The sequence below is a fragment of the Lissotriton helveticus genome, chromosome 7 (assembly GCF_964261635.1).
Source record: "Lissotriton helveticus chromosome 7, aLisHel1.1, whole genome shotgun sequence".
Classification (NCBI taxonomy): domain Eukaryota; kingdom Metazoa; phylum Chordata; class Amphibia; order Caudata; family Salamandridae; genus Lissotriton; species Lissotriton helveticus.
The window spans coordinates 1,828,896,195-1,828,968,283 of NC_136068.1; the positions used below are offsets into that span (position 1 = coordinate 1,828,896,195).

Here is a 72,089-nt window from a genome sequence, read left to right on the forward strand (position 1 = left end):
TAGACATGTTATGCATTATCTGGATGACTTTCTGTTTTTGGGGGCAGCCGGGGATACGAACTGCGCACAGGCACTGTATGATTTCTGCATCCTCATGAATGAATTTGGTGTCCCATTGGCACCAGGTAAGACGGTTGGACCATCTACTTCACTGGAGTTTCTGGGAATTGAGCTCGATTCTGTGGAGGGGTGTTTCTGATTACCAGTTAAAAAAGTGATCAAGTTCCGGGCTTCCTTGATGCAATGCCTGGGTGGGGAGAAAGTGACCCTGCACCAGTTACAACAAACAGTGGGTCAGCTTAATTTTGCCTTGAGGGTGATTCCTATGGCCCGCCCGTTTTCGCGCTCTATCGCGCAAGCTATGGGAGGTCTCAAAGAGGGTCACCACCGTACGAGACTGTCTGGAGAGGTTCGCCAGGATATGCGTATTTGGTTGGCATTTCTGGCGGACTTCAACGGTCGAGTCGTCTGGAACTCCCCGCCAGAGTCTTCGGAGGAATTAGGTCTATGGACCGACTCGGCAGGGAGCGTGGGTTTTGGCGCCATCTTAGGTGATCGATGGTCGGCACAACCATGGCCAACATGGTGGCACTCCAATGGTCTCACAGGTAACATTGGGTTCTTGGAGTTATTCCCCATCTGGGTTGCTCTGATAACATGGGCTGACGACTTTAGGGACCGCTCAGTGGTTTTTTGGTCTGACAATATGACTGTGGTCGAGTGCATTAACCAACAGGCAGCACGCTGCAAAATGATCTTGAGATTGTTGAAAGAGTTTGTGCTACATTGCATGAGACTGAATGTACTGTTCAGGGCGAAACATGTGCCAGGTGTACTGAATCATGCGGCTGACGCACTCTCTCGTTCACAAATACAGGCATTCAGGGGTTATCTGCCCACAGCAGACCCAGAGGCAGCACCATTCCCAGAAGCAATGTGGCTAATCGGTGCCTCGGATTACAAGACCTCGTGGCAGCGAGTCTAGCCCCCAGGACAAGGAAAGCATACGAAGGAGCGTTTCGTTCCTATTGCACATATTTAGGTCCCACAGGGAGTCAGAATTGGGGTCAGGAGGAATCCTTCCTGGGGTACCTGGTAGCACTACACAGGGAGGGCCGATCAGTGGCAACGGCCGGTAGGCATAGGGCGGCCCTTTCCTTCATGGCCCAGGTACACGGCATAAAAGACCCTAAAGCTTCTTTTTTGGTGAAGAAAGCCCTCCGCGGCTGGCAGCGCCTTGAGGGTTGCAAGAAAGATACGAGGCACCCGATTGGCTTAGACAGACTGTCTCTGCTTTTAGCAAAGCTGGATGAGACGTGTTCCTCCCATTACGAAGCAGTTCTGTTCCGGGCAGCGTTCACATTGGCATTCCATGGGGCCATGAGGGTGAGCGAACTTGTCGCAAAGAACAAGAGAGATATGGAGGGAGGTTTGTGCAGGGATCACATCCAGATAAGGGGTGATTCGATGGTAATCATGATAGCCAGGTCCAAGACTGACCAGGGGGCTATGGGAGATAGTGTTGTCGTGCAGCGCAGCCGTGGGTCCCCCGTCTGCCCATTGAAGTGTGTGGAAGACTATTTGGCGCTAAGAGCGGCCGCTTGGGGGGGGAGCTTGCTCCGACACAAGGATGGCACCCCACTGACGAGATTTCAGTTTCAGAGGGTGCTAGCACTGGTAATCGCTGACGCGGGCATGGACCCGTGCGATTTTGGGACCCACTCCTTTAGGATAGGGGCTGCTACTGAGGCTACAGCCAGGGGTCAGAGTGCTGAGGAAGTGAAACAATTGGGCCGTTGGTCCTCGAATTGCTTCAAGAGGTATGTGCGCTTGCACATGTTGTAAGTGATCAATTGACATGCACTCACGTTTTCTGTCTTTTGTTTACTTTGCAGTTTCGCGAGCCTGCCACGCAGGGCGGAATTGGAGGTCGACCCAGCATCAAGAGACCAGCGGTCAGAGGTCACCGTCTGGAGAGAGGATGGTATGGGTCGTGGGCCACTCATACGTGAGGCTCGCCGGTGACGTATTCAAGGAAGGTGACGCGATTCACGCACCTGGGGAATACGGGTTCAGAGTGGCCTTCCATGGGAAGGGTGGGCTCGTTTTTGACAACTTCGAGTCATTTTTCGAAGGACTTCTAGGGCGGCATAGGTCACCGCCATCTGTAGTCATAGTACACCTGGGAGGCAACGACTTGGTGGCACTGGGTAGACGAGTGTTACTTGAACGTATCTTGTCTGCTGTTAGCTGGTTGGCTAAAAGAGTCCCGGGGTGCACGATTGCCTCGTCCCACATGATTCCTAGAAGGAGGTGGCTGGGGGGCCTTTCGGTGTCAGCTCTGAACCATTCAGTTAAACGGGTCAATAATAAGATTGGTAGATTGTTCCGTTCTGCACAGTTGCATGTCATTCCTCATGGGTGCATCCGGGGTGACCATATGTATCTGAACGATGGGGTTCACCTGTCCAGGGAGGGGAATGATTTACTTATAGGAGATTTTGTTGCATGGCTAAGAGGTTTGAGGAAGCATGACCTATAGGAGGAGTAGGGGGGGACCGGATCGTCGGTCAACTATCCGGTCTGTGGCAGTAAGGTCATGATCGGTGAGCAGTAATTTCAAGGTCCCTAGAGTGGGGCGCCACCCACAATGGATGGGAGCGCCCGGGGGAAGACGGCCATTGGCCCCTTCCACGGGGAGGCGGCACCCACTAAGGATGGGGCGCCTATGGGGAGATGGCCATGGGCCCCTCCCAGGGGGGGAGGCGGTTAGATGCCCCTCCTTACTAATTTCCCGGGGGCCGGATATCCGCGACGGCGGATAGAGAGTGTGGGGTTGGGGGGAGAGTCCACGCTGTCCTTCCTACAGAGACCTCATACGGGAACTCGGACGACCCTTAAGATGGCGTCGAGTAGAAAGGGGGCCCCCACCACGACAAGGGAAGTTACAGTTGGCAATGAGGGTAGAGCCCTCTGCGCATGCGCCGCTCACACAGTGAGGGCGGGAGTTTGGTAGTAGGGATCTGACACCGGTTAAGACCTTGCCGTTGGCCCTTAATGCTAGGATGTACAATTTGAGTTAGAGTGTATGCATTTTCAGGATGTTAGCCAAAAGTACATGACTGCATCTAAATGTAATAAATGACAAATTGTACATAATGCATAATGATGAAACTTTTATTTAATGTTTTAAATTTTGTTTCATATTTTAATAAATACGGCCGGGAGCAATGATGTACTGTCATCTTCTCCCATTGCTGTTCCATCCTTGATCCGCCGCCCAGTTAGGGCTTGTAGAAGACTGATTAATAAGCGTGGGGGGCAACGTAAAACCAAGAAAATTGTAACCTCTCAGCCTGTTCGGGCGGAGTTAACGAATGATAATAGTATTGAGGGGGGTAACGAAGCTGTTAATAGTGACCATCTTCAGCTATTTGCAGATATGTTGACCACTAAATTGGAGTTAATGGTTAAACCCCTAATGGTAAAAGTAGATATGGTGACAAAAGAGGTAGCCAGATTAAGCACACTCTTATCCCCTCCAGCTCAAGCAGTCACTAAAAATAGCATAAATGTAAATCAGAGTGATACCTCTGAGGGCGCTGTAGCAAATGGGAAGGGGGTTGATTACAAATTAGATCAAGTCTCAAAGGAGGTTTCTAGACTTGGGTGCCTCTTGTCCACACATTTGTCACGGACTAAACCGCCCCAGATTATTGGACCAAGTTTAGCTGCTACGGCAGCGGCCTCTGGTTCAAATAGCAGCAAGAGGGTCAAAGGTACATCCACGGGGCCACCTGTTATCCCTGTAAGTTCTGCCCAACCTCTGTCAAAGCCTGATACCATAGCTCCTCCCCTACAGAAGAAAATAGTTGCCAATAAGACAGGCGATAATAAACTGAGGGGGTTAATGGGGAGGAAAAAACCCGCAGTCAATTTACCCCCTGATTGTGCACCATACACAGTGGTCTTAACAAATGTCCCGACAGTAGACCCAAACTCTTTTGAAGCACGGGAAGAGTTGACCAGTTCTCTAGGCAATAAAGTCATTGCTTGGCTAAATAAATACTGTGGGTTTCCCACCGCTTTCTGTAATGACATAGTGTCAGTGCGCAGGTTGGATTGGCACCTCAAGAAAATCATGCAGAGGCGACTGTGTCATTGTGAATTTAAGACACCCACAGCACGTCGCAACTGTATTGTTAAGGGGGGCATCCTTACCGGTCACCGAGGATAATATAAGTGTGCGCCCGTTGGGGTATTTTTATAACCATCTGAGCATGACTCCTACTCCTAATTCTTATGTTGGTCATCAGACTCCTACCTACCCCTCAAACAGGCAGGCCTTTTTTCCTGGGATGCCCCAAGAACACCAACCGCTTGTGAATATAGACTCATATTGCTATAATTTGTGTAGGCCTTACCCACAATCACTTCCAATTTTGCCCTTGTCTAACCGGTTCGCCCCTCTATCATCTTTAACTGAAAATGATTGACTGTCCACCAACGAGGGTTCCTCAAATGAACATTGTCGAATAATGACTTGGAACATTGCCGGTATTAGGGCCAAGGTAGGGATTGATGAATGGATTAAACTACTGAAGACCTTCGACATTCTTGCATTCCAGGAAACCTGGGACCTAATGAACAGTTTCTCTTTGGATGGTTACACACACTTTTCCGTACCTGCTACTAGAGGTGGGGCAGGCAGACCAAGGGGGGCTTGTTAATTTTGTTTAAATCGTATTTAAAAGGGGTGTTAACACAACACAATTCCGGTTCCCAAAACTGTTTGATTGTTGAACTTAACCCTCCCTCTTTTTCAAAAATTTTGTTTATTAATTTCTATAATTCTAGTCCTAATGATGACACTAGGCAGCATTTGGATATCATTGAATCTTTCTTGTCAGTCTATAGAACCAAGGTAAAAGAGTTTGAAGTTATTCTCTTAGGTGATTTTAATATTCATCCCTGCAATCAGTCATGCATAGGTCCCTCAGAAGAGGGGCCTCCGCAATCATCATTAATACACTTTGAGCATTCTACTAGGGGGGAGACCCTTGAATCTTATTTGAATGCTTGTAATCTGTATGAATCTAGTTGTAGGGATTTTGATAGTAGAACTCCTACCTTTAAAGGTAATGGCAACGGTACTGTAATTGGCTATATATTTATGTCTTGTCAGATTTTAGAGAGGGTGGTTCACTATGGTACTATGGTCTCAGTATTTAGCGACCATAACTCTGTAGTAGCGGAGGTGTTGTCAACTGTCTTTTTGAAGCAGTGCGGGTTAGGTGGGAATAGAAGTCAAGATGTGGTGTTAAAGGACCAGGGTCGCAGATTGAAGTGGTCTTCCGTTGTCCCCGAGGACGTTCTTCACGCCGTCCTTGATAGCACTGAAAATGATGTGTTAACATGTTTAGATACAAGGGCATCAAATCCCCAAGTAATGTCTGCCTTTGGTAATATCTGTAAAACCATTGACATCAGCCTGACAAATAAGAAAAAAAAGTCTAAGCTTAGGGAGAAAAAATGGTTTGATCATGCATGTTCAAGAGCTCACACTGTTCTGCTTAAGGCCCTTAAAGCTGTCCCTAAAGACCGCCCACTAATAACCACATTAAGATCTTTATATAAAAAAGCCTTAGGAAATAGGAAGAAGGAGATCAGGGAATCTGCCTGGTCACAACTGTCTGACCCTGAGATTGTTAAAAATAGTGCTGACTTTTGGAGGGTAGTCAATCAGCCCTTCTTTTCAGATAAGGATCAAGCTTCCCTTGAATTAAATATCCCGGATGGTGATTGGATCGATCATTTTGAGGCAATATATTCGAGTAATTTAGTTGATGATCTGTCAGACGGTCTCTCTTTTTCTCAGGAGGTGCAGGGTGTTGTTTTTGAGGCCTCTGAAGTGGAAAAGGCCATCGATCAGACCTTAAAAAATAAGGCCCCCGGGCCGGATGGAGTCCCTGCTGACTTCTTTAAAACGGACACAAAGCTTTGGTCGAGGGTGTTGTGCGGTGTTTTTAATGCCATAACTACATACAGTATTCCAGCATCCTGGAAGGAGTCTGTAATTATTCCCGTCTTTAAGAAGGGAAGTAGGGTAGACCCAGCATGTTATCGCCCGATATCTCTTATCGATTCATCAGTAAAAATTATGGGCAGGGTCATCCTACCTAGACTCCAGGCATGGCTTGATGATAGAGGGGTCTTATCTAGGGGAGTTGGGGCCCCCAAATAGGAAACAGAAATAGTGCCCTAGTAAGAACATCTTCTGCCATTTTGAGTTTCAGCAGAAGGCTGGGGGCTAGGCCAGTCCCAGCCCTTATGACTATCTACAACGCTAAGTGCGTGTCTGTTGCAACCTATGGCTGTTCATTATGGGGATATGGATCGATAGACTGTCTTTAGGCTTCTGAAATTTTTTTTTTAGATCAGTCTTGTCTGTACCTCAGTCTACACCATCCTATTCGCTTCATTCTGAACTGGGGGCCGATTTTATAGCAGACAAAATTCGAGTGGCCCCTTTAATTATGTGGATTAAAATTTGGCTTAATAATGAACTATCTTTAAACCAGGCCATTTTGAAAGACTGTCTTTTACTTGACAACGCCCACAAAATCAAGTGGTTAACCTATGTTAAAAATGGTTTTAGCGCTCTGGGACGACCTAACCTCTTTTCCTCACCGGAGTCTATATCCCGGACTGATATTGTTAGAATCAAAAGTGACATGCTCATGAGGCTGTCCCTATTAAGAGAGGAAAAGGAGCTGATAAAACCTTTGGTTAGAGCACACCTTTTGGTTGCAACCCCTCTAGGCCCTGAATTCTATCTCACTCTGGTTAACCGCCCCTTTCATAGGTTTTTATTAACTCGTTTCCGCCTAAATATGATTCACCTGATATTAGGTCAGTACACAACTTGGTTTAAACCTGATGAATTTCCACCTTGTTCTTGTGATAGTTTTTCTATCCAAGATACTATACATTTCACCATGTTCTGTAGGCACTTTACAGTGGAAAGGAGGAAGTATCTTGTGCCAATCTTAAAAAAAGCGGGGTTTCTGCAAGTCAGACCAGCACTTCTCTATTTGCAGCTGTTAAATCATCCCAGCACTGTCTTTCACGTAGCCAATTATTTGGTGTGTGCGGTGCGCACCAAGAAAAGACTCATGGAGAATGAGAGATTGGCCACATTGTTGTGAAGCTTTGCACCTTGCACTTTAGTAGTTAAATATTACCATATATCAGGAATTAGGTTGAAGGCGGTATGATGATTTTTAAATATTTTATGACATAGTTTTTTATGAATTTAGTGATGATTTTAAAAATCCTTTGCTTTTTTGTTTTGTCTTTTATTAAACTATGATATGTGGTTTTTAATTCTAAAGATGTATATTTTTAACATTGTGTAACGTGTGTTTTTCTTTATGTACCATGCCTTTTTTTTATATTGATTTATCGAAATAAATATTTTTGACTGACTGACTGACTGAACCTACTATACAAACTTTGGCGAGGGGGGGCGAGATCAGATCAAGGAAGGGTTCAAATAAAAAGCATGATTTTACATTTAAAAAGTTAGATGTTAATTAAACACTTGTTTGATTATTGGTGTAATGCTCCCCCACTGCCTTCCAGTACATAGCTTTGAGGGTCAAAATATCACGTCTTGTGGCCCTATCTGGATTCTCCCACATGTCCTTCAGATTCAGTAGTTTGCACCACTTAGCAATGTGTTTGAACCATGGTAGATGTTTAGCGCCATTATTCGCCAGGACCTCCTGTAGGGAATTACGAGTGGTCCATAGGCACAGCCAAAAATTTCGCGGTCTCAGGGCAGCCAAGTTGTCTATTCTCTTTAACCCAAGCTCACAGAAAAGTGGTGTGAGTGGTGTTATGATAGGTAGCGAAATGAGAACCCTAGAAAAAGTGTTCTCACAGATCATTAATTTGCTTACAGAAGTGTACCTCTAAATCTCTGCTCCATACAGGGCTCCACTTTGGGCTTTTGCACTATAGATTTCTAGAGCTGGGGAGAGGGGTTGGGTATAAGATTGTTTAAAAAATCTTAATATTGATTTAGATCTTTGGCATAGTGTTAGGAAACTCTTCCTCAATTGATATTCCCAACGAAGGGACACGTTAGGATGGTGTGCGGACATTGTCCGCCTGCCATCCCATAGTACAGAGGGACTGCCCGCCATAAGGGCGGGGGTCCCGGGCCTGCCATTAGGATGCGCCCGCCACAGTGGTGGGCGCATCCTGCATTCCTAACATTGTGGCGGGCTGTTAGGGAGGCATGTTGTACACCTCAATGCACAACATGGCAGGCACTGCGCGGTGCCTGCCATGTTGTGCATGAAAGTGCAGGGGGATACCATAGGTACCCCCCACCCCCACCCAGAGTCCTTGGGGGCCTGCAACGGACCCCGCTAGCAGACTCCGCATGCCTTTCCATTGCCGCCATGGAAAGGCATTCCTAAATGCACATTGTAATATGGCTGGCGGTGTCTGAAAGACACCGCCACCATATTGCAGCCTTTTCCGCCCAAGTCGCAACTCAACCGGGGCGGAAATGTGGTGGACGGTCTTTCCGTCCGCCGCAGACCCCCCAGCCATAATAATATGGCAGCTGGTCTTTTCTACACGGATGGCGGGAGGATTGCCCCGCCGGGCTGGCGGTGACCACCGCCGGCCCAATGGGTGCAATCCGCCCATCATCCTAATTGGGCCCTAAGTGTCTCACTCAGACCTATGCCTAGATAATCAAAACATGTTACCCGTTCGAGGGGTTCTTGTAAAATCTTAATCTCCCGAAGACCACCCCGTACTTTACCGAGCACCATACATTTTGTCTTTCAGGATTTCTTTTACCTGATTCACTTTCAGGTCAGCTTAAGATGGTCCAAAACATCACTCTCAGATGGATCAAAGGCCCCTGAAAAAAGCAACTACATTTCTGAAGCAAGAAAGTCACTTCATTAGCTCCCTGTCAAACCAGGATCATCTTACAGTAGTCTATCTCCAATGTTGATGCCTTAATTGGGTAGCACTTGAGAACTTGGCAATTAAGGTCCACCTTAAACCCCCTTTTGGACACAGTACAATTCCACACGCTACTGCATCTGTTCACAAAAGATGAGTGGGACTGCTAGGGGAAAATACTGTTAGGCTCATTTGCAAGCTCTGTGCCGTGCCAGGACATCATTTTTAATGAAATTCCAGCGGCACACACGGCGTAGCCATCCTGCATGCTTTTCAGGGCTTTGTAGGTATGTTGCCTCACACCGTGATGGGGAGGCACGCCATGGGTTTTATGGTGGGTGATAACACCCATGGCATTTGTCACATTTCCAGATTTACAACAAGTTGTAAATGCACCAAAAGCCCACGCCTCCCCAAGAGAGCCATAGGGGAGGTGCAATAAAGAGAAATAACATTGTTTATCATTCTTTTTCCTCTTTCTTTTAATTAGCAGCACACATATAAAGAGGACATCGCCTCCATTCATTCTTTTTGTACAGGAAGGTGCCCCTTCAAACAGAAAAAAAAATCATCCCTACAACGCAGACACCTTGGCACCATGGTGCAAGGGTGTGTGCATTGGTGCATGGCAGCCAATTGAGAACCAGTGCAGGGAAGGAGGACAGGAGTGTGCCATATCTAATAGATATGCTGCATTCCTGCCCTTTTGTTTTGCCATAGGACAACACTGCAGGAAGGATTGTGGCGCTGCCCTATGGCAAAATATTGTAAATGAGGCCCCTTATCTCCTTTCAAGTGGCTGCCATCTGGACCAATTGTCTTGCTCATATAAGTGTCTGTCCTGCCCTATGTAACTTTTAATGCCTGCTGAAGGCTCACCGTTTTTGATGCAGCTTCGTTCATCAGGCATACACTTGTTCTTAATCAGTCGGTTAAGCTATATGTTAGATTGAATTCTTGAATGCCCATTTAAGTACACCTTTGCTAATTTCATCCAGTTTGCCCATGACACCTCTTTTTACATTTTATCTCATGTGGCCTGTTTTATGCATTCCTATTGAGGATGAGTACAATGTATCTTTGTTTTCCCAGTTGTTTTGTGGACTTGAAGGGAACATAGTTAATGTAGACCCTTCACTGATGCTATATGATGAAGATATTGGTACACATGAAGTTTGATAAAGGAATGTTGGATACATTATTGCACTCTAAAATGTAAGTTGTGCCCTTGAACAAGCTCATCTGCGAATCACATACATACATACATATATGCATACATACACAACAATGACGTCTCAACCATCACTTTTTATTACTATTTGCTTCAGAAAATAGCAAACATGACTTTGGTATTAAATATTTATAAAGCAGACTATGTACAAAGAAACAGTATATGTTTTCAATTTCATGGGAGTGCATGTAAACTGAAGTTCTTTTATTACATTCAAAACTGGTCTTTGGATAATTGGTTAGAGCCAAAACACTTCTTGTCGAACTGGATCGCCTTTTTCTCACAGATCCACTTGAGGGTGTTAGTACACTTTAATGGGTAGATCTCTTTTTTACTGTACGAACCACAGATAGCTCCAGGCTCTCCGGATTTCATAGGAATGCTGTTAGAGAAAAAACAGATAGATGAACTAGAGATCATAGTTTACCTATTGCAAAACAAACTGTACCATTGCTGTAGTTGCAATTCTTTAATTCCTGTACACATGATATAGATAAATCTTCAAACACATTGGGTTTACAGTCAAAAGACTAATGTTACCTAATTTTAGAAATGTATCGAAAGTGTGAACTGAAGGTAATATGACTGAGTTATAGAAATTAGACTAATTTTGAGAAAGTTCTGAAAGGAATATTAGAACATTGGAATGTTGGGAGCTCCATTGCAGACAATGGAGTGCTCCCTGCTTCTACGGGCCGGTAAAGGCCCGCAGAGCAACATTCCAATGTTCTACAAAGGCTTCTCGAAGTTCGAGGGGATTTATATCCCCTTGAGCTTCGAGAACCCTTTGTTTAATTTGTTAGAACATTCTGCCCGCTAGTGGCAGAATGTTCTAATAGTCTTATAGCCCTTCGTAGCAGGGCTACACCGGCTATTAAAGTCCCGCTGTTTCGTTAAAGTCCTTTGCCTTCGGCTCGGGCCTTTAACGATTCAGCGGGCCTTTAATAGCCGGTATAGCCCGCTCCGGCGGGCTATAAGGCTATAATGCACCTATGCTTCGTGACACCAAGCAGAGCCAAATAGATAATCCAGGTGAAAAGAATGGTAATTGGGTTTATTTGAAACACTGTCAAGCAATCAGTCGCATTCACTCAATGCCCCCTCTGACACAAGGAGTTTCCACTTGTTCGCAAAACACCACTGTGTGATTCCTAAGGGTTTACTTACTTCCGTAGGTTTTCACTTTTAAGAAAGTTTACTACTTTTGACTATTCACAAATTGCACTTTTGTGGTAACTTACACTTTTGTAGAAACGTACCCTTTTTAAGTACTTAAACGTGGCCAACCTCTGGAACTACCACACCCTCCTTGGAAAATAATGGAAAAAGGGACTTCAAATGAAAAGTCATAGGAAATAGTGTTACATTAAATTATTTACAAAAACTACAAATATAAATAAATATAAACTGATTTAAAAAAAATGAAACATACTGCATTTTTATTATCTAATTACAAGTGCATGTAATTGATAACCTATTTTACATTTAAGACATGTAACAAGAAATGTGTTTTTTTAATTAATGTAACAATAAATGATATTAAACATTATTAACAGGTATTGTTACTTTATTATTATTGCTATTTTTACCTTGAGAACCTATTTTAAATGTGCCATAATATTTCACTTTTTGGGAAAACTAATGGATTATTAGTGAGTGCAGCCAATCTAACAATATAATTCAAGTAATGGTTACGACATTCAAGATATCCATTTTATTTTTGGGTCTTATTGCATAGATGCAATGCTGTTAAGGAGCTATGTTTTGAGGAAAGGTATCAAAGTTATTATATTCTCTAAACAATTGTAGTGTGTTGTTAGTCATCACATTATCAAGGAATCCTTCCTTAATGACTATATCTAACAAAAAAGGTGGTCCAAAAATCCTACTGAATCATTACTTACTGAAAACAGCTTATAAGAAACGTATAACTTATTCCCAGATGTGAAATTTGTGGATTTCTCCAGGAATTTGACATCTGGCAACTTGGAGTGATAATACATTAGAACTAAAGCAACCGTCTTATTAGAGGGCAATGTCTAAAAGTCCCCATAATGTCTAGATCCACTTCTTGTCATCCATTCTTGGGCTTTTGAACAGTGTACCACATTAAAGAGTTTGAGGCTACACTTTTATCACTGATGGCACATACTTCACGTTGCGTGGCTCATTTGTCAGTCGCCATGTCCATTGTAGGCCACCCAAAATGTGTTATTAGTAAAACGTTTAACAATGACATTGCCATGTGACCATGCTGCCTGATTTTCATACTAGGGGGCTTATTTATGAGCCCTTGTGTCACTTTTGCACCACCGGTGCTTCACTTTTTGTGACGCACCAGCGGTGTAAAAAATGCCCCAAGTTGCATCATATTTACAAAGTGACACATCTAGGTAGATGCATCACTTTGTAAACCCCTGCGACACATTATACCTGCGCCAGGTATATTGTTTGCAGGATGGGCATTCTGACGCAAGTAAGTCTCGTAGAAGTGATGCAGTGAAATCTATGAGATTTCACTGCCCCAGTTCTAGGACACGAATGCATCAATATCTTATGTCTGCCTCACAGCAGCCCTAAGACTGATGCAGGCACATTTGAAATGGGACTTGCCAATGTCAAATGACCCATTGCTGAAGTTGCGTCACTTTTGAGACACTCCAGCAATGTGTCCTTTTTGCGCCTAAAGATACGTCAGAGAAACTTACGTATCTGTAACTCCTTGCGACATGAGGCCTCATACTATAAATATGATGCATTTAGTATGTCGCAAGGAGGGCGCAATGATAAGTGACGCTTCGCTGTTTTGATGCAGCGATGCATCACTTTTCCCTAAATGAGGCCCTCGGTCTCATACCTTCTGGGGAGACACAAGTCATCTCTGATCACAAGACAAACTAAATGTGTTTGCTACAGTTAGATGATAACTTTCACTTAATGGTTTAATGGATGGCTGATAAATAACACTTGACCATATTCAGTGTCTATACATTTTTGGCACCAAGTATGCAATCAATTTCTAAAATTCCCCACAATATTTGATCTGCCATTCATAAATAGCAAACACTGCATCTACCTCACTTTTCTGTTCATGGTCTGATGAAGGACTGAACACAGCCAATTGGAATAACCTGTCAGCAGGAAAAGTGTTTCTTCAAAGAACAAATATGGCTACAAAATATTTTTCTTGGAACTTAGAACATAAGCCAGCAATGCAAGCTAGATCTGTCAGTCCACCAACAGATGAGATGCTCGTTAATTCTGATCAGTTGTTAAAGTAAACGTACTTCGCCATGTGTATTTCTTACTTTGATCTATTGCGAAATCACATGCCAACAACTTCTTTTCTACTCACTCCACACAAGCACCTTACCTTTATTTTGTGTGCAAAGTCCTCTAAAAATGTGTTATATTACTCACACTGCCCAGCAAATGAAAGCTAGTTTTCCTTTGAATTTGGTGTGGGATACACTTTGGAGAGCACCCCCAAGGATCCATCGAGAATAACACCCTTAGAGGAAATGCTATGTCCACAGTAACCACATTTAGGTTGGAATAGGAAACAATTGTCAGCACACAGTACAAGATCTTAAATAATCACAAACATACCTCTCGCAGTACAATCATATGATAATCATGATCTTTAGTGTATACAAGTATGTACTCTTGGAAAAATTTGACACAAGAGTCCATGTCTTTAAATAAATAGTCCTTTGAACGTCTGATGATGCCAAACCAAAAAGCAGTGATAAAAAAAGTAAAGGACTTGAAATCCTTTGTCAATTTTGTTTGGTGGTAGGCATTCAATCACGTTATCAATGGGTCCCATCCGCGCCGTCAAGAACTCCTGACATTGTTTCAAGTCACATTTAACTGAGTTCGAAAAAGGCGAGAGGGCTACCTTGTCAAACCACTTCTGAGTCCTCACATGAGCCTTCAGATGTACTTTACAGCGCGATTTTCTCTCCGTCAACGTCAATACTGAACATGCCAACACAACAGGGACTTCCGATATATAGCCATTCGCTGATTTGCAGATCAGAGTCTCACTCTTCTCTCGCTGTATAGGGTTGATGGCATCGATTAAACCAGTTGCTATGGACGCCGCCACTCTCACAATGTCATGAAATTGAACACAAGCCGCTTTCATATGCCCCATCTTGAAAGTAAAGGCATCCAATTTGCGTTCCAGAGCTTGGGCTCTCCGGTTCAGGGAAAGGTGAAGACCACCGACAGCCGCCATTAGAGCTGCAAGCGTGGGTTCAACCCTGGCCATCGCTAATTGTTCCCCCTCGTTAGTGACATTCTGGTCTGGTGTCGGAAACCCCTTAATTAGAATATGTCGTCCCAAGATATCCGTGCGACTTTTCCTGGACCCCTTAGAGGGTTGGGTTCGAATCCTACGCAGGTCGATATTGGGTGTCATGTCATACATTTCTGCCATGGTCGGTCCCTCGGGCCCGTAGGGAAAGACTCACTAGAGTTAAAGATGATGACACCCGCTCCAACTGCGTGCAGGATAGTCCGGAGCCGTCGTCAGGATGTGACCGCATCCGCCGGGTCACCTTTCCGACGATTTCCAGGCCGTTCACGACACTAGCTCCGTCAATGAATACCCAACTTGCATCCGCAGTGTCTGTGGAATGTTCCTTCGCAGCGCTAATCTGTTCGGATATTCAATGCGAAGATCGGACAAAAACTTCAATTCCGTTCCTCCCAAACTCCTATGGCCGTCGTTATTCAACTAGGTGCCGGCTAGATTTCTACTCGAGGCCCCGGCTTCAGAGCTGATGTAGGCCGCAAACTTCAAGACGATGTTTCTCCGTTCTCGAAGCCGGTGGAACTTTCGGGGTCTCACGGTGCGGCATTATTTTGATTCGGCTACACGGGAGCGTTGCATAGGCACAGGATATCTAGCAGGATCTTGTAGCAGGATGAAGAGGTCTACGGAGCCGGAAGCCTAAGCGGCCATTTTGGTCGCCAGCTTGGCTCCTCCGGTGGTAGGCATTCTTAAGATATATTTTTTTTAATACAGTGGCACCATGCCCAACATTGAAATCATTTAATTGATATTTGGTAGGAGATTGCAATTGTTCAGAGGTCTTAGATCAATGTCTAGATGTAAAATGCCTATTGATTTATTTTGATAATATGGTGGATGATACCCACTCTGCTTCCTCACATTCTTCAATGATGCATTGGGATACAATGCCTTCCAACATGGCCTGAAACTTGCTCCTGACACTTATTAGCACCCTTCTCTGTCTTTGTCTCACATGTATTGAATTGAACTGGCACAGTTTCCCCTGAGAATCACTTCACAATCTTCTCAGTCTATTCATCTCCTCTCAGAACAGAACTTTATTCAGGATGGTGCAATATTAGAACAGTACCCACTCTATGCTGGTCATGCTATCCCAAACTGGATACACAATTGAATGCTATGTGTACTTTAATCTAGGCAGATCTACTTTAAACCTACTCTCCACAGGCCTGGAAAATATCCCATAACCGTGATGGTATTTCATTCAAAAGACACCCCTTTAAGGTCTGCTTTCTGCTGATCACCTACCACTTGACTTTGTTTTCATTTATACATGTCCTTGGTGACAATAGTGCATGGTGATTTAGAATCAGCCCTTATTTCCAATGTTTTCCTAAACTTTCAATATTAAATAAGAAGGTGACACATTTCCTTCTCCAGTTATGTGAGTCATGAGTCAAATCATCTTTATTCAGCTTCGATAATTCGTAGAAAACCATAAAAGTGAGATAAAACATATTCACAAAAGAAACATTGTTAATATTTCATGTTTCAATACATACATAGTGCCAGCAATTAATTAAGATTAACATTGGGACGGTGGTTAACACAAAATTTCAAAAATCGGGCTACAAATGTAGCATATAATGCATTATCCAAAAATCGAAGTGCTAGAAAAGCAGGACGACAGGCTCGGAGTCTCATAGTTCTTAGTATTGGGACGATCCAACGTCTGCGTGGGTTTTCGTAAAATCTACAAAACAGCAGTATGTGAATTGAGGATTGTGGAGAGGTTGAATCACACGGACAGAATGATAAGTTCCTTGACCAATCATTCTGCTGAGGAAAGGAGATTAACCGATGGAAACTATCTAGTCTGAATCGAGTTAATAAAAACTTTTCATACTGGTTTAGGTTATACATTAAATAAGGCTGCATAGAAAAGGTAGTTTGTACCGCTAGCAAGTGCTGTACTGAGGGTTTTCCTATTTCTTGAGTAAGTCGTAACTCACCTAAATGGGAGAGACACAATTGTTTTAGCTCCTTCCTTGGCATTTCAGAGATAGTGGATGGATGTATAAAATATCTTTGGAGGCCTAAGTCCTCAAAAAAGGACTTTACATATGCTAGCCATCTTATCGTATGCATATTATCAAGTGCCATGCATTCCTGAACGAGGCTACGTGTTAACTCGCACTGTTGTGTGGTCCCGATGCGGCTCCATAGCATGATTGGTTGAATCTTTAAAATGTGGTACTTTTGGGGACTGCAAGCAGGTAACGCAAAAAAGAGTTCTCTACTCTTTGTAGATCGTCCGTATTTTATGCGCCCACAGCCCTGATCCATACTGGTGACACTAATACACTTTGCCTGGTAGATCTTTAGCATTTCTTGCGGGAATCTCTTTCCTAGGTTCTGCGCAAATGCCACCAATGCAGTCGTGGCCCTCAGAAATAATAATTTCCTAGCATGGATGGCCACTGTCCATCTGAGCTTATAATCTATTAGAATCCCTAAATAGGGGTAAGTTGTCGTACACTCAAGGCTAGTATTATTAACAAAGATGTCTTTAATTTTTTTCGGTCTGGGGTAAGCATGGGCGTAAAATCCGTTACGCTCGCGGATTTTTCGTATTTTCGGAGAATCCGCAATCCGCGAACTCTCGCGGATGCGGCGAGAATACGCAAAATCCGCGCGAAGCGGATTTTTTGTTTGTGTTCGCACTGCTCGCGCTGCTCGCGGTCCGCGGCGCGGGCAGGAACAATCTCGCACTAGCGAAAGTACAAAAATTAGTAAAGGAAGTGGCCCAGTCTCCAACTTCCTGTTCCTGTCCAGCAAGCTCCTCCCATAGGGGTGGGGTGAAGGAAGTGCCCCAGTCTCCAACTTCCTGTTCCTGTCCAGTAAGCTCCTCCATTTCCTGGCCACTTTGATTTCGATCTTGACTGGGAAGGATTACTTTTTGTGGTTGCTGCTGGATATTTGGATTTGAGGCCTTTTGGATTACTTTTGGATTCGAAATTTGATTTCACAAAGAAGTAAGTTGATGTTGTTTGTTTGTGGTGATTTTTGTGTGTGTTGCTTTTTTTCGACTTTTTGGGGGGAAAATCTGTAAGTTCGCGAGCTGAGGGTGTTTTTGCTTGTGTTTGCACTGCTCGTGTCCCGCGCAGCAACAATCTCGCACTCGCGAAATTGTAAAAATTACAATTCTGCTGCACATGAATAGAAAACCACCAGGCTTATTTATGGGTGCATGCATGATACAACTGTTTTGTTGATTTTTTTTTAACATGATTCTGGCCAGGACATGGATGGCATTGGATTGTGCTGATTTTTGAGTGTTTTAGGACTTTTTGGGGTGGTGTTGGGGGCTTGCTATGTGGGTGGGGGCCATTTTATTGTCTGGTCCCGTGTGGGTGGGGGTCTAGGGGCCATTTGTAAGCCAGTTTGTGTGCTTTGTGCCATAGGCCTGCACCCACTGTGCTCTGATGTCATCCATTATGCCCAGGGGGGCCCAGAATCGGTCTGTTCGCGGTTTTTGCGGGTTTTTGCCACGTTCGCACCGTGAAGCAACAATCTCGCACTCGCGAAATTGTAAAAATTGCAATTTTGCACCGGAAAACCACCAGCAGGCAGCATAAGCCTTCTGAAAATGGATGGATGGCATTGGATTGTGGTGATTTGATTTGTGTTGTGTTTTTTGACTTTTTGGAGTAGGGGTTGGGTGCTGGCTATGTTGGTGGTGGCCATTTTGAGGCATGGTCCTGGCCATGTGGATGGGGGGGTCAAGCGGCCATTTTGAAGGCAGGCAGTGAGCTTTGAGACATAGGCCTGCACCCATTGTGCCTTGCTTTCACCCATTGTGCCCAGGCGGAGTCAGGGGTACATGAAAGTACAACCCTCTGTGTGTTTGCTCTCTTTGATCAATGTTAAATTCCTGTTTCCCAAAAATTTAGCAAATCCTAATTTTGAAATTTCCATATTGTGTGGTGGTGTGCAGTGTGCACGTGTGTATTCATAAATGCCTACTTGCAAACTGTTTATTCAAGCGCTACATATGAAACATTTATATTTACTGATGTTCCTCTGTCTTCGTTTGCGTTTAGGTGCACAAAACTCCGCATCATCGTTGAGCATCAGTGCCAGGAAGAAGTGCTGCTGCGGCCTGTTGTTCCGACATCTGAAGAAGATGGCTCCAAAAAGAGGTGCCCGTAGGTCCTCTTGCAATAAAGATCAAAGGCCCACCATGAGTGCTGCACAGGTAGCCTGTTTAGTTGTTGAATCACCAACGACCAGTGATGTTGGTTCCTCGCAAGAAAGTAGCAGCACACCATCAACACAGGTTGTAACTCATCTCACAAGTACTATTCAACAACCAAAGCCGCAACAACAACTGCATGGGCTACTAGTACAAGCAGAAGTACATGCGCAAGGAGCTGTCCAAGAAGGAGCTGTCCGAGAAGGAGCTGTCCGAGAAGGAGCTGTCCGAGAAGGAGCTGTCCGAGAAGGAGCTGTCCGAGAAGGAGAAGGCCGAGAAGGAGAAGGCCGAGAAGGAGAAGGCCGAGAAGGAGCTGGCCGAGAAGGAGAAGGCCGAGAAGGAGAAGGCCGAGAAGGAGAAGGCCGAGAAGGAGAAGGCCGAGAAGGAGAGGTCCATGGAGACTTGCAAGTAGAGGTCAGAGAAGATGCCCATGTAGCGGCGCATGGAGCGGTGCAAGTGCCCACAATGGTTGTTCTTCCAGAAGTAGGGGCACAGGAGGAAATTGACTTTGGAGCCGGGGTATCATGTCAGGAAGACGAAGCCACTCCTCCTGATGTTTCATTTTCTCCCAGCTCCCCAGCAAGGAAAAGATCAAGGAGGGTGTGTAGAAGTTCCTCTTCAAGCCCCGCTCCATCAGATGATGATCTGGATCTAGATTGGCAACCATCTCTGACGTCTGAGAGGGAGGCACACCATGAGCTGCGAAAGGTATCACATGTTAAAAGGAAGGGCCCCGGAAAGCTCATACTTATGGATCCGAACTTCCGACTTGATGAAGTGGTGCATTCTGATGTTGTTGAAGAGGATGACAGCAATGATCTATTCATCACACATGTCAGTCCAGCCACACCGGCCATGCAGCAGACAGACATTTACACCCTATCCCGACGTCATGCTGAGCGTGACCCTGGCGACATGCCACTGGTAGCACCACCAACGCAGTCAAGTAGTACCACAAGTTCAACAAAACCTACAGCTCCCATATTTTCTCCCCAGAGGGGGACTCCATCCAGCTCGACTCCCTCAAGTAAGGTTGCTGCAATAATTGCACAACCCAGTAGATGTCTGCAAGGCTCATCCACCACTGCTTCATCTGGCATTGGCAGCAGTATCACCTCGTGCGGCAAAACCAGAAGTTTCCAGTCCCCAGTTTGGAACTTTTTTAGTGTCCATGAAAAATATGATAACATAGCTGTTTGTTGCATTTGTAAGACTAGCATTAGCCGTGGTAAGACTGGTACCAACTATGGAACCGGAGGCCAGATAGGTCATCTTGAAAGAAAGCACGCTGTCGAATGGTTTCCGCACCTAGCAAACGTCAAGGGAAAGCGATCCCAAAGGGCAAGTGGCCAAAATATACCCATAGTAGGTGTTTCATCTGAAGATGATGGGGAGGTAGAAGAAGCGTCAGACATGTGTCCGGTTGCACCCAGTACCCCTGGCAGCACCACACCCTCCGTAACACATAGCAGGCACACTGAGAGTCTGGGAGACACACCAATGCGGAAAATGTCAACACTGATCAGAAGTGGGTCGAAGAAGGCATCAGCATCATCCCGTAAATTTGTCCAGCGCACCATTTCAGCCATGTTCTCCTCAGATGCGCAATTTCAACGCAACCACCCAACTGTACGCCTCTATAACACTAAGCTGGCAAAAATGCTAGCGGTGGACCTTCTCCCTTTTTCGTTTGTCGAAGGTGTGGGTTTCCTTGAACTCGTGGCAACATTGGCCCCTAAATGGAAGGTTCCTAGCCGGTACTATTTTGCCAGGGTTGCTGTTCCAGCACTACACAAAGAGGTGCTTGAGTTGGTGGGGGCAGCTTTGCAGAAGAGTGCTGTTCACACTATACACCTGACAACAGACATGTGGACCAGTTGCCAAGCCCTTGATTACATGTGCATCACTGCACACTGGGTCTCTTTTTCAGGGGTTACAAAACAGATAAATGCAGGTGGTGACTTGATCGAGATTTTTAAGGGTGCTCGTAAACATGCAACATTAGCCATGTTTGGCATGGAGAAAAGTCATACTGCAGTCAACATTTTGGCTGACTTTAACAAAAAGGTCTTGCAATGGCTGCGCCCAAGACATTGCAAGGTTGGTTATGTTTCTACAGATAATGGCAGTAATGTAGTTAGGGCCATGGCGGACGGTTTCTATTTCAGAGTGCCGTGTTTGGCGCACTGTATCAACCTTGTTGTGCAAAATTTTTTGAAAAAAGAACTTGCAGTCGACAAAACACTGACAATCTGCAGAAGAATATGCACACATTTCAACCATTCTTTTAAGGCCCGGAAGGAGCTGAGGCGCAAGCAAAATGAACGTAGAATGCCAGTGAAAGCACTTATCCAGGAGGTGGCAACACGTTGGAACTCAACCTTCTACATGCTTGAGCGTCTGCATGAGCTGTTTCCAGTAGTCAATGAGTATTTCTACAACCTGGGTGGTGATACGACAGAAATGATGCTAGCGGTGGAGCAATGGCAGCTAGTTAAAAGCCTGACAGACATGCTTCGTCCTTTTGAGGTCTTCACGCGTGACGTCAGCAGGGAGGACTGTTCTTTGAGCAAAGCTATCCCACTGTTGCTGAAGCTCGAGCACCAAGTCAAGGTGGTGTCTTCACAATTAAAAGATGCTGGAAAGAACGAAGCACATGAGTTGGCGCAGAGATTATTACAACACCTAGTTAGCAATGAACGGCTTGTAAATATCAAGAAACAACAGCACTACATTTGTGCTACTATTCTGGATCCACGTTACAAAAAGCCATTGTTTGGCAAAGTAATAATTCCTTTTGAAACATCGGATGTTACAGAGTACAAAGGTTGGCTAGCTCAGTCAGCCATTCGTTTTGAAAGAGAGCGGAAGGAAACTGTAGGAGAAGACAGTACTACTAGTGAATCAGCAGGCCATCAGGCGTCCCAAAAAAGCCCTTCTGCATCTGTGCCTGTGGCAGAAGTGAGTGACTTTCCCTCTGAGCCGTTAACCACACCAGCAACAGTATCATCTGCACCAGGCGCATGCGATATGTCAGAAGCGAGTTGGCTAACTCAGCTAGGGTTTCCTGGTCCTAGAAAAGACACAGAAGTGCAAAGTACAGGAATCCGGGAGGACATTCTTTCAATGGTGCAGGCCTATCTGGATGACTCAACAGAGGTCAATATTACTGAGGACCCATTGGCGTATTGGCATGGGAAAAGAAAAATATGGCGAGAGCTCACCAACCTGGCTATCAATTACTTGTCTTGCCCACTCGCAAGCGTGTCCTCAGAACGTGTTTTTAGTTCTGCTGGTGGCATTGTGACTTCCAAAAGGTCCCGCCTCTTGCCCGCAAATGTGGAGCGGCTCACCTTGATAAAGATGAACCAGCACTTCATACCACCAGATTACAGAGTACGAGAATGCACGCAGGAAGAAGAGGACACCGCCCTACCTGAGGAAAGTTCTCCTCAGTTACCAGAAGTAACCCCGACTGATGATTTAGCAGAGTATGAGGACGAGTTCTGCTTCCCTGACAGCGAGTTCTGAAAATGACTCAATCATTCATTAATTGTAAATAGTCCTCCTTATTCACTTTTATTCCTGTGTGTCTGTCTTTCTTTAGCAAGTGCTTCATCACATTTCCAACAAAACTGTAATCAACCAATAAAACAACAAGTCCAGCAACAGAACTGTCTTGATTTTGATGCCGCAGCATTCCTCAGGTTCACAACAGTTAGTTGACAAGAACTCAGTCCTGGTCGTCTATCCTGAGTCCTCCTCCTCCTCCAGACTCACCCTATCCATTACCCATAATGCTGATGCCTGGATTCTGCACAATGAAGAAACTTACTTAACGTTGATGAGTCCCCCACTGTGAATTCCAGGTGGAGCCAGCCCTCAAACACAAATTACAGGTAAGATAAGCGTTTGGATGGGAGGTAGTATAATGGAGTATTCGGAGAGGCGAGAGAGTGACAGTGGTACTAGCAGCAAAGTCCTAGGCCTCAAGAATTATCAAACTCTGTGACAGTCATTTACTTTGGAAAACATTTGGCCTATTGCACATGAACGTGTAGGCGTTATTATTGCTCGCTTGCCTGTCTCAGGGGTGCTGTCTGTGGGGCTTCTAGGTTTTAGGGTTGTGTGAGCACCGCTGCCACATTTCTAATGTTGATTGCTTTTGATTTGCAGAAAATCCACGCCGGGAAACTCCAGTTGTGGCCCTGCTGCAGAACACTTTAGGAGTGGGACTCTGTGAATTCCAGGTGGAGCCAGCCCTCAAACACAAATTACAGGTAAGATAAGCGTTTGGATGGGAGGTAGTATAATGGAGTATTCGGAGAGGCGAGAGAGTGACAGTGGTACTAGCAGCAAAGTCCTAGGCCTCAAGAATTATCAAACTCTGTGACAGTCATTTACTTTGGAAAACATTTGGCCTATTGCACGTGAACGTGTAGGCGTTATTATTGCTCGCTTGCCTGTCTCAGGGGTGCTGTCTGTGGGGCTTCTAGGTTTTAGGGTTGTGTGAGCACCGCTGCCACATTTCTAATGTTGATTGCTTTTGATTTGCAGAAAATCCACGCCGGGAAACTCCAGTTGTGGCCCTGCTGCAGAACACTTTAGGAGTGGGACTCTGTGAATTCCAGGTGGAGCCAGCCCTCAAACACAAATTACAGGTAAGATAAGCGTTTGGATGGGAGGTAGTATAATGGAGTATTCGGAGAGGCGAGAGAGTGACAGTGGTACTAGCAGCAAAGTCCTAGGCCTCAAGAATTATCAAACTCTGTGACAGTCATTTACTTTGGAAAACATTTGGCCTATTGCACGTGAACGTGTAGGCGTTATTATTGCTCGCTTGCCTGTCTCAGGGGTGCTGTCTGTGGGGCTTCTAGGTTTTAGGGTTGTGTGAGCACCGCTGCCACATTTCTAATGTTGATTGCTTTTGATTTGCAGAAAATCCACGCCGGGAAACTCCAGTTGTGGCCCTGCTGCAGAACACTTTAGGAGTGGGACTCTGTGAATTCCAGGTGGAGCCAGCCCTCAAACACAAATTACAGGTAAGATAAGCGTTTGGATGGGAGGTAGTATAATGGAGTATTCGGAGAGGCGAGAGAGTGACAGTGGTACTAGCAGCAAAGTCCTAGGCCTCAAGAATTATCAAACTCTGTGACAGTCATTTACTTTGGAAAACATTTGGCCTATTGCACGTGAACCAACACGATGACAGTGTTCAGTTAAATGAAATTACTGCAAAACCACCACCCACCCAGCTCAAAAGTAGTAAAAAAACAGGTATGCTCAGATAAAGTTTGAAAAAGTATATTTATATCCCTAACAAAATAATCTCCCGCAAGACCCTCCCTAACCCCAACAAATAAATAGTCCTCAAAAGTCCCCAAAAAACCCAACTCCCAATTCCCACCCCCCAAAAGTCTCAAAAAAAGGGACAAGGGACACTCTAGGGATGCAAGCTGTTAAGTTTGGCCTCCAGGGCATCATGCTTTAGGGCCAGGGCATCATATTTTTCTTGGAGGATGGCTTGATCTAGGCGGAGGCCCTCCACCACATTCTGATATTTGTGCCATTTCTGGACCTCCGCCTCTAGGTCGGACACTCTGCGGAGTGCACGGCGCAAGCGACCTTTAACAGTGCTGCGAGGTGCAGCTTTTGCTGCTCGGCGGTGGCGTCTTCCGGCACGGCTCCAGTTCGCTGGAGCACTGTGCTTACCGGCAGAACGTGGGGTAACAGAGGAGGATGTAGATGTTGTTAGGTTTGATGCACTGGAGTGCGTGTCGTCCCCCTCCAGTTCCACCAGTCGCCGATATTCCGCAACAGTTGCTTCCAGCCTCCGTTGCCGGGCCAGTACAGCCAGCATACTCCTCGTTGGTTTGGAGGTTTTAGTATTGCCAACTATATGAAGAAAGAAAGACATAATCTGTAACCAATGCTCTTTAAGAATATGATTAACACAAAATGATTCAGCAGGAAGTTGTGTCACAGTACAACTAGCAACTAGCCAGGGCAGTACAAAACTATTCAGGCCAGTATCATGGGCGTCCGCAGGGAGGGGCGCTTGAATCACCATTTCCCTTCCCACAACTCACTTGTATCCTTGGTTTGGTGCTCTTTCATATGAAAGAGATCTGGCAGAAGTGAGTGATTTTTCCTCTGAGCCGTTAACCACACCAGCAACCGTATCATCTGCACCAGGCCCAGGCGATATGTCTGTTTCCCTCCCTCTCTCTCTCTCTCTCTCTCTCTCTGTCTCCCTCTTTCTGTCTCCCTTTGTCTCCCTCTACCTCGCTGTCTCTCTCTCTCTCTGTCTCCCTCCCTCACCCTCCCTCTGGCTCCCTCCCTCTCTCTCTCTCCTTCTGTCTTCCTCTCTCTCTGTCTCTGCCTCTATCTGTCTGTCGGTCCCAGCCTGCTGTAATTACCATATTGTAATTTGTCACTGGGCCACCACTGAATACACATCATATCCTATCTAAGAGTCAGATAGTACCTCCATGATCCAGCTTACCTGTACTCGCCACCGCCACCGTCTCCTTCCTCACAGTCTGTACTTCTTGCTCTTGGTCCGACTCCTCTAGCGCCGCCTCCTCCCCAGATTGACCCTCGGACTCCGAGTCACTGATGACCACCACATCCGAGCTGGCCCCGCCACCAGATGTTCCACCTACAAAGTAGATTTAAGAATGTTAGATTACACCACTCCACTAGTATTTGGTCTATGAATGAAAAAATGTGAAAACAACAGAAAAATTAATTGACTGTCTACTCTAGTCTAAAGTAAAAATGTCCCTCCTTCCAGGGAAAGCTGTTGTCTTGCTTCATTTTTTTGTCACAATTGTTGAATGCTTGCTTAATTTTAACACACACTATTTTTCTCTGAACAGACAGAAACTGGACTTCTAAGGACAAGAGGAACATCAACTTCAAACCAGGTGAAAGCTCGGCTCGACCACAAGAAATGTGTACCAATCCAGTACTCATCAACTCAGCACCAAGCACTTTTCCATTTCCAACTAACTTTATTTTAATATATGTGTTTACTTAAACTTTTAATAAAGCTTTTAAACTTGAATTGACTCTGTGGTTTTTAGTCCTCCAGAGAGTCCAGACTAGAGTGACTGAGCGAAAAGTTTTGCAATTTTTGCAAGGAGGAGTCTGTGTTGCTGACACTACCAGGTTTATTTATACAGTGTGCCAAACACGCCACTCTGAAATATTATTACTCTGGTCTTTGGTGTCCATAGTTCGGTTTGTGGAGATTTGTCCCTGCAACAGTAGGATTATTGATTTTGCTCCTATCTAAACACTATTTCGAAACAATTAAATTAGGAATGCTTGGACAACAATAGGTCCTCTATATTTAAATGAAAACTTACTGGGGCCAGCAAAGGAGCACTCGCCGCCCTGGCCTGCATCCTCCTCCTTTGGAGCCACTGCTGCATCAGATTTTTCGGTCCGCTTGCCCCTGGGCGGACCTGACGTACAACATGAAAGAAATAACAGAAAACATTGATGATTGCTGCTTGCCGATGTCCTTGTCAACCAAATCAAACATTTAGAAAGAACAAGAACCTACTATTTCATCCAAAAAGAGGGCTACAAAGGAAGGACTGCACCTGAGCCTCTACTCTAGGGGCAGATTTACAAGCCCCTTGCAGCTCTTTTGCTCCATTCTTGCGTCAATTTTGTGACGCAGCGCCACAACAAGAGAGGCGCCATGGTGTGGCGTATATTAACAACATGACGCATATGGGAGATGCATCCCATTCTAAAACCCTGCGCCATTAGGGAGCATTCCATCGCAAGGGAGGGCGTTCCTGCGCAGGAACGCATGCTAAAAGTGGTTATGGGGAATATATCAAATTTCAATCAGTCATTTAGGACAATGATGCGTCACTGAAACCCTGCGCCTGCATGAAGCAGACTTACGGCTTGACGCAGCATTGCTGGAGCTGCGCCATCGTTGCAACGCAACTCCATCAATGAACCGCCTTTACGGCACCGATGCGTAACGCTTCGGTGACGTTTTGGGACCATGGTGTGCCGCATTGTAAATACGGCGCATCATGGGTGGTGCTGGCGTGCCGCACACTTTGCAGGGATGCGCAGGTAATTGCTAATCTGACACTTAGGGGCATACTTACGAGTTCTGAGCTGGACACCTCCAGATGTGCACCAGAACAAATGCGTAACGCAAAACTAACCTTGCGTCACGGCAGATGCGCCGCTATTACAATGCGGCAAACCCTGGCGCAAGGGTAGGCAGATGCGTGACGCATCTCGTGACGAAATAGGGGCGCATCTCTAGAGTCGCGTCGCGGGCGCGATGCAACTATAGCAGTGCTCAGGGCTGCCCAATAATACTCAACATACCGCATCAGTCCTTATGCCTGCTTCAAGCAAGCAGGCATAAAGAATTGACATAGCAGCGTCGCGGAAGTGCCTGCGTTAAATCTTGTAGATTTCACGCAGGCACTTTTGCGAGGCACACATCTGCCTGACCGGCACCCCCCACCCCCCACCTCCCCCTGCGTGGGAACGCACCCATTGTGGCGCAGGCCCAGGCCTTCACTTGGCGCATCTCCTTAGATGCATCACGTTGTACATGACTCGCAGGGATGCGCCACGTTTACGTCGCTGTGCGTCAGGTAAGGCACTGTAAACGTGGAACAAGGGGCTTGTAAATCTGCCCCTTTGTGTCTAGCATTACGCAGTTCTGTAAAATACACTCATACATTACTCAGCCCAATTAAATGAACACAAAATAGAAAACAAATAAGCAGTGGCACCGGCACAGAGAAGGAGAACAGTGCACCTGAAATGCACAGAAGATTTTGAAATAGTAATTTACCTCTCCTATCAATGTAATCACCAGCAGCATATTGCTCTTTGTAAAAAAGTTAAAGCAAACATTTGCAATATAACACAGCCACATAGAGCAGGAGAAAAAACAGAGTAGTGAGTAATGAAAAAATTGCTACTACTACTCACCAAGCCCGGGGACCTCCACTCCCAGCACGTCTAGCAGGTCACGCTCTCGGTCCAGGATGTCGGTCCAGCGGTGGGTGACTTGATTGTAGGTGCGCTGGACCCCCGTGATCTCAAAAAGGGCCCGGCACACCTGCCCCCACCGCTTCCGTCGCTCCTGGCTGTTGGTGTAACCAGCAGCGATCCTGCCGCCTGCCGCGATGGTCCTGGGGAGGCGGCGCTGTACATAATAAACGAGTGCGCCCACCTCCTCAGGGCTGAAGATCTCCCTGGGCACCACCATTTCCGCCCTCAAACGGCCACACGGGAGCCGGGCACGGGCTGCGGTGCCCGTCTTGGGCAGCTTGACAGCTGTCTTCACCATGTTCTGGGCAGGTGTTAGCAGTAAAGAGAAGAGAAAAAATGAAAAAGAATAAGAGTAGGGAAGAAGGAAATAAAAGTTTAAAAAAGTAGTTCAAAAGTAAACAAAAGTAGCCTAAAACACAAAAATATAGATCTAGAAAAATAGAGGGATAGAAAATAAGTTAAATAGATCAACAAAATATTAAAACAAGCAAAGGATGGCAGAGATATACAGAGGATAGAAACACCATACCCAGACACATAGAATGAATGAAAAACAAGATGGCGGCCCGACCACGTGCGCGTAAGTAAGTTCGCACGCGATTTCTCTCGCGAACTCGTGCGAACTTGTATTCGCAAGGCGCGAGTCGCGCGAGATTACACATAGCGGGCGGAAACGGAAATACGTCACGCAAACAAAATGGCGGCGCCCATACTCAACCTTGAGGTAACTCGCACGAGTTCGCGGCCTCCACGGGCCAGTTCGCACTACGACGCGCCCTGCGAATAGGGCGAAATTACCGAAAAACGAGTTTTGCAAAAGCAAAACGAACGAGCAGGTGCAAAAGTTCGAGCTCATCATTTGTAACCATTTACCTGTAGTGCTTCCTGAAGGGGCCCTCCAGAATCCGGTTGCCTACTTGCAACTATTGTGTGACCCTGCTCTGACAGTCACAGAATAGTTACAAGTATGCCATTGCATCCTGTTAAAAAAAATTATTTACATTGCATTTGCAACAAAAAGGAAAGGGAGCAGACAAGCAGGTGCCAGCCTTCATTAATGTCAGTTGGGGCAGGGCAGGTATTGTTGTTTGCAAAACTTAAAGCACTTAGCAGGTGTTTGTTCACTCAGTGGTCAATCAGAGGGTGTTGTGATGACATTGAGTGTGGCATGGGTGTGCCAGCCAGAGGGTGGCATGGGTGAACCAGAGTGCCAGTGTTGACAGAGGATGGCAGTGCTTTGCTTTGCCCCAATAATGTACACTGGCGAACTAGAGGGTGATGTGATGACACAGAGGGTGACATGGGTGAGCCAGAGGGTGGCATGGGTGACCAAAGAGAGTGCCAGTGGTGACAGAGGGTGGCAGTGATGAAGAAATCTTAGCAAACAGGCTGGGCACGTAGAAATAACAAGTTCGCAAAACTGGCGACCCGACAAGTAAGTTCGCAATTTGCGAAATTGTACAAAACCCTCGCGAACTTGCAGAAACCCGTGCGAACACACACACCCTCAAAAAATACGCAAATCCGCGAGAATTCGCGGATTTCGCGGATTTTCGCAATCCGCGAATACGCAAATCCGCAAATTCGCGGATTGCGAATCCGCAAAATCCGCCCATGCTTAGTCTGGGGCCAGCGTGTATGGCATAGGTCTTTTTTATATTTACTTTTAGATTCAGTGAATTCATAAAATTACAATATCTATTTAGTGAGCGCTGGAGCTGGATGGGGGTTCTGCCAGAATTACTGCGTCGTCGGCGTACAGTAATGCTGTAATTGGCCGACAACGTATTGTTGGAAGGTCCTGACTCCCTTTCACCATCTCCAATTCCAGCCCGTTTGTATATAGTGTGAATAGGAAGGGGGCCAGAACACAACCTTGTCTGACCCCCCCTCTCTATCCTGAAGGGCTCAGGGAGTTCTCCCCCAGCCCCATGCCTAACTCTTGCTGTTGCCTCCGAGTAGAGCTCCCTTAAAAATTCACCAGCGGAGGGTCCACCCCATAGCCAATATAATTGCCCACAATTTGGAATGACTGACGCAGTCGGAGGCTGCTGTCAGGTCGACATAAACCATATGCAGGAACCGGGAAACAACCATTACAACGCAACTTTTACAACAAACTACCATTACAACGAAACTTTTACAACGCAAAACCTTTTACAACGCATACCATTACAACGCAGGATTTTACAACGCAAGTACCTTTACAACGCATACCATTACAACGTAAGTATTGGTAAGTATATAATTATTTTTAAAATATTATATGTTTGGGTTTTTGGGTAAAGGGGTATTTTTAGGGTTCAGGGTCAGTTTTCAGTTTTTGGGTAAAGGGGTATTTTTAGGGTTCAGGGTCAGTTTTCAGTTTTTGGGTAAAGGGGTATTTTTAGGGTTCAGGGTCAGTTTTCAGTTTTTGGGTAAAGGGGTATTTTTAGGGTTCAGGGTCAGTTTTCAGTTTTTGGGTAAAGGGGTATTTTTAGGGTTTAGGGTCAATTTTCAGTTTTTGGGTAAAGGGGTATTTTTAGGGTTCAGGGTCAGTTTTCAGTTTTTGGGTAAATGGGTATTTTTAGGGTTCAGGGTCAGTTTTCAGTTTTTGGGTAAAGGGGTATTTTTAGGGTTCAGGGTCAGTTTTCAGTTTTTGGGTAAAGGGGTACTTTTAGGGTTCAGGGTCAGTTTTCAGTTTTTGGGTAAAGGGGTATTTTTAGGGTTCAGGGTCAGTTTTCAGTTTTTGGGTAAAGGGGTATTTTTAGGGTTCAGGGTCAGTTTTCAGTTTTTGGGTAAAGGGGTATTTTTAGGGTTCAGGGTCAGTTTTCAGTTTTTGGGTAAAGGGGTATTTTTAGGGTTCAGGGTCAGTTTTGGGTTTTTGGGTAAAGGGGTATTTTTAGGGTTCAGGGCCAGTTTTGGGTTTTTGGGTAAAGGGGTATTTTTAGGGTTCAGGGCCAGTTTTGGGTTTTTGGGGTACAGGGTTAATTTGTAAAAATAAAATAAAATTATATTTAAATTAAATTAATTAAATGTAATTAAATAAAAATTAATTATATTTTAATAATTTAAATTAATTTAAATTAAAAAAAATATTTTTAGGGTTCAGGGTCAGTTTTGGTTTTTGGGGTACAGGGTTAATTTGTAAAAATAAATTAAAATGATATTTAAATTAAATTCATTAAATAAAATTAAATAAAATTTAATTATATTTTAATAATTTAAAATAATTGATATTAAAAAAAATATTATATACTTACCAATATTTACGTTGTAATGGTATGCGTTGTAAAGGTACTTGCGTTGTAAAATCTTGCGTTGTAATGGTATGCGTTGTAAAAGTTTTTGCGTTGTAAAAAATTTGTTGTAATGGTAGTCGTTGTAAAAGTATGCGTTGTAACGTCATACATCCGCAGGAACCCTCTTTTTGCTAGAACATACTTCCACATCAAAAGTGAGAGGTTCAGAGCCTGGTCTACAGTGCCCATACCCTCTCGGAACCCATATTGAAGGTCTGATATTATACTACTGTCGCTTGTCCAGTCCTGGAGACGATCTAGAAGGATTCGTCCATTTACTTTACCGAGGGAATCTAGTAAAGATGTGGGCCGTTAGCAGGTAGAACTATGGCGATCGCCTTTTCTAAAAAATCGGCACCAAGATTGATGTAGACCAGGAATCAACAAGGCAAACCTTGCTAGCTGCTTTCAAAACTCTGAGTAAAATTGGGGACCATAGATCTATTTTGTATTTAAAAAGGTCCACAGGAACCCCGTCGTGGCATGTGGCTTTTCCTGATTTTGATGTTTTTAGGGCATTTATCACCTGCTTTTGGGCAAAAGTTAGCTGAATGGGGTAACTTGTTTGAGGTACAACCTCCACTTGGCCCAGAATGACATCCTCTGCTTGTCTAAAAATGTTTGTAAAATGCTGGACCCAGGTATGAGCGTCTACTGCTACATCTAACTTCGGAGAATCAATTGCATCCAGGAGAAATGGAGATTTAACTATTCTCCAGAAAGTGGTACTATCCTTCAAATGGCAACTTTCACGCAATTGGTTCCATAGACTATTTTTGATCTGACATTTTCGATTTTTTAGTGTGATATTATAAACTTTCCTCAGTCTAACAATTTCATTCCTGTCCCTTATTTCCTTACTCAGTGCAAGTTTTAGTTCTGTGTAGGATTTTGTGCACTCAGTATTAAACCATCCTTTCCTAGCAGTACCTTTTAATTTCCTTTTGCAAATTAGTTCTTCTTTAATAGTTTTAGTGATGGTCATATAGCTAAGGAGTGTTTGTTCAGGAGTAGATTTAGGATCTAGACAGACATCAAAAGAAGACAGAGCTCACTTTATTATGTTAGCTGTGAGTAGCTCATGTGCTACTTTACCCCATTTTAGGGAAAAGCTGTTAAGTCTATCCATATTCAAGGATTGTTGATCCAAGAAACTCCAGTAATCTGTGTCGACCAAAAAGGAGGGACTGCTTATAGTCACACTATTAGGAAAGTGGACACTTAAGTAATTGTCTCAAAGTTGCACACTATTGATGAAATACAATTGGAGACAAAAATGAAATAGATTATACTTGTAAGTCCTCTCCCACTAAAAGTGAAAGAAAAGGGTATGGGGGGCTAACTAATTCGTTTGTGAATGCTAAATCCATGGCAACCATTATTCCATTCATGCGGTCTCCCGCATTCGTGTGTGCAAAGTGCGTTGAGTTATTCCCACACTCGTCCTGAATTCCACAGATGTTAGTACTGCTTCTGGAGAAGTGTGGCTCAATGGTTAGAGCGGCAGACCTTGATGCAGAACGCTGGCCAGGGACCAGGGTTCGATTCCTGCCTCGGGGGGGGGGTTGGGCTTAAATCCCTCTGACCGGATATTCTCGCCTCAGTGCCGAATCTAAGCATGGGCCCCACGCTGCAACTCTGGGCAATAGCTTGCTTAGTCTCCACAACGGCCCCCGATGCACAAGGGATGCCTGGTTTCACCATGGGATGCCCAGGAGTGGACACCTCACAAGGAAAAGCCAGGAGGGGTTCCCTTGTGGTAGGAGTACAAGCGCCGGGATGCCTCCGGGTTACTGTTCGCGCTATACAAATACAACACATTTGCATAATAACAAGTTAAAATCACCACCCCAAATCAATGCTAGCGATTTGTTAATGTACTTCAAGCGTAGCTCTTGTATTAAAAAGGAAACCTTATTTAAACATCAATAAAATCAATTGAATTCAGGTTATTATAGAAATTTACCATGAAGTAAATGGACGCCTTGTTAACAAACATAAGGAGTACCTGATAGTTACTTTACAAGCTTACGACTTCAATTTTATCAACAGACAGAACATTTGATATATACCTTTTAGCCTTCCAGAGGGAGATTGAATGGCCTCTGAGAAATACGTTTTATATCCCACCAGGTGGACGGGGGTACAAAGCCATGTTTCCTGCAATCTTATAATGTTATGTTTTGTTACTAATGACAACAATTATCATTAGTAATTTTGGAAAGCAAACCAGCTACATTCCAGAAAACAATGTGCAACTTTAAACCCTTTGTCTTTGGTTGTAAGCTCTTTTCCTGCGTGGGGTGCTCTTGATATGGCTTTAAAGCTGGAATGAGCCTTTCCACATTACCCTTACTGGGCGAATAAACTGGATCATGACATGCTATTTTCAAAACCCCACCATTTGTGCATTGAATGCAAGTAGTACCACCAAAAATATGTACGAATAGATTACATCTTTATTTCTAAAGATTTAACATCTTCTTTGTGTATAAACAAACTCCCAAAAACAATATCAGATCATAATTCCTTAATACTGCTAATTGATTATGATACTAATTGTATTCAAAAAACAACATGGTCCTTTGATAGGAAACTACTATGCAACAAAGAATACATTGATCATATCAAGGTTTGGACTGAGGAGTTCTTCAATATGAATCGATTCAGTGCATCAAGAAACATTGTTTGGGATACTTATAAAGCTGCTTTAAGGGGGGAAACTATTAGTTACCAATTTAAAATTAGGAATAGGGAAAAAAAAGAATATGAAACAAAAATAGCAGCTTTAGCTAAAGCTGAGGAAGAACATATCCTCAAAATTAGGCAAAGACAAGATACTAGCCATGTGATGATGCAGGTAGCAATACTGAAATCAGAGTTGAATTCCAAACTCAGCCAGAAAGCTGCCCAGACATATCAGTCACATAGAAAACAAGTATATGAAAGTGGAGAGAAAGTGGGCAGACAACTGGCACTTAATACACGGCAAAAAACTGCAAGGAGAGATATCGTTAATATAGTAGAAAACGGGCAGACCTTTACTCAAGCGACCGAAATTAATTCTCAGTTTCAGAGGTATTATCAGAAGTTGTATACTGAGGATACTATAAGTTCTGAGGAGGATATAAAAATCTACTTAAATAACTTTCTTAGTAATCCCGAGGCCACGAAATTATTAGATGACGATACAAAGGAGGATCTTGAAAAAGAAATCACACTCACGGAAGTCAGCGCCGCATTATCATTACTGCCATCTGGCAAAGCAGCAGGTCCCGATAAGATACCGATTGACTTATTTAAGCTACTTAGTCATCAATTAACACCTATTTTACATGATTTGTTTCTTGGGATACAATTTAATGGTATACCTCCAATGTCTTGGGAGGAAGCTAATATAATCGTCTTTCCTAAAAAGGGAAAATCTCCTGAACAGCTTACCTCGTATCGTCCCATATCTCTTATCAATTCGGACACTAAATTATATGCAAAAATCTTAGCGCTCAGACTGAGTGGGGTCGTTGAACAGCTCGCTTCCCCTTGGCAGCATGGCTTCATTCCTGGGAAGGGAACTACAGATCACATCCGCAGGGCAATTGCCTTATTCGATGCCATGACTGCCAGGGGGGAACGAATGTCGATGATCCTACTTGATGCTGAGAAGGCTTTTGATCGTGTTACCTGGAATTTTCTCTGGGAAGTTATGATGCGGAATAATTTTGGCCCCAAATTTATTAATTCAATTAAATCAATGTATCACCGTCCCAAAGCAAAAGTCTTGGCGGCCGGACTTGTTTCTGGATATATCAACATAACCAGAGGTACTAGACAAGGCTGCCCATGCTCGCCCTTACTATTTGCATTATACATTAATCCTCTCATTCTGAAACTACTAGAAAGCACTAATATTAAACCTGTTGTTAGCCATCACTTCGAAACAAAAATGCTGGCTTACGCTGATGACATCGCGATTATCACATCTGAACCGACAGAAGCTATCTGTGAAATAGAGGAAATTACTTCTGAATTTGGGCCTTATTCCGGATATTCTCTCAATAAGAGAAAGACGATTATTATAAGCACAGCTAACACAGTTTGCATGGACCCACGAAGAACTGAAAAAGCCACATATCTGGGCATTGAAATTTGTGCAAATACTAAGCTAATCCCAAAAATCAACTTTGACCCATTATTAAAAAAAATTAAGAAGGATTTTGAAAGGGTCAATAGCCTTCATCTTTCCATTATAGGGAGAGTCAACTATGTTAAAATGAATACGTTACCTAGATGCTTCTACCTGCTTCGAGCAATACCATTAGCTATTAAACAAGAAATATTAATGCTGATCAACTCACTTATATCTAAGTTTGTGTGGCAGAATGGAAAGATTAGAAGATCTCTGGAGTTATTATCTCTTCCTGTTGATAAAGGTGGTCTTACCATACCCAACATGATATTATATTACTGGGCAGCACAGATAAAACAACTTACGCCTATGATTAAAGGATATAATGTAGAGAATGTAGAGGACTCTGCTGAAATGCCCTCAATATATGAACTTTTGGTAGGTCAGGAGGCAAAAGGTTTACTACTGCGAAAGACCGAGACAAGAAATTATAAAGATTTTAAAGGAGAAATTATGATGAATGCTTGGAAAACTTGGAATAAAATTGCTAAATATACCCAAATTGAGAAAATTAATCGATATACACCACTTTTGCACTCTAATGCTATTCAGGGACAGGATTTAGCTGGCTTTTTAAAACAATGGGCAAAACTAGGAATTAGGACAATAGGTGACTTTCTAATAAATGACTATGATACAACCTTCCTAGCTTTAAAAGCCAAATACAATTTACCTAACGGAGATTTTCTGAAGTTTGCACAGATATTTGCTACACTAAAAGCTAAAGAATCACTAATTTGCTTATATAAACTTGAAATTATGGATGCAATATCTAGATCAAACACTAGAATTGGAACTTTATATAATATTCTTTTAAGTATGAAGAATGATGATCTTGATAAAACAGAAAGAAAGTGGGCACTAAAATTGAATAATCCGAATGTAGATATCAACAAAGTATTAAACATGAGTCAAAAGCTACTGATGGCGAGTAATCTTAAAGCACAACTTTATAAGACTGTTTTTGACCTATATTTTACCCCTGCTAAATTATTTGCATGGGGTAAACGTGAGAATGACTTGTGTCCTAGGTGCACTCAAGGGCCGGCAACTCTCACCCACATGTTTTACACTTGTCCTGATTTGACCTTAGTTAAAAACATGATAAACTCCTTTTGGGAAGAAATTTTTAGGCACAAAATACCAGAATCGGAAACTTTATTTTTACTTGGCCATGACCATACTTTAAATTTGAAGAAAACTGAAGAACGATTAGTTTTTATTGGCATGGCTGTATTTAGGATACTTCTATCCGCAAGATGGAAAGACGTAGATCCTCCAAGCTTCCAGATGTGGCTAGCACACTTTTTGGCAGTTTATAGATATGAAATTGCAATATTTGAAACAAGAGGGATACAATCTAAGCTACGTGGAGATACACTTTGGCGACCAATACCTGAATGGAAAAATTGTATTATCCCCAGTGGTATTGGTTGATTGTTGGAAATACCTACAAACGATTTTTTGGGTTTATTTGCATTGCGTTACAACCTTATTTTTTGATGTTATCTTCTTTGTTTCCTGGAATCATTCTTTGAATCTGAAAAACCTGTGATTTATTAGTACTGCTGTATTATCTGATTTGTTTTATATTTTGTAACATTACTGTATTATTGTAAATGCATCCTGTTTTCTTACGCCTGGTATAATAAAAAAAAAAAAAAAAAAAAAGAATGCAAGTAGTACCTGGTAATGAACCGGCTTGTGTGAGCCCAGGAATTGTTGGTTCCCGTTGAGTAGGTAGCACCATAACACTCATTGGTGATCTTGCTACCGCCGCCAAGTCCAGTCACTCAATATCATCCAAACCTGATAGGGCACTAAATCTAGTGTATGTTGCAATTGCCTGTGAAGGCCACTGAGCCTTATACGGATTTCGCATGTGTGTGGGGGGAAAATGTATGCTTGGTGGAGGGTAGAAAAAACCCAATGACTGTATGTTGATCCCTGCGGTGTTAACAATGTGATTCCGCCCTATATTCAAAACTTCCTTTACCAGTCAAGGGGAGCCAAATGTCATGACTATGTAATCCCCCGTCAGAACCTTTTCCCTTGCCCCCACCCATTGGACTCGTATAATCATCTTAAAATCTTGAAAGAGTTGGCTGTGCAGCCCAACTCTGTTGCTCAGCCAATGTAATGACTTGTTCTTCAGGGCTGTCCATGTGTCCTCATTAGAAGATTGATTAGGGGGTGCATTACCTAAAATGATGACATAGGGGGTGGCTTCTGGTGGCCGGTCCAGGTGGGGGTCTGCGGCCCTATAATCAGCCGGGAAAGAAGTAGTAGGGTAGCTTTGACTTGGGTGCTGGAGGTACGGAGGGATTTGTGCTCGAGATGTTATTGCCTGTGGCGCCAAATTAATTAGAGTGTTAGTGTGCCTTGGTGACCTTTGCAATGCCCCTTTTCCAGCTTGGTTAATATGTGGCTTCTCTGTCAGAGAAGTGACTAGAGGAGCTGACCTCTCTGTTGTGAGCCCATCATTTTTATGGGTTTTTTGGTTCCCTGCCTGGATGTTTAAAGTCGTGTTTAAACCTGTTATGCAATTAACACATCTCACTACCAAAAACATATTTTTTATTGTATTACTTTCCTCCTCCAACTCACACCTATTTCCTAAATGAGCAATTGCAGGTTTCCTCCCATCCTTGCAAATCTTGGCAAATCCTGGCCTCATACTTTGTGCTATTTATTCACTACTGGGCATCACTAAAAAGACGAGATGCTACTTGCAGCAGAATTGCACAAAAATTAACATGAATATTTAGTCTTAATTTTTTTCTCTACTAAAGTCAGCTTTCAGTCTCTGTTTTTTATTAATATATTTCTGGTCAAATCTGTCTTTGAGTACTTGTTTTGACCAAGAAATAGATGTCTCTATGACCTTGGCCCTTTTGATTACCATTTCAAATTTGGATCACCCAAACTACACAAATGTACGTGAATTCTTTTAGAATTGATGTTGACGGGAAACATCCAAAACAATGAGGCCTGAGCCACAAGTTCTGAAATCCTCAACACCGACTTGCCTGGACAATGGCTTTGTCTTAACCATGCATGTGCATGGTTGAGGCAAAGTCGGTCTAGAGTTCAGGATGGGCATGGTGGGAGGGGCGTCGGAACAAGACAAGTAAAAGGGATTGGGATTAGTTTTTAGGGGGTGGGGTGTTCGGGGTAGTTTTTGGGGGTGGAAGGGTTTGGAGCTGTTTTTAGGGGATGGGAGGGGGTTGGGTAGTTTATAGGGGGGCAGGTAGTTATTAGAAGGTTGGGGGTTCTGGGTAGATTTTAGGGGGTTGTTGGGCTTGGGGTAGTTTGTAAGGGGTGGGGGGGGTTTGTGGTAGTTTCTAGGAGGTTGGGAGTAGTCTGGTTTCTAGTAATTTGGGGGTGTATTTAGGGATCAGGAGGAGAGGGAGGGGTGGTAACCTTAGAAACAGATAGGCGTTTACCATGAAAATTTGTGGTAAAGGAATGCATGGTAAAACAATTCGTGTTTAAGACACGGTCATTTTAGAGACTACATTTTAAAGGTACGCGGGGGTAGAGTAAGTCATTTTTGTGGCAAATAACCAGTGTTGACCGTCAACTAACCAAGTGCTCCCAAACATTTCATCCTTTGTGGCCTCAAAATCTAATCTCATGAATTGTCAATACCTCTAAATGCAGTCAATAATTCATCAAAGAAGCCATTAGGCTTCTGTGCACATGTGGCTTGAATCGTCTCTATAACTTTTCCATCACCTCATCAAGTTTGGTAAGATCCCTTGTACCCTCAGCTAGTACAACCCTCGAAACTTCTATAAATGTGCTGTCCCTCAGAGCCCAAACACTTCAGTAAAACATGTTCCTCACTACTGACGTCTTATTGGCTTCAAAGACCACCCTAATATTTAAAAGCCGCTTCCACCTCATCCAATGAATGTTTGGGATCGCCTTTTCACTGTAAATACTTCTGAGGAAGGTTAAGTTGAATTGTTTTCAATTGTTAATAACAACTACAATAATGTGTTCTCATGTAAAATAAACTACTCTTAAAATACAGTTAAACATGAATAGCAAAATATTTTAATTATATTATACTAAAATGGTAATAAAATGAAGTGGGCTAAAGGCTACTTAAGGGAGGTTTAGACCTTTCTATATATATCCACTCCACTTAGAAAATGTACATGTTCATTGAAGGAATCTAGAATTACTTTATTTCGACAAATGATGTGTATGCATCGCATACCAACATGAATAAAAAGTACTTTAGACATGCGTGCACTTGAGTCAGTGAGTATGTGTGTGCATTACAGAATACCTCAGATTACAGAAGGTTAATAGTTTCATTAGAGTTTGAGGCTCATGTCGGCTAGTATGTGTGCTTGTATGCAAGAATAATGGAGTGAACAAAAGCATTTGAATACTAGTAAATTGCTGACAAATGGAAGTGCTTCAATGCCAGGAAAAGTTCATGATGAGGCAAAAACACCTCTTAAACTAGCAGCTAACCAATAACCTTTGCTTTAATGGCCAGTCACTAGAAATTAGCACTTACATCCATTTTATATGAACTTACAGTGAGGTCCAAAGAAGCATACGGAAAACAAAACTAGAGATGCTAAATGGATCTGAACCCATTTCTCACAAGAGGAATTTTCAAAAGTAGGTGGTTGGTGGACTGTCGGTTCATTGGAAGGCCAGGATCAAATTACAACATGGGCCCTTAAGAAGATTTTGCCTCAGACGCCTGCAAATGTTTCTGATAGGTCTGATATTCATTTTGCTCTGCAAACTCCTGGAGCTCTCTTATCACTAGGCTCTCCTAGGACAGAAACTAGGTGATAATTGTTTTTCATTGCCTAACCCTCCTCTTGCTTCTGTAGACATCTACTGGGCTAGGGTAGGAGAACGTCTTACAGCTTCTCCCATCACCCCAGTACACAGCAACAATGATGGAACTAGTGCTCTTACACTGCTAAACAAGGGTAATGATCTATATTGTCATTCTTCTATCTCTTCCAACAGCCATTTACAACCTAAAATCTGTTTCTAATTGCTCTTTCACTTGTTGTCCCCCAACATCAGCAATATCCTGTGGTTGATCTAAATTCGTGACCATGATCTTCTTTGATTCTTCCACAGGCATGTCCCTTGCTGAGTTACATCTGTACAGCTGCAACCTTGTTTCTTTCTCACTTCTGGGACAAATATTGGGTTCCTGCTATTTGATTCAAAGTCCCCTATGGCGCAGAAGATTGCCAGGCACAAGGGGCAATGGCATGATGGCTATATTCTTTGTTTTGCCCATAGTTCACTCTTAAAAAGAGATGAACAGACACCTAGTAATCTTTTGCCCATACAGGCATATTTTTTTAATCTGACCCCTTCCTTCCTGAACTTCCCAATCCTAAGATCTCCTTCAGACAATTTACATCCATATTTAATTATATATAAAAGTCAGAATGCATCTCAGTCCCACGGGCAATGGCAGCAGCATCTTTCTGCAGAAACCACAGTGATTCTGACAGCATAGGAGCAGTGGCTGCTATAAGCAGTATGACTAAATGTGATTGATGCGTACCTGCCTTTACGCAGGGTGGATCCATTCAGCCAGGTCCATTCAGAACTGCTTCCGTTGAAACGCAGGCCAATCCAAACGAAGCTTCTACTCGTTCCTTTGGCCTCAATGAAATTCTAAGAAAGAAGTGGGCATTGAATTGACTTAAAGGACATGCAATTATTGCTTGGTGTACTTTTCATAGTGTCGTCAGTATAGCACATATACATACATATATGTCAGTGACAGTAGTGGATGCAACACAAAATCCCAAAACACTTGAAATTCGAAAGTTAACTGTACAAATGCAAACTCCCAACCCACCATCGCTTGTGAAATGTGAAACAAGGCCTGAACGAGACACTCAATGAGTATTTTGATGACAGTTTAGGAGTTTGTCTGTTTTTTTACTATGTAGCAGAAGTGTCACTGAATTGATCTCCCCTCTGCTGTGTGGCGCTCGCTTGCCTCGCTGTGCCTGTTTCAGAACTGTTTCATTGGAGAAACATCCATCACAATGCAGTCATTACAACGCCCTGCTTTTACAACGCAACTGTTACAACTCAATGCCTTAACATCGCATACAATTACAATGCAAGCCTTTACAGCGCATGTCACTACAATAATGCCATTACACCGCATACCATGCAACGCATGCCATAACAACGTATTATACGGTAAGTAAAGGAGATTGTTTTAGTATTAGGGAGGGTATGGGTTTTGGGGTACAGGGTAATAGTAATTTTTACTCCCTGCACTATCCAACACTTTCCCTACTGTTGCACTCACTGGAGTGGGAATGTTATTTTTTACCCCTACAATATCCAACACTTACTCTACTGTTGCCCTAAAAGTATTATGCGTTGTAATGGTATGCCTTGTAATGATATGCGTTGTAATGGAATGCGTTCTAATGATAGTTTTGAAAAACGCATTGTAATAGAATGCTTTTTAAAATCATGCAATGCAATAATAGTTGCGATGTAAAGACTGCGTTGTAAAAGCATGTTTGCTAATTGCAGGCATTGTAACACCATATATTTGTTTCATTGTGATACCGCTTCCCTGTTGGCTTTTTGCTTAGCTGCTGTTACTGATACTTTGGGGCAGGTTTGCAAGCCCCTTGCTCCACTTTTGCGTCATATCTAACATGGGAAAAGTGACGCATTAGTGGCGCAGGGGCTTGTAAATCTGCCCCTTTGTATCTTTAGCCAGATAACTCTTTCCAGCCTCTAAGTGTATTTTTCCTTCTGCATAGTGTTATGGTGTTTGATAGCCTCCTTTGTGAATACTCTGTTAATTGTTTAGCACTGACCAACAGCTGTTTCCCTTTTTGTTTTCATTTCATGTAATTCTGCTGTTTGTTTTCGCTCCTCGGTTTTCCGCACTGCCCTCTTTTTTCCGCCATTTTGCTTGATCACTCTTACACACTTTCCATCTCCAAGAGCCCCTCCCTCCTCTCAAGACCTACTTACTTACCTCAGATCAGTAACCGGGTAAAACTGACTAGACCATGGAATAAGGTCAATCTGGACTCTTTCACCACCCATTTCATTCCCCCTCTCATCACCAAGACCACCGATCCTAACAAAGCAGCTGTCGACCTTGAACTTGCGATCACCTCGGCCTTGGATACAATTTCGCCATTAAAGAAATCCAGACCTCCCACTAAAATCTCCCCATGGTTCACCCCGAACCTGGAAAAAAATAAACATTCAGCCAGGACAGCAGAAAGGAAATGGCGACAAACCAAGACCCAAATTGACAGACAACAATATTAAACAATGCACAGACTGTATATGAAAGAAATTGCAACTACAAAAAAAGTCTATCTAGGCAACAGGATAACTCAGGCAGCCAACTCACAGAGAGAGCTATACAAAATAGTTAAACAATTCACAAACCCCTCTGCCTGTCAGCCGTCTCTCACCAAATCACAAGATTGGGTCTACTCTGTATCATCTTACTTCCACAATAAAATTAATGATATCCATAAACTTTTTCCCCCAACCAACTCCCCCTATTCAGACCACACCCCTGTCAACAAAGGCAACAAAGATTCCGACAACCCTGACATAGTCCTCAAAGAATTTCTACCTTTTTCAGAAACAGGGATTGAATATACCTTGCACAAAATTAAGTCAGGATCCCCTGGAGACCCAGCCTCTTCTCAGATTTTAGCAAAAATTGCACCCGCCCTGATTCCCGACCTAACCAAGACCCTCAATCTCTCCTTATCTCATGCTTCTGTTCCCCTGCACTGGAAGGAGGCCACAATCAGACCAATTTTAAAGAAACCCTCAGCCGACCCTAAACTACTTTCTAACTACCGGCTTATCTCTCTACTGCCTTTATTTGGAAAGGTCATGGAACACTTGATAAATAAACAATTAGGCACATATCTGGAAACAAACAAATTCCTAGATTCCTCTCAATCAGGTTTCAGGGCGTCTCACAGCACCGAGACTGCCCTGCTTGAAATAATAGATAATGTCAGGATGACTCTCGACACAGGACAGTCTGCCATACTGGTCCTGCTCGATCTGTCGGCGGCCTTTGACACCATCTCGCATCACATTCTCCTAGAGCGTCTTGCAGAGATTGGTGTTGAGGGCTCCGCACTACTCTGGATCAAAAGCTATCTGACCAAGAGGTGCTCAAAAGTTCAAGTAGGAATATACTCCTCCAGCCACCAGGAGAACGACAAAGGTGTACCCCAGGGATCTATACTGAGCCCTACGCTCTTTAACCTATATGTATCCCCTTTGGCTAAGGTGATCAGAGCTCATGGTTTTGGAACTGTATCTTACGCCGACGAAACTCAGTTACTGATTACCGTCGGCCCAGACCACGATGAAACCAAACAGACATTCCAAAAGTGCATGGTTGCAATCCACGACTGGATGACCAACAACTTTTTAATACTAAATGCTAGCAAAACGGAGATTGTGCTTTTTGGAACGGCCGATAAGCTCTGGACAGATGAATGGTGGCCTCCAACATTGGGACCCTGCCCCTCTCCCAAGTCCTCAGTCAGGAATCAGGCTGTCCATGACTGAACATGTCAACAAAGTAGTGCACACCAGCTTTGGACTAATGCGCAGCTTGAAGAAAATTTTCAAGTGGATTCCCCTCCCGTCCCGCATGCCCTTAGACCAAGGTCTCATCATCAGCCGTATAGATTATGGGAATGCCCTGCTGACCTCCATGAATGAAAATCTCCTGGCAAAATTCCAGGTACTACAAAACACCGCTGCCAGACTGGTGCTTAACATTCCTCCCTGCACCCCATCACTGCCCTGCCTCAAGGTCCTGCACTGGCTCCCTATAACGAAACGCATAAAATTAAAATGATGCTGCCTAGTCCACAAAACCATCCATGGACAAGGACCGATTTACTTGGAAAAAAAGCTTAAATTCCATAGCCCGGCCAGAACACTTAGATCCTCCTGTAGGCTATTTCTAACTATTCCCAAAGTCCGCGTGGTTAGAAATGGCGATAGAGCCTTCAGTAAAACAGCTCCTGAAGCCTGGAATGCCCTGCCCCTACACATCAGGTCTGAACCCAACCCAATCTTGTTCCATTTTTCCAAGGCCAGGGACAGTGGCGCATCAAGGATGCCAGGGGTACTATAATAATAATATTCCTGTATTTGTAAAGTGCACAGCTACCAGTAGGTTTCCCGGCGTTGGGGGCTATCGGGAAGATTAAGCAAGCTATTGCCCAGAGTCACATGGTGCTGGACAGACCCCTGCCACCGGTGATTGAACCGTGATCCCGAGCGTCCGGCGTCAGTCGCCCTTGCTGCTGCGCCACACCTCTTCCACTAATGCAAGTAAGCACAAAGGTCTCCCTATGTCCTGTTTGGATACTGAAATAGAGTCAGTATTAAGGTGCAAAGGTCCCCACAGAGCCCTGGCCTCGGTGCCACTGCACCTGCTGCACATTTGATAGCTATGCCGCTGGCTGGAGATTTTCCCAGAGCTGCATGCAGCACTACACCAAGAAACCACCACACAAGCAATAGCTGCATTCTTTGGAATGCTGCTTTTTTATGGCAATGCAAGCAGTGAAACTGCACCAGACTTGGAGGCGGAGTAGTGTAACAACAGGAATATGATGAGCAGAGGAAACCCATCCTTCATGTGGTGACTGACAAGAGGGCTGTGGCTATAACATGTTATATATAGATGTTATTAACATGGCAGAGTCCAGCACTATGTGGGATTTAGAGGTAGAAAAGGGCATCAGATCAAAGGTTCTGATGCATAGGTATTTTGCATGACTAAGAACATGCTAACTCTATCAATAGGTTTCAAGGTTCATAATAACAGTCATTCTAAATTAATCTGAATACTTTGGCGGTAGTCATGCAATATAATCAATGTTTGCGGTACGTACTTATTAGACCTCTAACTCTATGAGTGTAGTAAAAAAGATTAGAAGATACAGAAGGAGCAGAATTTACAATATTGCCATCACACACTTGTTCCTTTTTACAGTATCACTGAGAGATGACCTGTGCGCGTGCACGATACTTTACCATTTCATTCTCATCGTCAATAAGTACTAGATGGGATTGGCGGGAGGTGCAGTATTCCTCACTGGAGGTCCAGGATTTCAACTCCTCGGAGATGAAGTAACATCTTCCTCGAAAACTCAGCCAGTTGTAAGGGCAGATCACACACATGGATTCTAATTGGGGGGAAACAGCAGCATTAATACATCTCAAAGCTCTCCTGGACTAGTGTATAAATGTCTTGGAGGCTCTGGCTCAGTTGATATGGAAGAAGTAGAGATAGGTAGGGGAGTATGCTTACCACGAAGACATAAATTGGGCCCTTTGTTTTTCCCCACTAAACTGTGGAAAATCAAAGAGCTGTTTTAGGGCCTGTGAGGGGGTTGGGGAATTCCCAAATGAAAGGTATATCTTTCAAAGATTTAAAATTAAGATATTTTGAGTGCCAGCATCCTACCTCATCCTACTGCATCTGACCTGAACCATTGTAAGGTTGCAGCTCCAATCCTCCTCTCAGCATCACAATCCCTACATGGTCAGTACTTCTTTTTCCAGCAGATTAACATAACACCAACAGTCAACTGTTTTACTCATCCATGCCATTCTAAGCAGGAATAATCTCCTACACCCACCTTAATTCTTCCGACTGTATTACCTTCATTATGGGGGATGTGTAGCTCTTGGCTAGCCTTTCCCAGCAAAGCCCACACAACAATTCCTTGTACCCCTTGTATCCTCCCTGATTCAATTTCTTTCTATCAATACTGCATGTATCCTATACATACTCACCACTTCCCTTCTAATTTGCCATTTTACCTGGTGACTGTACTCCTGCCTTCCATGTTTACTTAACCTCTCCTTTCTACTGGTTTGGATGGTCTTAAGGTGATGATTTGCCCTCTTAATAATTCTTTAGAGATACCCTTGAGTTTAATGTTGGGTTTAGAAATTATCTTTAAGGGGGGCACACAAAGAGGCACAGATAACACTGGTGGGGCCACCAATAACTTAGATTCCTGGAAACAGAATCAATCTCCAGGAAAAAGATGAAGTTTTGGATTTTCCACCAGTACTACTAAATTCCCCTCTGACTTCTGGTACTGTACATGACTACAAGCGGTGAGAAGCCCAGGGCAGCTATGCGCTTTACAAAATCCTATAACACAACATAGCATAACCTGCAAACAGGAAAAGTGTACACATACATGTTCATGTTTGTATATATGTCTGTATATTTCATGTCCCCTTTCTTTTCAGCTATTCATTTATCTGCCCACCACTCATCTGCTTGTTTCTTGTGTTATCCCTCTATTCTGTCATTCCTCCTTCAATTCTTTTTCTCGCTCATTTTCTCTACATATGGTGTTTTCTTTCTGTTTCTTGTCCCACAGCTTGCATCCTCCTGTAGACGTAGCTATTAGCGCCAGTCCAGATTTTGTGTATTTAAGTGTTTTTATCTTTGCCTGATATATGGGCTGATAGGGCATAGGGTAGGGCCAGGAGGAGTGCAACTGGGGCCTGGGCCTCTGTAGGCTCCACCCTGGTGACGCTCCTGTTTGAGTTATGAAGTAAGGGTTGCACTTGCTCCTGTTTGCCTTAGAGGTGGACAAATCCAACAAAGGGTCTGGCTTGGGTCTTTAAAGGCCATGCATGAGTTAAGCCGTGAAAATATTTGCCACATAAATCATACACCAAGCATCAAGTAAAATATAATAAAGTCTACACAATCAAAAAAAGTGCATTCCTTGTACATATGAAAGGTTTGACATTAATGTGTCACATTATTTCATTGCTCTGAAAAGTACGTATCAAAATTGATACTTTAACTTGATCTTAAAACCAATCCTGCCCCCACTCCCACCCTGGCAACAGTACCATAAGTAAACTAATAGGCACACCAATTCTCAGGTGAACTCTATATATATATATATATATAGAGCATACATATTTTCTTCTAAATCAGACACAAAAGGATTTTGTACAGCTGATATTCTGAACTCAGGTATCTGAAGGTGCTTTCCTATGAAATAGTGAAGAAAAAGGAGGACCGGTACAATTCAATATACACCTAAGGTTACGCAATTTGGTTAAGCAGGTTAACCGTGATTAATCCAGGTTTTCTGGTTTCACTTTGTTTAAATCAGCCTCTAAATTGGTATCTATGTGTCTCCCCTTTTTACCTCAAATGTTAATGCTTTGCTTTTACTTCTTTGTGCATGAGGGGACAGTGAGGGTGGCAAGCGAAGCAACAAGAAAGCTTGGCTCGTTATGGGCTTGAGGTTGCAACAGGATCCCGAACTGAGCCAGAGCCAGGCTTGAAGCTTGAGTATGGCTCAAGCTTTAAGGGGCTCGCCCACCTCTGGTTTGTCCCAGCCATAGAATCACTGCCCATTTTCTCACCATTTAACTCTTTACATAGGTGGTCCTTCAAACCCTCCATTGACAAGGATGTCCTCTCAAAGATGAAGCCGGATTTGGGACATATTTCGAGGGAGCCGCTAACATCCAAGGCCGAAGGTATATCTGTCTTCAGAGGAATATGACTGGAACACCTAGGGCCTGACATATGAACCAGATATGAGTAAATATAAGAGCAGTACAAAGTGTATGAATAAAGTCAGAAAGTGTTCAACCATCTAAACCCTTTCACCTGATAAGGTAAAGTCAACAACATATTTCAAACTCACAATTATAGAGGGAGAGAGCACCCTCCTCCCAATGAAAAAATAACAAGCACTCTATGCCTGCTAATGTTCGACTATCAAATCTGATGTATAAATTCACCATCTCTGTTCTGGCACATGGTACAGGCTTGGTTCAATGCTACTACTGTAGTGCCCAAGTATGTTGGAGAAAGAATAAAATAACTTGACAGTGTGCTTCTGTGTGTGGCCTGCTACATCATGTAAGTTCATTGGAAACAGACATTTAATGGGTCTGCACATCAGCGCTCCTCTAGTAGACAAGGACACAGAATGTCAATTCCTAATGTCTTTAATCAGCTGACAAAAAGGTATAATGACCACACCAACCAGGACCTTGAAGGAAACTTCCAGCAAAACACATGATGGTCTCTCCCTGGAAGCAGTGTCCTCATCACACAGAGGAGGGGATAATTTTCGCCATGCATTCCATTTCATAGCTGTTTAGGATGGTTTCTCTTTCACATTTCAAATATCCTTTTTGGCCTTTCTTAGCTTGGTCTAGCTCCCCTTTAATGTGTGTAGATTTATCTTCTCAAAAAATAATGTATTTTATTTGTGACTTTCGGATCACAGTTATACCAGCTTCTTAGGAGAGGTATTTTGATGCCAAATTGATTCTGTGGTTCTGAGAGGTTTCCTTTTCTCTTTTATTGCTCTTCTGTGCCATTATGCTGTTCCATTGAGTTTCTATCTTTTGAGTATTTTTGGTATTATTGTGTGTATTATGATTACATTGGACTCATTGAATTGGGCATAGACCTAAAAAATATTCTGCTCTTGGGGAATAGACTACAAGGTGTGGGCTACTTCTGTAGCTCATGAGGCGAGGTCTACACATTTCAATTTATGAACTACTGGCGTGTCCTCTAGCACCTTCGACGCTGATGACGAGCTCAGCTCGTCATGAGGTACATCTCTCCTATGCTCATGACGAGCTGAGCTCGTCATGAACGCATAGGTTTCCGTTTGCGGTTAGCGCACAGATGAAATATGCGCCGCATCGATGCGGCTAAAATGAATTGTGGTAACCACTTTGTAGCAATGACTTGAGAAGGGGATGAGGAATTCTTCAGAATAACTCACTAGAGCTGGAGTATTTGCCTCAAGCAATCACCCTTTCTCAGTGAGCTAGTCAAGGATGAAGGCTTTAGAGCTACACATAATTGAGTGAGGTTACTACTGAGTAGGAAGGAGGAAGCAGAATCATTTAGGCTACATCAGTGCAGGTTGAAGACTCCTATGAAATACTACTGGTTTACTGGTATTTGTACAGCCCGGCTAATCACCAGCAAGGGTCTCTAGGAGATGTCACTAGGCACGGGGAGATTAAGTTATTTTCCCAGAATGACAGGATGTTGAGCCAGTGGTGAGACTCGAGCCTTGATCTTCAGCTCTGAGGTTGGCAGATCTTGCCGTTATGCCACACCCTCTGTGGAGATGTAGATTGCTCAAAGTTAGCCTGAATAGATTATTCATTGCATTGGATCCAATATGTGAAAAAAACAACTATTATTCTAAGACAAGCAAAATACCAAGGGTGACAAAGTTATGATATAGATCTCCCTAAAAAGCCATGAATGTCCAACGTGATGTCAGGCATTGCATTCTCCCTGGGGGGCTACCATCTTGTCACATGCCCTGAGTGCCCCAGGATATGTCAAGAATTACCACCAATAGGGGGGGCGCTAGGTGGCGCTTGACCGTAATGGCTGCGCTGTTGTGAGGCTCCCGCCGACACGGGCTCTCAACATAACCCCCAACCCTAGAGATAAAATTGTACTATCACCCCATGATGGGACAGCGGAATGTATGCGGCTGCCGGGGAACCGAGCTGGATGCCTGTAGGTCACTGACCTGAGCCGCGACGAGCTGCGGGACCTGAAGGCGGGGCATTGCGGGAGCGGTCTGGAACGCCCGATCGGAGCCCGGAGCTGCGAGAGGCCGGGGCTGAGTGGGCCCAGTTGCGTCACTGCCTGGTGTGCCATGTGGCGGCCGGTGACTGGGAAGAGCAACGAGTACACACACCGGGAGGAAGGCCCACTCCGGCTGGGGAGCCTCGGTGAGTGCGGCTGCCGGGGGGAAGAACTGGTGCACTGCTGAGTGGGAAGCCTGGGCTTCGAGCACAGTGAGAGGAGAGACGCGGGGCAGCCCGCTGCCCGATAGCAGCTGGCGTACGGAGAGAGAGCGGCTGGAAGCACCGGGGGAGCCTTCAAATGCAGTAAGGCCCGGCGATAAGATTTGCACCCGTGTGTGGAGGAGGAAGGAGGATACTGATGGTGGCGCAAGGCCAGAGGGACAATTGCTCAGCAAAGTAGGCCACGGGTCGCCATTTTGAGGACACACACAGCGGCACACTTGCCAGGATCATGGCAAATGGCGGACACATGAAAAGAGCCTAATTGTCTACTTAGGAAACCACTTATCTCTACATATTGGAGGCGAGCCCGGAGATTGTGTTGTGACTTAGTGAAGAAGATGCAGGTCCCGGACCTAAACTACATGGGGGCATATTACGGTATTGGTAACAGTTACACAGGAGCGCACAGCGTGTATAAGTATACAGGTATTCAGAAACAAAAGTCCAATTGGTGCTCAAAGTGGAAAGAGTAGGTTACCACTACCCTAATAAAAGCCAACAAGTGACTTTAAAACAATCCAAGTTATCCACCAAGCACTCAAAGTATTGAATAAAGTCCACAATAATAAAGTCAGTTTCCTTCCAAAAGTTTTTTTCTTATTCTTTTTGCGTTACTTTATTCCATCATCCAACGTATTTTTCAAACAACAGCCAACACGTGTTTCGTCTTGTCAGTCTCTGACAAACAGACTTCTTCAGGGCAACAATCAATAGCATGAGTCTTGTAGCACGTATATACAACTCCTTGTCTTTTATTTCAACAAATCCATAATAAGTAACTATCAGAAAGTATTCATTCCACTCTGTAAATCACGAAAACTTCGGTAGCACGCGAAGTTTTCCAGATGTAGTTCAAGTCGATATGCGTATACGGATAAGATAGCTGATTGATTTGTGTACGTGGATATATGCACTTTTCGTGATTTACAGAGTGGAATGAATACTTTCTGATAGTTACTTATTATGGATTTGTTGAAATAAAAGACAAGGAGTTTGTATATACGTGCTACAAGACTCATGCAATTGATTGTTGCCCTGAAGAAGTCTGTTTGTCAGAGACTGACAAGACGAAACACGTGTTGGCTGTTGTTTGAAAAATACGTTGGATGATGGAATAAAGTAACGCAAAAAGAATAAGAAATAAACTTTTGGAAGGAAACTGACTTTATTATTGTGGACTTTATTCAATACTTTGAGTGCTTGGTGGATAACTTGGGGCATATTACGGGCCTGAAGTGCTGGCACCGATTGCGCCTTGTGGGGACAAGAGCGGAGGAGCAGAAACACGCTAAACCCCCCTGCAGCTCCTATATCACTCCCGCACTGAGTGTGCCTCCGACCTACTGGCAGCTCATCCTGGGCCGAACTGAGCCCAAACAGGCTAAGCTGTCCTACGACGTGAGGAAGATGCCTGACTTCAGCTCCAAAGAGCGGGTTGAACCGGACCCGCCAGAAACCAGAGATGACGACTGGAAGGCCCTGTTGGTAGGGATGCAACAGAGCCTCATCTCCATTGACTCCAAGATGGATGCTATAAATAGCCGACTAGAAAAGGTGGTGGAGAAGCTTGATCAGCACGAGGAGCGGCTTAAGGAGGTGGAGCACAGAGTGTCGGGACTGGAGGATGGAACAGGTACCACTAAACAACATATGCTGCAGATGGATAAGCTAGTGAAGGACATCGCGGAAAAAAATGAGGAGTTGGAGGCCCGCTCCCGAAGGAACAACGTTAGGATACTGGGCCATGCGGAATTGCCAAATACTGGCAGGCTTGAGGTCTTTATGGAACGGCTACTATCTGAGCTATTTGGCAAGGACTCTTTCTCTGCACATATGGCTATTGAACGGGCACACAGATCATTAGCGGCAGGTCCACCACCGGGTGCCCCACCACGACCTGTGATTGTGAGCTTTTTAAATTATCGTGACCGGGACACGGTCCTACGCTTGGCACGTGAGAAAGGGGAAGTGGGCTATGAGAATACCACACTAGGTTTCTACCCTGACTTCACCCAGGCTGCGCAGGAAGCTCGTCGAAAATTAACAGCTGTGAAGAAGAAAATGCAAGCAAAAGGGCTCATGTATGCTATGCTATACCCTGCGAGACTGAAGATTCATCACCTGGGAAGACAACATCTTTTAAACTCACTCCAGCAGGTGGAAGAGTACCTAATGTAATTTCCTGAAACGTACGGGGATTAAATGATCTGAGAAAGCGGAGGCAGGTACTGGGATATTTAGATCACCACCACATCCATGTGGCACTACTGCAGGAGGCCCACCTCCCACATGGAAGGGCGCCTCATTTTGCCACATGATGGGCCTCTCATAGCTGCTTTGCTTCATACTCCAGTTACTCCAGAGGGGTTGCTATACTTATCAAATGGGGAGTAAGATTTGTGTTGGGAGGGATGGACCTTGATCCTGAAGGGAGGTACTGTTTGCTTTGGGGGAGGTTGCATTCCCATGATGTTGTGATTGCAAACTACTACAGCCCCAATGTTGATGATGTACACTCCTTACTTGTGCTGAGAGGCAAACTTCAAATGCTGGAGTCCACCTATGTCCTCTGGGGGGGATTTTAATACTGTTGTAGATCCCAAATACGATCGTTCCCATGGTGTAGCAGTGCATTACACCATTGCACAACATACCCTGCGTGAAGTCATAGAGTCAGATTATTTGTTGGACACGTGGCGTCACCTGCACCCCTCCCGGAAAGAAGGGACACACCACTCCGCAGTGCATAACACATGGGCCAGACTAGATTATGTACTGGTGGCGGTGGGAATGGTGCACTGGGTGGGTAGGGCAATACATCTGGCCCGAACATATTCAGATCACTCTCCCGTGATGGTGACACTACAACTACCGGTAGACCTTTCCCCCTATCTTGGCTGGCGACTAAATCCACTCCACTTGCAGGATGCGGTGTTCAGAACGGAGATGGAACAGGATATTAAGGACTTTTTCACTAGGAATATTGAATCAGTGGCCAGCCTAACGATAGTATGGGAGGCATTTAAGGTGACAGTGCGTGGATGGTGTTTGGCCAAAGGGGGGGTATATCGCGCGACCTTCGGCGAGAGATGCAAAAACTGGAAGGGGAGCTGAAAATGCTAGAAAGGGAAATAAGTGTTAGAGGCGATTCCGGAGTATTGAAAGCTAACCTGAGAGAGAAAATGTCAGAATACAAGGAGGCAGCAGACAGAGAATTTAAGTTCTGAGGGAAACACTTTGTGGCTCGAGTATATGGCGAAGGGGACAGACCGGGTAGAGCTCTGGCCGGAGCGGTTTGGGCCCCTAGATTTCAGAACTACATCACGGAAATACAGGATGAGCGGGGATGTGTGCATAGAACCCTCCCAGACCAAATGTCTACCTTAGTAGAGTTCTACACCAGGCTTTATACATCGCAGAGGGGTACCCCGCTAGACCTTAAGGGGTACTTGGCAGATACTGCTCTGGCATGGCTGGGGGACACGCAGTGTAAGTTTCTGGCCCTTGACCTGGAGGTCAATGAGATAAAGGGACCATTATGACCATGTCATCCGGGAAGGCTCCGGGATCCGATGGTCTTCCTATAGACTTTTATAAAACCTATGTGACCGTCGTGGCACCCATACTTAAGGCAGTGTTCTATACAGCACTGGAGGAAGGCACAAATAATGTCATTGTTAAAACCTGGTAAGTCCCCACTACATTGTGACTCGTATCGGCCTCTATCACTCCTTAATAGCGACACAAATATTTTAGCAAAAGTACTTGCAACCAGACTTAATTTACTTCTAGAAAAGCTAGTTTTACCTGATCAAGCGGGATTCGTGCCAAACCGAGCCACAGCCCATAACCTATGGACTCTCCTGGCTGTCCTTCAAGATGTTCACCCAAATAGCGCGGCGGTGGCTGTCTTTTTAGACGCCGCCAAAGCGTTTGACTCTGTAAAATGGAATTATTTGATGGGGACGATGCACCATATGGGAATGCCAGTCTCCTTTGTTAATTGGATTCAGCTAGCTGCTATATACACAGCCGTGTGCCACGGTTCTTCTCAACGGCTCTAGGTCTCCGAGCTTCCTGTTCGCCAGGGGAATGAGGCAGGGCTGCCCGCTCTCCCCAGTGTTATTTGCCCTGGTGATAGGCAACATCACAATCATAGGAGCCTCATATACCCATCCAGACAGCTGCTAGTGTCGCTCTATGCAGACGACATAACGCTGTATATCAATAGACCCCAAGATAATCTTAACCCTGTTCTGAGGGAAATCACTAAGTTCGGCGCGGTGGCTGGAGTGCAAATAAACTGGGGCAAATCTGCAGTCTTCCCCTTAACAAACCACACCCTGCCACACCCCTTGGACTACCCCCTAACATGGGAGTCAGGGGACTTTAAATATCTGGGCATCCAGGTCACCAGAGATAGAGACGCTTTGCTGAGGATCAATTATGGGCAAGCCATGGACAGGGTGATAGATAACATCTCCAAATGGATCAAACTACCCCTCTCGATGGCTGGGAGGATATCTTTAATTAAAATGAACATATTACCGAAATGTTTATATTTATTCATATACATTCCATATTACCCTGGGGCCTCCTTCTTTCACACGCTTAATACGCAAATAGTGCGTCTCATTTGGGGGGGTAAGCAAGCACGTTTGAAGTTAAACGCACTTATGCTGCCGTACCGGTCGGGGGATTTGATGTTCCTAATTTCGAACAAAATTGTTATAGCGCACAGGCACACTTTGCGGTATACTGGTTTCATCCGCCCCCACATATGCCTCACCTCGCGGTAGAGGTTGGGTATATGGCTCGTGTTCCGACGTCTGAGTATATGTTTATGCCTTCCAAGGAGCGATACATAGACCCCTCAACGGTGGACTGTACAGTTAGAGCGTGGAATTGGTTAGCGAAGGCTGAAGGTATACAACTGATGTACTCCCCTAGGGTATCCTTGCGACATAGCCCTTTGTTGCCAGTAACGAGTGAAAAGATTTGCCAACTTTTGTTAGAAAAACTACAATTTAGGACTTGGGGGATTTATATTTTAAGGGTGAATTCCGTACGAAAGATCAGTTTTTTGGAGAACATGAAAACTCCTTCATGGATGTGTTCCTTTATACACAACTCAGGCAAAGTGTTAAGGCCAGAACCCCGTAGTTCCCGCAGGAACCGGAGACTTTCACGTCACTGCACTTAATGCTACACACAGAGGCAACCACATTTGTCATCTCTATGTTGTATAAATGAGTACGTAGCGCTCCCCCTCCTCACCAAGTCCGTGCCCGAAGGGAATGGGATGAGGATCTAGATAACCCTCTCACGGACGAGCAGTGGGAGCCGGCCTGTCACCAAACAGAAGCCATATCTAGCAATAGTAGGCTTCGACTGTTGCACTATAAGTTTCTACACCAACTTCATCATACCCCTGTGAGACTTCATAAGATCCACCTTAGGGAGGATGACAAATGTCTGCGATGTGGGCAAGGAGGGGCGGACTTTATGCATTTGGCTTGGGGTTGCCCCCAAGTGGCCTCTTATTGGGAAGAGGTGTTCGCAGGATTGCCTAGTATGTTCGATAAACAGATTGCACCAACCCCTCTTGGAGCTCTGCTGGGACTGACTGGTGATATACAGACCCCGCACCGACAGTTCCTTGCAATAGGTGTGCTTTTGGCACAACGTCAGGAGGCCTGTAAATGGGGGAGGGTTAGAGCTCCTAATTTTAAGGCTTGGGTACACGACATGACCACTTGGCTGGAATACCTACATGTATACGCAGAACAGCTGCTGATGAGGTCTCGTCCACAAGACATTTGGGGACCCTTGACGGCTTACATAATGAGGAAGGATGAAGGTGAAGGGGTGGCTGTGGGAGGATTGCAGGGGAATGAGCGAGGTATGTTACAGAGTCGGGAACGTTGCGGCATGATTGATGGTTATGGAGGGGGCAGAATGTGGTTGGTGGGCAGGTGGAAGGATTGCAGATCCAACTAGCCTATTGGCTGATGACCCAGAGACATTGCCTCGCTTGGCGAGAGGACTTTCGAACTATGAACTCATATATGACTGCAATGGTTGATTTTGCTTTCTCTTGAGTGCAGTTTGGGGTTGGGGGTGTTGGGACAGGGGAAGGGCGGGGAGGGAGGAGGTGATGGGGGAGGTGGAAAGGGGAAGAATATAACTGATACTTCTCTGTAGGGCTTCAGGTTGCAGTTATGATGGATGCTCTGCATTGAAGTGTACACTATGATATACTGTGCAATAAAGGTTTTTGGAAATTCAAAAAAAAAATAAGAATTACCACCAATATGCCACAGCTAGCGTTAAATCACTGGGTGGGAGGACACCATATTGTGAGGCATCATCCCAATATTACACAAATGACCACCATTATGTCAGGGGTGTGCATCGTCATATCATGAATGCCCACAATATGCTAAGAATTGGCAACATTATGAGGGATCCATTTCCTCAGGTCAATGATGACCCGTCACTAAGTAGCCCCTGGGTTAGATTCTAACGGACACTCATAGAAGATGCTTTTATGTGAATGAACACACACACACAAAAACACTTATATCCAGACACAGTCTTAACGTGGAGAGCAAGGGAAGCAAGACATTTTTGCTAACTCGAAGCTTCTCTTACAAATACAATCCTGAAAACGGGGGTTAAAAAGAGGATTTCCAGTTAATTTTTTCTAACACCTTTTCACTAGCCAAAACATAATAATGAAACAGTTCTTATGTTTCTTAAAGGAAGCTATCTACAGTAACAGAGACCCAATCCCATGAATATATGTAATTCTTCAAAATCTAACCTTCCATGTGGGTTTGGCATATGTCACCAAGTGATTTGAGATTAAAAACAATATCTTCATTATATACTCGTGCATGTACCCCCCATGGTATGCCCCCATTTATTCAAATCACAGTAAAGTAGTGCATAGCTACTTCAGGGCTAGTTTTCAATTCAATTCCCAATCTTTATTTCGGCCATTTGGCCCTAAAAGATAAACAGTACACGTATACATCACAGATAAATCAATTCATACAAGAATAAAACCATTGAAATGTATGTAAAAAAGTACTTTAAAAACTATACATCTGAAATTTTAGGAAGGACCCAACATTTTTAAAATGCGATTGCGCGTGTACCAAACCTTAGTAAAAAATTTTGTTAAAACAAAAACAGTTGGGCCAGAGAGATCAGATTTTAAAATCCTATACATTGGTGCATATTCCCTACAGCCCATATTCCTTATCAATGGCAGGAGCCAGTATTTTCTTGCTGCCTTGTAGGCTGGACAGAAAAAGGCCACATGTAGGTCGGTTTCCTCCATGGCATCACAGGCCGGACACTGCTTTGTGGTGGAGCAAGGGGCCCAAGTACTTGTAAAAGAACGAAAGGGCAGTGTGCCGTATCTCCATTGGAGAAACAGCTTCCTGGCAAATACAGGGGAGATAGGATCCAATACCTTCTCAAACCTATATAGGTCCTTGGTTTGCAAAAACACAGAAGATAAGGACCCTTCTGCATGTGTTACTCGGGCCCTAGCTAATTTTTGTTCATGATATGTGTTGGCCAGGGACCTTTTGGAGATGTTTAATACTGCATTCGCCGGATCTGTCCATAAGTCATGGAGCCCTAGTTCCATACAAGTGGCTTGGATGCTTTTGACCCAGGGGATGTCAAGCGCTTTTGGGTGGTTCAAAAATTCGACCAATTCCGCCCTATATTCTGCCAGATCGTTACTGCTCCACAACCTACGCCAAAAAGCTATGGGTCTCAAACTTATTTCATCGGCTAGAGGTCGTAGGCCCAGATCAAGCCTCAAGGGGAGGAGCGGGGTACTGGGCGGTAGTGCGGCTATCCGTCTTATGAACTTATTTTCCGTTAGTGACAGCTTCCGGCAGGGGATATGACCCCACAGTTCCGCCCCATACATGATCGCTCCCCTAGCCTGGGTCTTATATATCTGGATTAGTGCCCCCAACGGACGATATGATGAACCAGTCATCATCCGGGCGATACCCCCAGTTGTTTGTATAAACTTGAGGTTTGCCCTAGTCTGATGGGATCCCCAAGACATGGTTTCGTTGAGAGTCACACCAAGATATTCAAAGGTGGAAACTCTCTCAAGTCGAGCAGCTCCCAATTGCGGATTTGGCCGCAATTTTTGACTCGGGTTCAAAACCATGAATTTGGTTTTTGTCGCATTGATTTCTAGCCCCCTGTCGGTGCAGAAGGCTACAAAAGAATCAAGGATCCTCTGTATCCCCATAGGGGTTTTGGATAGCAGCAGGGTGTCGTCCGCAAACATAATTGCGGGCACCCTGCTGCCATTCAATTTGGGGGCGTCAGTATTATCGGTGGCATTTAGGTGAGCGATTACCCCGTTGACGAAGAGGCAAAACAGGGTCGGTGCCAGCACACAGCCCTGTCTTACCCCCCGGCCAACGGGGAATCTATCGGTCAGTTCCCCCGAACGCCCACACCTCACTCGGGCATAGTTATTGTGGTGGAGCCTCTGTAAGATTAATAGGATATCCGGGGGAACGCCCATCTCTGCCAAGACACTCCAGAGTTTCCCCCTAGGCATCAAAAATTGTGTACAAACTACCGCCCTCGAATTTTGCTGCCCTCCAGTAGATGAGGTTCAATCTGAAAACCTGGTCCACTGTGGATACCTCCCTCCTAAATCCTGCCTGATAGTGGCTAAGGGCACCCACCTCCTCCATCCAATCCTGTAGCCGATTCAGCAAGATCCTCCCAAACAGCTTCTGCGCTACGTCTATTAAACTGATGGGTCTATAATTGGATGGGAGCAGAGGCGAGCCCTTTTTAAAGATGGGGACCACCTCCGCCCCCAGCCAAGTACTAGGGATTTCCATACCATCAAGGACTCCGTTAAAGAGGGCAGTGAGGTAGGGCGCCCAAACAGTGGGCTCTTGCTTAAACATATCTCCTGGTAAGCCATCCAGTCCCGGCGCCTTTCCCGAAGCCAGAGCTGAAATGGCAGCAGTGACCTCACCCAGAGTTATAGGCTCCCCCTCATAGCCCGGCCAACCCGCCTCAGTTACAGCAAGAGATTCTCCTGACTCAGAGCTGTATAAGGACTGGAAGTGTGCCTGCCACACCTCTGGAGCAATGTTGGGCTCTAGTGCCGATTGTAAATTCCCCGACCCCCCGCTCACTGTCCTCCAAAACAGACGGTGGTTTTGAATCGCTAGTGCCTTGGTAAGTTCCTCCCACTGTTTTTCCTCTCATTCGGCCTTAGCGTGGGCAACAAGTTTCTTGTAGGCACGCCTACTAAGTTTTAAGCTGTCCCCCCCTAGCCCCTCTTTAATTAGTCTAAGGAGTTCTGCTTTTGCCCTTCTACAAGCTTGATTATACCATGTTAGTTTGCCTTGCCGCCCCTCTCTTGGCTTTCGTGGACTGCAGGAGAGATGGGGGGCCACAGCTTTTATAAGGTCCTCATGAGCCTTGTACAATTTGGCCTGGGAGTCTTTATTGTTTGCCTCGGTAACCAAACTCCCCACAGTTTCCAAGATGGGAGTTATCCCATCATAGAGCATGGGGAGTTTGTTCTTGCTTGTAACCAAGTGCTCCCACCTGATCCTTCTCCTGCTATTATCCAGGAGAAGAGGAGGTTTGTTCCCTTCCGCATTGATCCCGAGAGCTTGTGGACCAGGATGGATAAAATCAAGCTCAAGCGGGTTGTGATCACTATCGTACCTCTCCATCACCCTAAAGTCCTGAACTATTGGCCACTTCACTATTTGGACCAGGACATAATCCAGGCGGGACTCCCTTCCCAGTCTATTATAGGTGGTTTTACTGGGGATGTCAGATTTCAGTCGCCCGTTACATGCTCTGATTCCAAACTTTAGTGTAAGGGCTGTAATTTGTAGTGCTAGTGGGGTCCAAGCCTTCGGGGGGGGACCTTCCACTGGAGGCACTGCCCATCTAACCTCTTCTTCCGATGAAAACCCCTCCTGAAGACCGGGTAGTGGCTCAAAGTGGGAGTTAAAATCCCCTCCTACCACATAGAATGAATCACTCGGTAGTTCAGATATATAATTCGAGAGTTCATCTATAGTCGGTGATTCCTTAGCTATTCCAACTGGCCTAGAATAAATGTTAATTAAAATAAGTTTGGCTTGGTTAGGCCAGGATAATGAAACCACCAGAATGTCTTCAGAGTTAGTCAACAACCGTGATGCCACACAGCCCAAATGAGATGCGACCCAGGTCGTAAGCCCCCCTGATGGACGACCTTTGCCTTCCCACCTAGCTGGAATGAAAAATGACATGTAGCCTTGGTGACCGTGATCCTCTCTGGCCCAGGTTTCCTGGAACATGCATACGTCTCCAGTCTCGATGTAATTTGCCCAGTCCGGGTCACCCAATTTGTTGGCCAGTCCAGCAACATTCCAGCAAATTAACCTCAAGTGTTCGGGGGTGTTAGTTACAGTGCCAGAGGGGTTAGAGGGGATGGTTTCAGACACTGTATCAATCAAAAATTCTGGCACTTTACCAGCAGCAAGGGCAGGTGACTCAAGAAGTCCAGAAGGGCCGTTGTCCACAAGCACTGGCTCATTCAGTATTCCAGATACAATAGCAACATTATCCACATTACGGCCGGATATATCAAAAAGTCCTGTGCTAACATTATCCGGAGTCGCTGAGACCCTTGAAGGTCCAGGAGTTTGTCCAACTATCACGGAAAATGGCTCAGAGAATGTGCAAGAGCCATTGTCCCGGGGCACTGGGTTATGTACGGAGAGTCAATCAACCCCATCCAAGCTATTCAAGCAATTAAAACGGTTGAAGTGGAAATAGGGTGTGTCTGGCAATTGAGGAATAGGGCGTTGTACAAAATCCTTGGGTCTGCGCCTATGTTCCACCCTTGTCCATTCATCGTGCAATGGAACATTGTGCATGCGAATTGGGGGGAAGAAAAAGGATACTGGAAGGGTCTGAATGGTAGAATCAAGTGAACGATTAACACCTTCACAGATATGCAGGACAGTGCCCGGATCTTTAAAAGTTACCAAAATACAGTCCCCAATTATTGTTTTTCTTGTCCTCCCTAGCCAAGGGACCCTCCTAACCATAATAATCTCATTATTAAAATGTGATGGTAGGGGTCGGTTCCAATTCAGCCATTTAATCACCTTTTTTTTTAGGGATTGGTAATCTTCATATTCTCCTGTTCTTAGATGGGGGGCTCCTCCAAGTACCACTGTTAAACTGTTAGCTTCTGGCGGGAGATCTGGTCTCCGTGGTCTTGGGACTGGCCGACCAGGGGAAGATGCAAGGGCGCTGCCAGCTTCTTGGTGGCCATCATTCGTCCCTATCTGGGAATTTTGAGGGGCAGCGACTGTTGGTTGTGAGGGCCTACTGGCTAACATATTACGCGGTGCCTGGACTGGAATAGCCATTAGTGGCTGCAAGGGGGGGGGGCAATAGATGTGCTCAGAGGGGGGAGTTTGTTAACACCCTGTGAGGCTCCTAGTTTAGGTGGGTTTCCATCAGGGGGATAGGATCCCACATTTTTAGATTGCTTACTAACTAAGGTATTCAAGGTAGTAAGAGATGTCTCTAGTAGAGTGAGCCTAATCTCTACTTTTTTCAGGCTATCACTGATGGGCTGGAGAAGGGAACGAAATAGGAATTCTATACTCCCCAATGATATAGACGGGGGATTTATATTGGATGTGTTGGCCACTAGATCACTGTTGATACTAGTTATGTTAGGACTTGGGACCTTAGAGGGGACAACAGTAAGCGCGGTCTCACTATCCTTCCCAAATTGGAATACGTTAGTATGTTTTTTCCCAAAATCTAAGTGAGAAAGTTTAGTTTTCCCCTTCCCCCCCAGTGACTTCCTACAACGTTTGCTAGGTGGAGGCCTATGCAATTCCACCACAGCAACTGCTTTTGGCTTACTCTTCTTGTTTGTATTAAAAACGGGAGTTTGAGTGACCAAATTCACTAGGGTAGTGCCTGACATGGGAGGAGTTGAATCTGTAATCTTTGTAGGCTCCACACCGAGGGTGCTTGGAATTTCCCGGAGTAAAAGGGGGAAATCCTCAAGGGGTGGGGGATTTAAGCTATTGGGGGGCGTACCTTCCTCCTGCGAGATAGGGTACGGGGTGATATCTGTCAAGGACCTACTCTTCATGGATTCAAAGGAACGACGTCGCTCCGCCCTACGTCTCTCAAGAGAGTTTTCTTTGGCCCCGTCGCCTTTAGCAGATTTAAAATAATTATCCAGCGTCCCTGTGTTGCTGCCCCCCTCCCTTGATGGAGTTTCAGATGGTGCTGGCAAGGACATCACCCTGGACGGAGTGGGATATACAAATAAAGTGTTAGGGATGTGGCCCAGCCCGGCCTCCTTCGGCCACAGACGGCCCCGCCCTTGTCCCGGGCTTCTCCCGGCGCTTCCGCGCGCTTCCGCGCAGCGGTAATGGCAGTGTCACTTTATCTATCTGTAGGGGAAGGGGAGGAGCAGACAGGGAGAGCGGCCCAGGTGTTCACAATTGGGGCTGGCAGGCGCTCCTGGGAACCGTAGTCCCTGCGCAGCGCCTGCACTCGCTCGCAGCCCCGCCTGTCACTCGCCTGCAGTTACTCCCGGTCAGAGTTCTTCAAATGCCGGTAAGATCACCCCACACACAGCGGGACCCGCGGAGCGGGTTCCGCAAGAAGTAGGAAGGTTTGAGGGCTCCAAATGATGGTAATAAAAGGCTCCGTCCTTGGCGCTTCAGTAAAATCCAGAGTTGGCGTCCCAAATGCTACCCTCAGCGCACGAGTCTTGAGCGCAGGGGAGGGGGAGGAGCAGACAGGGAGAGCGGCCCAGGTGTTCACAATTGGGGCTGGCAGGCGCTCCTGGGAACCGTAGTCCCTGCGCAGCGCCTGCACTCGCTCGCAGCCCCGCCTGTCACTCGCCTGCAGTTACTCCCGGTCAGAGTTCTTCAAATGCCGGTAAGATCACCCCACACGCAGCGGGACCCGCGGAGCGTGTTCCGCAAGAAGTAGGAAGGTTTGAGGGCTCCAAATGATGGTAATAAAAGGCTCCGTCCTTGGCGCTTCAGTAAAATCCAGAGTTGGCGTCCCAAATGCTACCCTCAGCGCACGAGTCTTGAGCGCAGGGGAGGGGGAGGAGCAGACAGGGAGAGCGGCCCAGGTGTTCACAATTGGGGCTGGCAGGCGCTCCTGGGAACCGTAGTCCCTGCGCAGCGCCTGCACTCGCTCGCAGCCCCGCCTGTCACTCGCCTGCAGTTACTCCCGGTCAGAGTTCTTCAAATGCCGGTAAGATCACCCCACACGCAGCGGGACCCGCGGAGCGGGTTCCGCAAGAAGTAGGAAGGTTTGAGGGCTCCAAATGATGGTAATAAAAGGCTCCGTCCTTGGCGCTTCCAGTTTTCAATGAAAATCGGGATTTGCTCTGGAAAGTAAATTCCAAAACAATACTTTGGGGTTGATTTTGATCTGGGTCGGAAATGTCTCTGACCGAGCTGGATCCGGAGTGTTTTCTGACTGAGCCGGACTCCTGCAGTCCGCCCGAGCGAGTACGATGCGGCCAAATGCTGCTGGATTGGTTTGATCGGACTCCCATAGAAGTCAACGGGAGCTGGTAGTACGACACATACATGGGCTCCCATTGACTGAAGGAGTACATGTCGCACAAGGGCGCCCCCTACAGTGGGTACACATCGGTGCCTTCTGCACCGTACATGCCTGTGTGTCCGAGTCATAAGGCTGCGGGTGACGGAGGGTCTGACGCGGACCCCCAAAGCCAGCTTCCCGGACGTTTTGCGAGCTGGAAACTTCGGCTCGATCCAGCTGACCAACGCGTGCATCGTACTGGCTCGGTTGGAAATTGCCTTCATTGAACAGCACGGTTTGCTTCTGGATGAAATGTACTGAGCGGTTCGGACCCGGAAACGATTCGGTTGGCGAATTTCGTATTGCTCGCATCATACTTGCTCGCTCATACAGCTGTCCGACTCGGGTGGAGAACACGCGTACAGCTCGTACTTTTTCCAGCGGATCGCATTCAGAGCTCTTCCGATCAAGATCGGAATCGCACCCATAGTGCCAGGTTCGCATCACATTTGTGATTTAAACTCTGTGAAAAGTGTTAATAGATCTTGCACACAACTAATAATTTGTTTGGCTGCTTTCATTATTGTGAAAATGATTACATTAGAGGTCTATTGCATATAATGTTGTCCAAATATGGAGAGCCAGAAGAGTAATGTACTGTGAGCCTGATGTGTGCTGTGTATTGTGTCTTATATTTGCTATTATCTTTTTTCTTGTCATATGTCCTATGGCTGAAATAAAGTATTTTCAATATAGCAACTTATGAGCTGTTGGTAACAAAAAGATCTCTGCGACAACCCACTGAGCTAGCTACATAAAATAACATTCTGTGATCTGCGTGTTACACATTGTGCTTTGGAGCAGGAACTTTTAACAACTCAAGTGCATTCCCCACCTGTACTATCTTGTTTGATTATTATCCCCTAGGGACACGAAGATATATGCGGCCTGGTCTTGTCTCGCCTCAGCCAGTCACAGATATGGCATCCCCTCAGCTTGGTGCCTGCTGCAGTGAAACCAGTCACATCACTCTGAAGCTGGCACTGCCAATCACTTTTAGTTTCTAGAATCACACTCCCACAGCCCTGAGTGTTACATGGACAGGGTGAGGTAGAGCCGGGGAGTGCAGCGAGGACAGAGAGGGTGAAAAGACTGGGAATGTGACAGGAGTGCGTGGTAGGGCACAAAAGTGTGACAGAAATGGACAGAGTCACATAAGTGTGACAGGGGCTGGTAGGGTGAAGGGACTGGGAATGTGGGAGGGATGGGAAGGGAGACAGGCACTGGGAGTATAGAAGTGTTGGAGGGAGCAACAGGAGTGGAAGGGTGAGAGCACATGGGAAGGTGGCCGGGATGGCGAGGGTGGCAGCAGCTCACTCAATCCGGACGAAGGATTCTCTACCAGAAAACCCCGGTGACGATCAAATTGGCGTCACAACCCACTGGCAACTGCGCGGACACCAAGACCATAACAATCAGACTTAGAAAACACACCCCAGAGTGGGTTATTCTCCCGTCTCCTGAGGAGGGCACGTCATATGCTCCAGACTGAAGGAGCCCAAACTTGGGCGGTTGCTTTACAATTACAGGCAGGCAAATGTTGTCAATTTTCTGTCCTGATGATGATCCCATATAACTAGAGCATAAGGGGATCGAAACGTCGACTTTTTAGCACACTCACAACCTAACCATTGTGTTATATTTTAGTTGTGTCTAGTGTTTCCTGGCAAACACTTCAATTCAAAATCGATTCCAAAGTGGCCAGTTGTGCGCTATTTTTGCCTGTGAAATCCTTTCCCTTTTATGTTGTTTGTTGCCCTTGAATGCGGTACAGGACTGTGCCAGAAATTGTCTATGTAACTGTTCCACAAATTGTTCAAATAAATACCCTGTCCGGCTGGACAGCGGATAAATATAGTTTCCTATTATGGCCTATATTTCATCTTTAAATATGATTCTGATAAGCTAAGGACCTTTGTCTCTGAAAACGTAACTTCCCACGGTCCTCAGCCAACTGTTTGGGTTCCCTTGTTGAAATAAATGGATGAAGAAAGTGGCAGGGATGGAGCTTGGAGGAGGCTGAGGTGGGGCAGGGTGCAGTGTCATTGAATACAACATGCATGGGCAGGGTGATATTGAATGGAAGTGACATGGCTTGAGGGTGTGAAAGCTTTGATAGGGTGACAGAAACAGGGGTGGGTGATTGGAGGTGGAAGTGACTAGGACTCAGAGTATGACAGGGAGGTGAGAGGGAATGGGGGAGAGGCAGCGGTGTTGATTTTTACAGGGACCAGGAATGCCATTTGGCAAAGAGAAGGAGTTTAAATGGGACTGTGACAGGGTATTTACATGTGACAGGTAGGGAGTGAGATAGGGATCGTGAGTGTAACAGGGATAGAGAGGCTGACAGGGATGAATAGGGTGACAGAGATGGGGAGGCTGACATCGATGAAGAGGCTAACAGGGAAGAATAGGCTGATGGGGGATGAAGAGGCTGACAGGGATGAAGAGGCTGACAGGGAAAAAGAGGCTGACAGGGAGGAAGAGGCTGAAAGGGATGAGGAGGCTGACAGGGATGAGGAGACTGACAGGGATGAAGAGGCTGGCAAGGATGGAGAGTCTGACAGGGCTGATGAGAAGGCAGGGATGGGGATGCTGACAGGGATGAAGAGGCTGACAGGGATGAAGAGGCTGACAGGGATGGAGAGGCTGACAGGAATGAGGAGTCTCACAGGGATGGGGAGGCTGACAGGGATGAGGAGGATGACATGTATGAAGAGAGTGACTGGTACAGGGATGCTGACAGGGATGGGGAAGCTGACAGGGATGGATAGGCTGACAGGGATTAGGACAGTGACAGGGATGGGAAGGCTGACAGGGATGCATAGGCTGACAGGGATGAAGACAGTGACAGGGATGGAGAGGCTGACAGGGGTGAAGACAGAGACAGGGATGGGAAGTCTGACAGGGATGGAGAGGCTGACAGACAGGGATGGGGAGTCTGACAGGTATGAAGAGAGTGACTGGGATGGGGAGGCTGACATGGATGGATAGGCTGACAGGGGTGACGAGAGTGATAGGGATGGGGAGGCTGACAGGGATTGATAGGCTGACAGGGATGAAGACAGAGACAGTGATGGGAAGGCTGACAGGGATAGGGAGGCTGACAGGAATGGGGAGGCTGACAGGTATAAAGAGAGTGACTGGGATGGGGAGGCTGACAGGGATGGATAGGCTGACAGAGGTGAAGAGAGTGACATAGATGGAGAGGCTGACAGGGATTGAGAGGCTGACCGGGATAAAGATTTTGATGAACTCCAAGTGTGGAAGTGATACGGAAGGCAGCAGTTGGGGAGTGTGGCAGAGATAGGGGTCATAACAAAGCCCTAGCATGTGACAATGACCGGGAGGGTGACTGGGCTTGGGAGTGTCACAGGGATGGAGAGGATGTAGACTATTGTGGGGATTGGCAGAGCGAGAGTGGTAATTACGGTGTCAGGGAAGCAATTGTTGTTCAGTGTTCAGAGTGTGATGTGGATTGTGAGGGTGACAAAGATTGTGAGGGTGTGCTGTACCATTGCTTCCCCAGCCCCACACCTGATGACTGTAGTTGCTGAATGTAATATAATGTCTTCCACGATGTACTTGGCACCAAGTACCCCCTCTAGGTGCCTGTTCCAGGCATGAAACAGGTAAAGAATTAGAGTGTATCAGGGGTGGACACGTGACCACTGGCAGCCGCCAAAATACGAAGGTGGGGGGGGTCAAATGGGCGGTTGGGGGAGACGGGGAAGATAAAATAATAATTTTAAAAAGCGTACCTTTCACCGCAGCCTCTGATGCCAATGGCCACCTCGGAGCTCTCCCAGCAGTCTCTGGGAAGGCAGAGGCTGCTCAGCCAATCTGGGCGCTGCTGTCCTGTTTGCAGAGCAGCACCAGGATTGGTCTGAGCAGCCTGCTCTGCCTCTCAAACACTGCTGTGTAGTATGCGGCATTTTTCCAACCCAGCTGTGAATACAGCTGAGTTGGAGCAATAGAAGTGTACATGTATTTTTGGCCGGCCTAGGACGGCCGCCCAAACATACTTGTGCACTTCTAAGTGCCCACCACCTGCCTGTCATTGCCCGGCCACACCATGCACATGTTAGAGCCCGTCATAGAAAAATAAAATTATATTGTTTCATTATCATTTTATTTTTCTGTGATTGACTCTGACGAGCGGGGTGATGCTCTTCTGCCATTATAGAGGAGCCGCCCCTGAGCGTGACACTCGCTTGCATAGGTGGGTGGAAAGCTGACTTTCCACCATTTTTAAAGCATCTGCTTTGGCCCTGTTCTGTCAACAGAAGCATATTTCATTTCTATGTGGCAACACAAGGCCATCTGTTACACTGGAAGAAAACGCTGGTACTTTAATTCTAGCCAGTGTTTATATAAGATTATACATAGCTGTCTGTGCTAGTTACTGCACGTTAGTTTTCCTGGCTCCTTTATCATAAATTTGGTTAATTCAACAGGAGATCCACTCTTCACATTTGCTCCTGTCCTTTCAAGAACAGCATGACATAAAGTAATTGATTATGTTGAAGTGTAGTTCCTATATCCTTGATAGGCTCTGCACATTGGAATAATATACACTATAGATTTGACATAGGACTGAGGTTAGTATTTCTCTATCGAGTGGAAGGGTGGGAAGGTGACCGGGATGGCGAGGGTGGCAGTAACTTATGAGTGACAGGGATGGAGCAGGTGATATTGACTGGGAGTGCGTTAGGAATGGGGGAGAGGCAGGGACAGGGAGTGGGGTAGGGATGGAGAGGGTGAAAGGGAATGGTGAAGATTGCAGTGATTGGGATTGTGACATTGAAACTTAATTACTTGTGTGTGCCAGCTAACTCAGAGGTCACTAAAAACGTCTCGAATGAACAAGAAAGGATTAGTCTCTGACAAACGTAAAAACATGACAACTTTGTTTTCCTTAGAGTAGGCACAATATCTTCAGAGTCATGGAAATAGTAGATTACAGTTTCACTCAGTCAGGTGTTTCAATAAAGGCGTTTATTGAACAGCCTTACTTCTCATGCAAGAGATATGAACTGCTACAATCGTAAGACAGATACGAAGTATAATACGTACAGCGTTCGAAGTGCTATAAAACAATACTGCAATAGCATGGTCTGTAGCTATGACATATATAAAAATACAAAGGAAGAGTGTCCCTATATTCCACAAATTGGGAGTATCATGCTAGTACACCTCTTTAGTAAACACATAAGCCCTTGAATTTAAAAACCACAATGTGGATAACAAATATTATCAATTGAATGAATCATATAGACACAAAGTTGATTAAGAATTAAAAACAGTTGTACAATTTATTTGAACAATCAAAATTCATATATTCATTAACACTTTCAGTGCCTCCACATTACAATGTTTGAGAAGAGTTATAAAAAGATTTAAAATGACACAAGAAGAACAAAATTATTAAAAAACAATATTATTAAAAAAACAATAATTGTTGCACAAATGTCGACGCAGCGTTTCGGTTTTATTGTTACACCTTCATCAGGACAAAGTTCTATTTGAAAAGAAACATACAATTAGAATCATACAACATATTACTTCTTCTTTTTTGCACAATATTGTTACATTGTGTTAGCAGGGAGGCCGTATCACGCCGATCGGATCTGGAGGTATCATCTACTCCACACCCAATTAAGACGGATGAATCTATGAACATTGAAATACACTGCAATTTATAACGCTGTTGTCAAGAGCATCCACTTAGATGTTGCTTCGTTTTTTCAGACTGAAGGAGGAATCATTTTACTCCAATAAGAAAACGGTGGCTCCCTCAACCCTTAGATGCAAGAATAGTTCTATAATCAAGAGAATCCCCATGACACTGAACTAATGCAAGTGTGATGATGAATGGCTTTAGTATGAAAAATCACCTCAAATTGATAAAAGAGGACTTGCTATTCTATTGAAAATATAAAGTATACCAGTACGTCATTTTCAAAGACTGGAAGGTGCATGCATTTATTCAGCACTTTTTTATTTATTCACTTTTATTTCCTTAGTAAATAGTATTCTCTTTAGTCACTACATAACCCCACAAAAAACCACGTGTCAGAGTATATAGACTCATAGTATTTTTTAAAAAGTGCCAGGAATAACTTATACTTAGAGTGTACAATGAACACAATGTAACAATATTGTGCAAAAAAGAAGAAGTAATCTGTTGTATGATTCTAATTGTATGTTTCTTTTCAAATAGAACTTTGTCCTGATGAAGGTGTAACAATAAAACCGAAACGCTGCGTCGACATTTGTGCAACAATTATTGTTTTTTTAATAATATTGTTTTTTAATAATTTTGTTCTTCTTGTGTCATTTTAAATCTTTTTATAACTCTTCTCAAACATTGTAATGTGGAGGCACTGAAAGTGTTAATGAATATATGAATTTTGATTGTTCAAATAAATTGTACAACTGTTTTTAATTCTTAATCAACTTTGTGTCTATATGATTCATTCAATTGATAATATTTGTTATCCACATTGTGGTTTTTAAATTCAAGGGCTTATGTGTTTACTAAAGAGGTGTACTAGCATGATACTCCCAATTTGTGGAATATAGGGACTCTCTTCCTTTGACTTTGACATTTCTCCTTGTCCCTGATTGGATCCGTAAGGAGACCTCCTTTGTATTTTTTGACTTGATATATAAAAATACATACATAAATAACACAGGCTAAAATACTCAACTGGTGCTTCTAAAATAACCCTACCCCAGTGTTCCTAACCTAAGTATAGTACGAGGGAAGAAGTAGGTGCTGTTTAGCTATAGTTTAGTTTAGTTGTGCCAAGAGTTGTCAAAAAATTCGCTAGGTTCTAATCAGCTCCAGACCTTAGAATGAGAGAGGTTGGTATCTCTTTCCCGGGACTCGATCTCTAACACCCCGCAAGGGGAGTCAGAAACACTGGAGCTGGATTCTGGGCAAGGAGGATGAAAGCGTCTGGTCAGTGCGTCAGTTGGGGACTTGACTTCCTTCAGGACTTGCTGTGGCGAGCCGCGCCGTGCAAGGAGGTAGCCGAACCGCACCATGCCTTGCCTTAGCAAGTGAAGGTATATTTATACCTTGAAGGTGTTTAGGAATGCCAGTATTGACATACAAGTTGGGCATATGAACGTCATGAATGAACCCCTATGGAATAGATGTTCATGCATAATAAATGAGTTCTTGGAGATTTCAATATCCAGGCAAGGGAAGTCCTAAAGGCTTAAGAGTCTGGTTTTCCAAGAACTCGTTGTGACGAAGAAGATCGGATGTAGTTGACCATGCCTGTATTTGGATAGCATGGGCAATGCCTAAATAAGGGCTGGATTTCTATGCCTAAATAAGGGCAATGTGAATTGCACCTACATAAGGGCATAAATCGGGAAATCTATATACGGTATGTAAATCTACACACAACAAACATCCAGTTTCGTATAAACAACATTACTAAATCCTAAATATGTGGAACATATCTAAAATATATCTACACATGAAGTGCTAAAAACTTGTCAAAAATACATTGTAAAATGCATTAGAACTGGTTGTAAGCATACAAAAATGTATTGGTGCTGTACATATTAAAGCAATGTTTCATTCTAAGCATATGTTGACATTTTGAATGCTAACTGAATGAATCATGAAAATATACATTTCTGAAATGGCTCGTAAATACAGAAATAAAAAGGCTGAAACCATTCCATGTCAGATTACATAAAACTGTTTGTATGACGACAAGGTCATATATTGTCTCTGGAAGAATTCTATTCTCTATGAATAGTTCTACTATAAGCAGATTACTTGTGCCAAAAATGAAAAATACAAATTTGGGGAAAAAAAATGAATCATAGGAAAAAGTTCAAAAGTTAGTACCTTGTTTTGAAATAATGAAGGTCAAATTCAGAGTGTCTCAGTACACTGTCTGCCGAAATCAAAAGTCAGTGTTAGTGGCTCAATCATGACTTAGAAATCAACTTGGCACTCTGGGAAGCCAGAGTAACTCTCTTCATTCCTACATTGGCTCAACAGTAATTGCAGTGGTCTAACTTACACACTATCCACCAGTCATTCTAGCATTCCATTTTTAGATCTCAATATACAGGAGAAGGATGGTCTTCTGATTACGAGTCTTTACAGGAAGCCCACCGAACGGAACACTCTTTTAAGTTACCACAGCCACCATCCACGTGCTCTTCGAGATTCATTACCATACTCTCAATTTCTAAGATTACGTAGAAATTGTCGG

General features: G+C 44.7%; 1 protein-coding gene across 1 annotated transcript; it reads right to left on the reverse strand.

Moving 5' to 3' along the window:
• Positions 1-10,286: 10,286 nt before the first annotated feature.
• Positions 10,287-45,489, reverse strand: LOC144767741 (killer cell lectin-like receptor subfamily F member 1). Its single transcript, XM_078651126.1, has 3 exons — positions 45,343-45,489; positions 40,823-40,935; positions 10,287-10,604 (listed from the first exon to the last, which is right to left on the reverse strand). The coding sequence occupies exons 1-3, from the start codon at positions 45,487-45,489 to the stop codon at positions 10,436-10,438; spliced, it is 429 nt and encodes a 142-aa protein (XP_078507252.1). The 3' UTR covers positions 10,287-10,435.
• Between the last annotated feature and the right edge of the window lie 26,600 nt (positions 45,490-72,089).

Coding starts and splice junctions, on each gene's coding strand:
- LOC144767741 (XM_078651126.1), bottom strand. CDS start 45,489: ATGTGTGTGATCTGCCCTTACAACTGGCTGAGTTTTCGAGGAAGATGT. Junction 40,936..45,342: donor TTGACGATGAGAATGAAATG/GTAAAGTATCGT, acceptor CTTCTTTCTTAG/AATTTCATTGAGGCCAAAGG. Junction 10,605..40,822: donor TCCACCCTGCGTAAAGGCAG/GTACGCATCAAT, acceptor TTTCTCTAACAG/CATTCCTATGAAATCCGGAG.